Below are 61,433 nucleotides of genomic sequence, written 5' to 3' on the forward strand. Positions count from 1 at the left end.
AAGATGCTTTGAGTCCAACCTGAAGACAACACTTTGGAAAGTCCAAATCACATGACAAGAAGCATTCATGGGAAGGCCAACTTTCCTATTATATTTGGATTTTCGTGCATACTTTTGGGGTGATATTTCAGATGATGTTTTGTATTCCCCAAGTCACATTCAGACTTTCTTGTAGTTCCCAAAGTCACTATAATTACTTTGGGATCTTTTTCCTAAGTTTTGGTTACTTTTCTAGGAGTAGGTGTAACATGCATCTTTTCCAAGCCTTGGTAAATGCAGCCTTGGAAAATGCATGACAAGTAGTGCTATGTAATTTCCTAGGAGTTGCTTCTCTTTAAAGCCATTTCAGCCTTAAAATAGCACCTGATTGTACTTGAGAGGGGGAGAACGCATGAATGAAATTTGAGGGTTTCTCTTATGTGAGAGCTTCACCTTTGTTCTTGGATTAGAACTTAGTGTTGGTTCTACCGGCAGGTCGCGGTTAGGGTCACGCTTCTTTTGATAACTTTGGTTCTACCGGCAGGTCGCGGTTAGGGTCAAGTTTCTCATTCTCTACCTGTTTCCAGGACGGTCCGAAGTGTGCTCTTATCATTTGGTATCAGAGCCCGGTTCCTGAAATCAGGTGTTATCTATCCTTTGTGTGTTTATCTTGTTTAATTCAAAAAAAAAAAAGGTGTTCCGCTGTTGTTTATCTCTATATCCTTGGTGACATCTTCCTTTAATCGATTTGTGTCATCGTCCTTGTTTCTTTCTGTTCTGCTATTTCAAAAAAAAAAAAAAAAAAAAGAGAAGGAAGAAAGAAGAAGAAGAAAAAAAGAAAAAAAAAAAAGAAAAAAATTCGGGGCAGATTTTGCTTCTAATTTTCTTGTGGGTTCTTTAACGCTTCCATTGAATTGTTCTCAATTCAAACCTTCCTTGAACCCTTTGTTGGTTCCAATTAAATTGTTTCTTGCGAGTTCTTGTTCCCTAAGGTTATCATCGACTCCTTACTGTTTCCTGTTGTGTAGAAACATCCAAAAGGTTCTTATTTAAGAGCTCATAAGGTGAAGCTAAGTGGTAAAAGGTAAGAGGGTGAGATCATCATCAAGAAAAAACCATAAAAGAGTGTCCACCAGAGAGAGGAGTGTGTGAGGACCTATTCTGTTTATACTAATCTTTTGATTGCAGCATACAAAGATGAGTAGTGAAGGTAGTAAACAACCAGATGTTGATATGAAGTTATGGATGAAAGCCATTGCTGATCAACTTACTAAGCTTGGTGCACGAATGAATGATTTGGAATCACCAAGCAGACTCAAACCTTTGAGGGGGCGGATGTTTGAAGAAGAAGAAGAAGAGGAGTATTCGGATGGAAGAAGTAATGGAAGGAGGCAAAGAGATGAATCAAGAAAAGACAGTCATTTGGGAAGTATTAAGATGACAATCCCTGCATTCCAAGGTAAAAATGATCCTGAATTATATTTAGAGTGGGAGAGAAAGGTTGAACATGTGTTTGAATGTCATAATTATTCCGAGGAGAAGAGGGTTAAACTAGCCATTGTTGAGTTCCATGATTATGCTAGTATTTGGTGGGATCAAATGGTGACTAGTAGACGTAGAAATGGGGAGAGGCCTATTGGTACATGGGATGAGATGAAGGCTGTCATGAGAAAAAGGTTTGTACCCAGCCACTACTATAGAGATTTGCACAGGAAATTGCAAAGTCTAACTCAAGGCTCCATGAGTGTGGAAGATTACTATAAGGAGATGGAAATAGCCATGATTAGAGCCAATGTTGAAGAAGACCGAGAGGCAACTATGGCTAGATTCATTGGAGGTTTAAAGAAGGAGATAGCTGATGTGGTAGAATTGCAACATTATATAGAGATGGAGGATTTGCTGCACAAAGCTATTCTAGTGGAAAGGCAATTGAAAGCTAAGAGTACTTCCAAATTTACTACTAGTTCCTCATGGAAATCGAATTGGCAAAATAACAAATCTGTGTCAAAGCCAAAAGAAGATGCAAAGGCCAAAAATTCGATTGTTGCACCTAAAGGTAAAATGGAAACTAATTCATCCTCTAGATCTCGTGATATCAAATGTTTCAGGTGTCAAGGAGTTGGTGTTGCCCAGATAGACAACCCAAGGGGGGGGGGGGTGAATTGGGTTTTAAAATAATTTGAATAATTAATACGATGTGGTTGACTAATTAAAAACTATTGCAAGTTATTTAATTAATGCTAAGTGCTGTGAGTGATGTGAGGGGAAGAAGAAGAGAGACAATCCAACACAAACACAAGGTTTTATAGTGGTTCGGAGCTAACCCTTGCTCCTACGTCCACTCCCCAAGTCTCACTTGGGAATTCACTATAACCCCCTTGGATTACAGCCGGTTGTTTTCCAAGCTCACAACCAAACTTGTTGTTTTACGAGCTCACAACGAACTCGGTCGGTTTTCCCAGGCTCACCGACTAGAACCGCCCCGATTGTTTTCCCGGGATCACAATCAAACCCTTACACACGTTGGTTTTAACTCGGCTCACCAACCAACCTCAATCCCCTTGATTCAATCCCCGATTGAACTAAGTAAATACAAGTTGTAGAAAGAAAACAGAAAATGAGCTTCTCAAAAAGCAGATGAAAACAATATGAACAATAAATGAAGTTAAGAAGCCTCAAACGCTTTTAGATTGGAGATGAGGAATGGCTTCTTAAACTTCTGGTCTCCTCTTCAAAGAGTAGTCGACTTGAATGCAGGAGAAGGAGGCTTTAATTGCTGGGAAGATGTAGTTGGAAGCAGTAAATGCAGATCTTCCTCTTTTTCGTTGAAGAGCACGTTGCAGAGCTTGAATGCTTGATTAGTTGGAGTGGAATGGTTGTTCTCTGCCTTGCTACAGTCCTCTGTGGCTATTTAAGCCAACTCCCATGGAAACTAGCCGTTAGAGTGCTTTTTCTGCCCGTTCTGAACACTCTGCGCAGCCTGACAATATGACCGTTGGTGGGTTGGAGTCGACTCGCGCGATCAGGAGTCGACTCGGCTGTAGCGGGAGTCGACTCAAGCTTTTCCGGAGTCGACTCGGCAACTGTTCCAAATTTGAATTAAAGTTGCCTTCACGACTGGGAGTCGACTCGTCTTGACCTGGAGTCGACTCGTCAACTTCTGGAGCTGACTTGGCAATTTTGGAGTCGGCTCATCCACTGAAGTCCGTGGATCCAATTTTGAATTTTGTCCACTCGAGTCGACTCGACTGTCCTGGGAGTCGACTCGAATCTCAGAGCCCGAACTTTCGATCCTCTGTCTTTTGGCTCGTCCAGTCTTGGAGTCGACTCGAACTTTCTGGGAGTCGACTCGGCTCTCAGTTTCCGAAAGATGGTCTTCTGCCTTTTGACGTGAAGCTGTCTTGGAGTCGACTCGAGCTATTTGGGAGTCGACTCGAATCTCAGAGGCAGTAACTTGGTTTTCTGTCTGTCTTGGGGTCGCGGTGTCTTGGAGTCGACTCGCGTATTGCGGGAGTCGACTCGAATCTTAGAGTCCATAAAATGCTCTCTGACTTTTTCTTTGTGTACCGCTGAGAGTCGACTCTTGCTTTCTCTGGAGTCGACTTGCCACCTATCGGAGTCGACTCGCGTTCCACTGGAGTCGACTCGAATCTCAGACCCGAAAACTGTTCTCTGACTTTTCTGCCTGTGACTGCTTGGAGTCGACTCTTACTTCCTTGGAGTCGACTTGGTGAACATCGGAGTCGACTCGCGCACTTCGGGAGTCGACTCGCTGACAGGTTCTGAGTTGAAGCTTTCTGTCCTTCTGTCTGTTCTCAGTCGGAGTCGACTCGTACTTGTTACGGGGGAACTCAGCCACCATGCCCCACGTGACCGGCACGCGCGCCCAAGAAGACTACAGCTGCCCCTTGATCCAGTAATCCGACCCCGAGTCGGATATCTTCGGCTTCGCAGCCCGACCCCGAGTCGGCTGCCCCTTGATTCAGTAACCCGACCCCGAGTCGGATATCTTCGGCTTCGCAGCCCGACCCCGAGTCGGCTGCCCCTTGATCCAGCAATCCGACCCCGAGTCGGCAATCTCTCGACAACGACAGGCTGTTCCTCTGAAGCACGCCGCGACCCTCTGCTCCACCACTCCCTGCAACGGTCGTATCCGGCGCTGCTCCACGATCTCCTGTAACAGCCGTACAAAGCGGAGCTCCACTACGCCCTGTCATGGCCGTACCCAGCGCTGCCCCACGACGCCCTGTAACGGCCATGTCAGTGGCAACTCCATCGTGCCACACGATGACCAACCCCCCAGAAGGACCCCCCAGCCTGGTATATATGCGGCTGGGGGGAGAAGGGGGGAGGTAAGCACGAACTTCCAGAGCATTCTCCTACTTGCTACTATTATCTCTCCTTCTCCTCCAATCTCCTCTGACTTGATCGTCGGAGGGCCCCCACTACCCCAGTGGTGGTGCGAGGCTTACTTGCAGGTTTTCCGGTGGAAAGTGGAGCGCAATCAACACCAACCAAGGCAACCCAAACGGAACCCCGTTCACACCGCTGTGCCAATCGTTCTCGGTTTGGACCACCAGCAACAGTTGGCGCTAGAGGAAGGGCCAGCCTCCTCTCTCCATTGACTACCCTCCAGGACTGTGGGGGCCCGTTGGGGTAAAACCTGGCCGGAACCTTCCCGCTGGGGGGGCTATGTTGTGGGGGGGGAGGGGGCCTTGAATTTAGTCCCACATCGGCTAGAGCGGAAAGGTTCCGTGCCTTATAATGAGGAGGGCGAAGCCTTTTCCTCACGAGGGCCCTTTTGTGGGACAAAACCGTGAGGGCAATCCCCCCGTCAGCGCTGGACGCGCGGGCCGGAAACGTCTCCCTCCGTCAGCGCTGGACGCGCGGACCGGAGCGCCCAAAGCGGACAATACCTCGTGGGGGACGCGGTCTCTTTCTGCTCGGCTCGGTTGGGACTAAGGCTGTTGCCGGGGTGAAAATCCCGCAACAGTACTTATCTGGAGTCGACTCGAGCTCGTGCCAGTGAACTTGATACGCTTGGAGTCGACTCGTGATACTCGGGAGTCGACTCGAGTCTCAGACATTGGTTCAAACAGACTCCTTAACTTATCCAAAAATTATGAACCAAGTCTTGGGACACTTAGACAGGATTTTCACTGAAACACTCAATTGAATTCATTAGTAATCAAAAGATATACTCAAATGCTTTGAGCTCATCAAAATCAAATGGGGTTTTAATCAATCACTCCACAATCTCCCCCTTTTTGATGATGACAAAACTTTGAGTATATGTAAAATGAATTGCTCAATAAATAATGAAATAAAATCCATAAATAAATTCAAATGTCTGGTAATTCAATTTATCCAAGCTTGAAAGGAGTGAAACAATAAATTTCGGAGTTAAAGCTCCCCCTTTCATTTGGAATTATATAAGCCTTCATATTATGCAATCAATTGTTTGGCTTATATGTCATTAATGATTTAGTTTGATTAAAATTCAGATTCTCCCCCTCAACATATGCATTCAACTATGTTTTGATTCTCTGAATTTCCTTTTAATGCTTTGAAGTTTTTGAACTGAATTTTTTGTATTTAGAGGAAAAATCTGTCAATTTGTTCTTGTGTAGGATTCAGCTAATCTCCGAATATCTCTTGAATAGATTCTGGAGATTACTCCATTAGGAGCCCCAAAAGAGAGATAATGAGCCTCGAGGTACCGAATCCACTTAGAACAAATTTGTGTGTTTTTAAGAGTTTTATGTTTTTATTGATTTCCATTGATTTCTTTTACATATTTCGCCCCTTTTACATACTTTATACATATTTCTCCCCTTTTTTTTTTACATATTTTATTTCTCCCCCTTTTTGTCATCATATCAAAAAGGAGGCAATCACACACAATCAATGGCACAACCAATCATCAAATGGCACATAATTGAAGATAAAATGTCTACTCATTGTATTGATATGAATGTGAATACATGTGAGAATACAATAAGTAAAGTAAAACAAGACAAAACACAAAAACATCTATGGCCTCCTCGAGGATGAGGCACCTCCTCTCGAGGATGTGGGTCCTCCTCTCGTGGATGTGGCTCCTCCTCTCAATCGGCTCTGCTCCATGAGGAGGGTGACTGCATCTGTAACATAGCCAAGCTGCGTGATAATAGACGTAGTGGCTCTGCTATGTGTAGTGGAGAGCTCAGTCGCCGACGTCTGAAGCCCAGTCACCGACGTCTGAAGTGCGTCCAGCTTGTCGATGAGTACATTCGACAAGCGCTCGGCCCCCTCGGTGGTGGTGTGCATGTCACGACCTATGTCCTCTCGCATCTGTCGAGTGGTGCTCGTGACCTCACTCATGCTGTGGAACTGGGCCTGGACCAAACTCCGGACATTGTAGATCTCTTCCCGTACATGAGCCGTCATGTCAGTCACGGCTGTCAAGGAAGGGACCAACTGAGAAGATACGGGTGCAGGAGTGGGAGCAGGCACCGCACCTCGGAGCTCCCGAAGCAGCTCATCCCTCACATCTCTGACTATCTCCTGTCGCAGCTCCCGGAGCTGCTCAGGATCAATCCGGACCTCCATGGATGGTGGAGCCGAGGAGGAAGGTCCGGCGGAGGTAGTAGGAGCAGGAGGAGTGGATGGAAGGTCTGGATGGTCTGGAAGGTCTGGGTAGTCTGAATCGGGCTCAGGACTGGGTGAAGGTCTGGTGGTCTGAGCGGTGAGGGTAGACTTCCTAACCCATACCCCCTCTCTCTTCCGAAACCCCATCCTATGTAGGGTCCCCGCACGCGTGCGATCAGTCCATCGTAAAGCGCGAAAGGGCTCCCCTCAGGAATGGGAACCTCGTACTCCCTAAAAGGAAGGGTGAAAATCATGCCGTATGGGAGGGTGAGCCTAGGTCTATCTAGGGGCTCACACATATACCTATAGATGAGCTTAGGGAAGTTGATTGGGGTGTCCTGAAGGATATAGAACATAAGAGCTAGGTCTCTCTCATTTACAAAATCAAATCTCCCTGTCTTAGGGAAGATGGATCTAGACAAAATACTCAAGAGGATCCGCACCTCAATCGGTAGTGAGCTCGTGGATACCTCGTCTAGAGGTGACTGGGGTGGATGTCCTAGAACGGCCGTAAGGGCCTCAACCCTATCCTCAGGGTGTGCGGGAGCCACCCCTGCTAATGGAAGGTGGAGGATGTGGGCAATAAGATCCTCCGTGACACGCAAAGGGACACCGGCTACTGTGCCCTCGATACCTCCATCTCCCCGATGGACGGTACCATAGAACTCTCTAATAAGGCCCGGGTATGTGGGGAGGTCCAGTGTAAGGAAGTACTCTAGGCCCTGGGCCTTAAGTCTATCACCTATGGTGAACCCTTCCCGGGAGAGGAAGAGGAAGTCGAAATCGACATACCTCCCGGTGGAGACGACCTTTCCGGCCAATGGCCTCGCGGGAACCGCCCTAGGCGGGGAACGAGCCGGAGGTGGTTGCCTCGCGGGATCGTGCCGCGCCTTGGAGCGCCGCTCGGGACCGGCCTCGGGTCGGGACCTCTTCCTAACTACGGTCTTACGCGACATTTTGACCTAAACTGAGAGGAAAAACCTAGAGGACGGTGAAGGACCGACGGAAAAGACTCGGAACCGACCGGGAATGACCTAGGAAGGGAGGAGAACTCAATGTCCGGCGAAGAATCGACGGAAAAATGGCTTGGAGACGATCGGGGACGACCTAGGAGTCGGCTCTAGGGCTTTTTGAACAGTGGCGGCTTGAAAGAAAAGTGTTTTCGAAACGACAAATCTAGGGTTTAAAAGTCGGATCCCGACTGCGAGTCGACTCCACTGAGTCGCGAGTCGACTCGACCTCGAGTCGACTCCAGAATATGCGCGAGTCGACTCTCCTTATGCGCCTGTGGACCTCGAGTCGACTCCCGACAGTATGCGAGTCGACTCCCCCTCTGCTGCCATCTTTGCGAGTCGACTCCCGCCAATGCGCGAGTCGACTCCCCCTTAGGAGCCGGCTCTGAAACTTACTCGAGTCGTCTCTAACTTTGGCACGCACCTAAAACTCATGCTATAATCGTGCCGAATGATGGAAAATCACTTAATTAAGATCTGATTTGATGATCATTGGAAAGAAACTCTATTTTTAACCACATTGTAATCATCAAAATCAATGTATCTAGTGGAACCACTAGGATGGATCAATCACTCCTAATCCCCTCCTAAGCACACTAAACCTCTCTTCACTTAGGGGTTTTGTAAAAATATCTGCTAATTGATTATCAGTACAAACAAATTGGAGTGTCACATCACCATTCAATACATGATCTCTTATGAAGTGATGTCTTATCTCAATGTGTTTAGTTCTTGAATGTTGAATTGGATTTTTAGTTAGGTTTATGGCACTTGTATTATCACAATTAATGGGAATTTTATCTTGTTTAATGCCATAATCTTCTAATTGTTGTTTAATCCATAAGATTTGAGCACAACAACTCCCGGCTGCAACATATTCAGCTTCTGCAGTGGATAATGCAACCGAGTTTTGTTTCTTGCTACACCGTGAGATAAGGTTTTCTCCTAAAAATTGACACGACCCGCTGGTACTTTTTCTATCAAGCTTACATCTAGCAAAGTCTGAATCTGTGTACCCTATTAAGTTTAGGCTAGTTCTTTAGAGTACCATAGCCCTATGTTCTTAGTTCCTATTAAGTATTTAAAAATTCTCTTAACTGCAACTAGATGTGATTCTTTAGGATTAGCCTGATATCTAGCACACATGCACACACTAAACATAATATCAGGTCTACTTGCAGTAAGATACAGTAAAGATCCTATCATACCTCTATAAAGTTTTTGATCTACAGATTTACCTGATTCATCTTGGTCTAACTTGCATGATGAGCTCATGGGGGTGCTGATTGACTTGTTTCCCTCCATGTCAAACTTCTTGAGCATCTCCTTGATATATTTGGCTTGATTGATGAAGATGCCTCCTTCAGACTGTTTGATTTGAAGCCCGAGAAAGTAGTTTAGCTCTCCCATCATGCTCATCTCAAACTCACTCTGCATCAAATCAGCAAATTCCTCGCAGAGGCGATTGTTAGTAGCACCGAAAATGATATCATCAACATAAATCTGTACTAATAACATATCCTTATTTTGCTTTTTCAGAAATAGTGTTGTATCTACATTTCCCCTAGAGAATTCATGTTCTAATAGGAATTTGCTAAGCCTCTCATACCATGCTCTAGGTGCTTGTTTTAAACCATAAAGTGCTTTATTTAGCTTATATACATGATTGGGGTATTGATGATTTTCAAAACCAGGAGGTTGTTCTACATATACCTCCTCATTAATATACCCATTTAAAAATGCACTTTTTACATCCATTTGAAATAGTTTGAAGTCCTTAGAGCATGCATATGCTAATAGTAGTCTAATCGCCTCAAGTCTAGCTACGGGAGCAAAGGTTTCATCAAAATCTATACCTTCTTCTTGATTATACCCCTTTGCTACTAGTCTAGCCTTATTCCTTATAACAATTCCATTTTCATCAAGTTTATTTTTATAAATCCATTTAGTACCAATAATTGGATATTCAGAAGGTCTCTCTACTAGATTCCACACTTTGTTTCTAGTAAATTGGTTTAGTTCTTCTTGCATTGCATTTATCCAATTTACATCATTTTCGGCTTCTTCTATATGTTTGGGCTCAAAGTGTGAAACAAAAGCTAGATGGTTATTCAAATTCCTAAGGGATGCTCTAGTCCTAACGGGTTGAGATGGATCATCTAGAATTAGTTCCTTAGGATGCCCATGAGCATACCTCCAAGCTTTAGTTAGCCCATGATCCATAATAGCCTCTTGGCTTGATGATTCTCCTTCAATCAACTTTTGATTATCATCTTGTAATCCCATCTCATCTATCTTTTCTTCAAGTATTTCCATATCATCATCAAAATTAACCTTCTTACTAGACGAGATGTCACTAGAGTCATCAAAAACAACATGTATAGATTCTTCTATAACTAAGGTTCTTTTATTAAAGACTCTATAGGCTTTACTAGTTGTAGAATAACCTAAGAATATTCCTTCATCAGATTTAGAGTCAAATTTCCCTAGATTATCTTTCCCATTATTATGCACAAAACACCTACATCCAAACACATGAAAATAATTAACCTTTGGTTTTCTGTTTTTCCACAGTTCATAAGGTGTTTTCTTTATAATGGGTCTCAATAGAACTCTATTTAGTATGTGACAAGAGGTATTAATGGCTTCTCCCCAAAAGTACTTAGGAAGGTTACTTTCACATAACATAGTTCTAGCCATTTCCTCTAGTGTTCTATTCTTCCTTTCCACCACTCCATTTTGTTGTGGTGTCGTAGGTGCTGAGAAATTATGGGTTATCCCCTTCTTACTACAAAATTCATTAAATGACTGATTTTCGAATTCGGTACCATGGTCACTTCTAATGGCTATGACTGAAGACTCTCTAGCATTTGTTACTTCCTTATGGAACTTCTTAAACATAGAAAATGCTTGATCCTTATGCACTAGGAACATGACCCATGTGTACCTAGAGTAATCATCTACTATAACTAGACCATATTTATTTCCACCTAGGCTTGTCGTTCTAGTTGGACCAAATAGGTCCATGTGTAATAATTCTAGAGGCCTAGAGGTAGAGACACATTTTATGGATTTAAAAGAGTTCCTAGATTGTTTGCCAAATTGACATGCTTCACATATTTTGTTCTTTTCAAATTTTAATTTTGGCAAACCTATCACGGAGTCTCTTTTAACTAGTTTAGTTATTGTGTCCATGCTTGCATGACCTAACTTACAGTGCCATAACCAACTAGCATCATTATCTTTAGTTTCATTTACAACTAAACATTGGTTATGTTTTGCAAGATCTTCTAGGTCTACAACATATACATTTCCACGTCTAATCCCTTTAAAAACTAAACTATTATCATTAGGGTTTGTTATAATGCATAGTGATGGCTTAAACATAACATCATACCCTTTATCACATAATTGACTAATGCTTAATAAGTTATGCTTAAGACCATCAACATATCTAACATTATCAATAAAAGTAGAAGGGGTGATTTGAACTTTACCAATACCAATGATGTGACCTTGGTTGTTGTCTCCAAAAGTCACAGCACCTCCCTTCTTAGCTTCAAGGGTGAAAAATTGATCTTTGTCACCCGTCATGTGCCTTGAGCAGCCACTATCCAAGTACCAGCAGTTTTTGTTGACCTTGGCTGCAAGACACTCCTACACAAGCAAATCATGTCATCTTAGGTACCCAAGTTTTCTTGGGTCCTTCATGGTTAGTCAAGTTGGTTCCTTTTGGAACCCATACCTTTTAATTTTCCGTTTTGTTTTATTTTTCCTAAAATTACACACATTCGCTTTATGACCTATAGTACCACAGCAAAAGCAAGTTATTTTCTTAGTTTTAGTTTCCCCAGCTTTAACAAAGAAGTTACTAAGAAGTTTTTGTTTATTTCTTGGTTTATACCCTAAACCTGTTTTATTAAATACGGCTCGTTGACTATTAAGTATCATGTTTAATTTTTCAGAACTATATGTAAATTTTTCAACTAAGGGTTTGTATTTGTTAAGTTCTTTAGTTAGAGTTTGATTTTCTGCTTTTAGGTCATTAAGTTCTTTTGTGAGATCCTTATTTAAGATTTGTTTATGATTTTTAAGTTCTGAAAGTTCCTTAGTTAGTTTTTCATTATCTTTAGTTAAGGTACTAGTCTTTTGAGTTAAAAGTTGGTTGCTTGTCTTAAGTTCTATATTTTCTTTGATGATTAAATCCTTATCCTTAACTAATTTATCGTATTTATGTAGGTATGATTGATTAGCTATTTTTAGTTCTTTATTCTTAAGATTTATGGCCTTATATTCTACCATTAATTCATTAAATGCATCATAAAGTTCATCAAAAGAAAAATCAGGATGCGTATCGGAAGTTACCTCGTTTTCATTGGCCATGAAGCAGAAATTGGCCTTCTCTTCTTGTTCATCATCTGATGAGGAGGATGATGAGTCGGAGTCGGATAGTGTTGTGACAAGAGCCTTCTTCTTCTTGTACTTACTCCCCTTCTTCAGTAAGGGGCACTCAGCTCTTATGTGACCCGGCTTCTTGCACTCGTAACACCCAATCCCCTCATTTTTTCTTTCCTTACCTTTGTCCTTGCGGTAGGAATTTGAGGGGCCTCTCCTTTGATGATAGGACTTCTTGTGGTTGATGAATTTCTTGAACTTGCGCACAAGAAGAGCCTCACCATCATCTTCCTCATTCTCTTCTTCGTCACTGCTGCTACTGCAAGACAAGTCCTTATTAGATGAAGTAGACTTAAGAGCTATTACCTTTTTCTTGTGGGAGGACTCCTCTTCGCTGTGTTGCTTCATGGTTAGCTCGTGAGTCATTAGGGATCCAAGGAGCTCTTCAAGTGGAAGCTTGTTCAAGTCTTTAGCTTCTTGGATTGCCGTCACCTTGGCTTCCCATGACCTTGGTAGGCAGCGAAGTATTTTCCTGACAAGATCACTGTTAGTATAGCTCTTGCCAAGGCTTTTTAGGCCATTGACAATGTCAGTAAACCTAGTGAACATGCTAGTGATTGTCTCATTAGAATCTGTTACGGGGGAACTCAGCCACCATGCCCCACGTGACCGGCACGCGCGCCCAAGAAGACTACAGCTGCCCCTTGATCCAGTAACCCGACCCCGAGTCGGATATCTTCGGCTTCGCAGCCCGACCCCAAGTCGGCTGCCCCTTGATCCAGTAACCCGACCCCGAGTCGGATATCTTCGGCTTCGCAGCCCGACCCCGAGTCGGCTGCCCCTTGATCCAGTAACCCGACCCCGAGTCGGATATCTTCGGCTTCGCAGCCCGACCCCGAGTCGGCTGCCCCTTGATCCAGCAATCCGACCCCGAGTCGGCAATCTCTCGACAGCGACAGGCTGTTCCTCTGAAGCACGCCGCGACCCTCTACTCCACTACTCCCTGCAACGGTCGTATCCGGCGCTACTCCACGATCTCCTGTAACAGCCGTACAAAGCGGAGCTCCACTACGCCCTGTCATGGCCGTACCCAGCGCTGCCCCACGACGCCCTGTAACGGCCATGTCAGTGGCAACTCCATCGTGCCACACGATGACCAACCCCCCAGAAGGACCCCCCAGCCTGGTATATATGCGGCTGGGGGGAGAAGGGGGGAGGTAAGCAAGAACTTCCAGAGCATTCTCCTACTTGCTACTATTATCTCTCCTTCTCCTCCAATCTCCTCTGACTTGATCGTCGGAGGGCCCCCACTACCCCAGTGGTGGTGCGAGGCTTGCTTGCAGGTTTCCCGGTGGAAGGTGGAGCGCAATCAACACCAACCAAGGCAATTCAAACGGAACCCCGTTCACACCGCTGTGCCAATCGTTCTCGGTTTGGACCACCAGCAACAGTTGGCGCTAGAGGAAGGGACTGATCTCAGAGCGATCGTAATGGCACGGCGAGGTGGTCGTGGAGCTTCCAATGCCTCCGGTCGCGGGGCCTCTCGCGCCTCCGGCCGGGAGGCCGCTGCGTCTCCAACACATTCTCAGCAACACTCCACCGTTCCACCCCCCATTCAGATGGTCGAAGCCGCTCAGTTCGACCAGTTAGCCCAGCAGGTTCGCACCCTCGCGGAGGCAGTGCAGAACCTGCAGGGTGTGATGTCTCGGGCGCCGCAGCGGGCCCAGGAGCCGCTGCTCCCTGAGCGCTCACCTGTCCTCCTCAACCCGCGCTCCTTCCTCTCCCATGGGGAGGAGCGCCGGCGCGAGGAAGATTCTCGAGCACGGTCCATTCTGCCGGGACCTTCCCATCGGAGCTGCGCGGGGTACGAGAGGCGGGCCCGGGCGCGTTCCCAGACCCCCCAGTCCTCAAGGAACCCGCGCTCCAGTCGGTCCCCCTCTCGGTGCTCCTTGTCTCCCACCCATCGGTCGCGCTCCCTGGACCGGCGGGTGGACGATCTCCACCGACAACTTCAGGTCCTGAAGGGCCACTCCAAAGATCCCTTCGCCGACTTGGAGATCTCCTCCCAGCCGGCGCTTGCCTCGAGGATCCTGCAGACCCCGAATCCGCCGGGGTTTAAAATGCCGGCGATCGAGCCCTATGACGGGGCGGCGGACCTGCGGGATCACGTCGAGAGTTTCAGGACCCTTATGCTCCTCCACGGAGCATCAGATCCTCTCCTCTGCAAGGCCTTCCCGGCGACCCTCCGTGGCCCGGCAAGGGCGTGGTTCGCCGGTTTGGAGGCTAACTCAATCCAGTCCTTCGACCAGTTTACTCGCCTCTTCATCACCCATTTCGCCATCAGTAGCCGGTGGCGACTGGTCTCCGACTCCCTCTTTGATGTCCGGCAAAACAAGGGAGAAAGCTTGCGGGATTATCTTACCCGCTTCAACAAGGCTACGCTGGAAGTCCGGAACCTGAGCCAGGAGGTGGCTCTTTCAGCCCTGGAGCGTGGCTTCCGAAAGGGCAGACTCACCTTCTTCCGGGACAAACGCCTGCCGCGGAGCTTCCCGGAGCTGTTGTCCCGGGCGAACCAGTATGCGGACGCCGAGGAGGCGGCCGCCCACCGGAGCAAGGAGGCCGTCGAGATCCCTCCAAAGCTCGGAAAGAAAAGGCGAAAAGAGGCACGCCAGAGGAGGAGCCCGACGCCTCAACGTCGGCGCAGAAGTCTGTCGCCGGCGAGGAACCACGGCGCCCTACGCCCTCGTTCTCCGCCCCGACGTTTCAACCGGTACACTCCACTCCTGACTCCCCGGGCCCAGATCCTCATGGAAATCAAGGGGCGGGAAGACCTCCCGGTCCCGAGACAGATGAAGAAGATTCCTGGGAGGAGGCCCTCTCGGGCGTACTGTGAGTACCACCGGGACCACGGCCACGACACCGAAGACTGCTTCCAGCTTCGGGACGAGATCGAGGCTCTCATCCGCCGAGGGCGTCTCGGTCGATATGTGAACGACCGACGTCCCCCCGCAGACTCGCGTCCGGCCGACCCGGCCCCTCCGGAGCCTCGGGAGCAGAATCGACCCGTCGCGGGCGTGATCCATACTATCACTGGGGGCTGCCCCCGGCCCGAGAGGAACGCGGGGGGTTCGACTGAAGCATCAGGGGCAGCCGTCGCAAAGAGGCAGAGGGTCGGTAATGTAATCACTTTTTGTGATGAAGATGTAAAGGGGGTTCAGACCCCCCATGATGACGCCATGGTGATCTCCCTCACTATGGCAAACTATGATGTAAGGCGTGTTCTTGTGGATAGTGGAAGCTCAGCTGATATTTTGTTTTACGAGGCCTTCCAAAAGATGAGCTTGTCCAGACAATTGTTGCACAAAACATCCACCCCCCTCATAGGATTCACTGGTGACGCTATCTCGGCCGAAGGTGTCGTTGAGCTGCCTGTGACTGCGGGCGTTGCACCCACAGAAGCCACGGTGCTGCTCGGGTTCTTGGTCGTCCGCGTCCCCTCGGCCTACAACGCTATCCTCGGACGACCCGGACTGAACGCCCTTCGCGCGGTGGTCTCTACGTACCACTTGCTCATGCGGTTCCCCACGGCGGCCGGGATTGGAGAGGTCCGAGGTGACCAACCGACCGCAAGGCAATGTTTCCTAGCAACTCTCAAAGGGAAGAAGCCCGTAGAAGCCTTAAGCGTCGAGTCCCTCGACGCCAGAGACGAGGTGGCCTTGCGGCACAGAGAGCCGGCCGAAGGTGTGATCGAAGTTCCCCTCGAGGAAGGTCGCCCGGACCGGACGGTCCGGGTCGGCACCAATCTCGACCTGGGAGCTCGGGCTCGGTTGGTGGAATTCCTCCAAGCCAACGCCGATGTATTTGCTTGGTCGGCGGCCGATGTACCTGGGATCGACCCGGAGGTCATTTCTCACGCCCTCAACGTCGACCCAACCCACCGACCAGTAAAGCAGAAGAAGAGACACTGTGCCCCGGATCGGATCCGAGTGGTCGACCAGGAGGTAGACAAGCTCTTGGAGGCAGGATTCATAAGGGAGGTCAGCTACCCCGAATGGCTGGCAAATATCGTACTTGTCCGGAAGGCGAGCGGAAAGTGGAGGATGTGCGTCGACTACACCGACCTGAACAAGGCATGCCCCAAGGATAGCTTTCCGCTTCCGCGGATAGACCAACTGGTCGACGCGACTTCCGGATATCAACTGCTGTCTTTCATGGACGCCTTCTCCGGCTACAACCAGATAATGATGGCTCCACAGGACGAGGAGAAAACTGCCTTTATAACAGACCGAGGGCTGTACTGTTACAAGGTAATGCCCTTCGGTCTGAAGAATGCTGGCGCCACTTACCAGCGCCTCGTCAACAAAATCTTCAAAGAGCAAATCGGCCGGAACATGGAGGTGTACGTGGACGATATGCTGGTGAAGAGCCGCCATGCAGACCAGCACATCGCGGATCTGGAGGAGACTTTCGCCACCCTGCGGAAGTTTCGCATGAAGCTGAACCCAGCGAAGTGCGCCTTCGGCGCTTCGGCCGGGAGGTTCCTCGGTTTCATTGTCAACCAGCGGGGGATCGAAGCCAACCCGGACAAAATCAAGGCCATCCAAGATATGTCCCCTCCGACCAAAGTGAAGGAGGTTCAGGAGCTCGCCGGGAGGGTCGCCGCGCTCGGACGATTTGTGGCAAAATCGGCCGAACGCTGCCAACCTTTCTTCAAGGTGTTGAAACGCCCGAAAGACTTCCTCTGGACGGCCGAATGTCAAGCAGCATTCGACCAGCTCAAGGAATACTTGGCGTCTCCTCCCCTGCTGTCCAAGAAGAAGGGGAGATGCTCTACCTCTATCTGGCGGTCTCCCCAACCGCAGTCAGTGCGGTACTGGTTCGGAAAGAGGCAAAGCTCCAGAAGCCTGTGTACTACATCAGCCGGGTCCTACGGGATGCCGAGACGCGGTATACGAAGGCTGAAAAGATCGCCTTCGCGCTGCTGACCACGACCAGGAGGCTTCGCCCCTATTTCCAGGCCCATTCTGTCACCCTCTTGACCGATCAACCGCTGCGGCAGATCCTCAGCAATCCTGAGAATGCGGGACGGCTGGTGAAGTGGCAGTAGAACTTGGTGAGTTCGACATCCACTACCAGCCCCGACCCGCCATCAAGGCCCAGGCGCTCGCGGACTTCCTCGCTGAGTGCACGGTGCAGGAGGCAGAACCTAGGTCGCCGGAAATACCCAGCCTCGACCTCCCGATTTGGACGCTTCACATCGATGGGTCGTCGAACCCTGAAGGTGGAGGGGCCGGGCTGGTCCTCACCAGCCCTGATGGAGTGATAGCCGAGTATGCCTTGAGGTTCGGATTTCCAGTGACCAACAACGAGGCGGAGTACGAGGCCCTAGTCACGGGACTCAAACTCACCAAGGAGCTCGGCATCCGGCGCCTGAAGGTCTTCACCGACTCCCAGCTAGTGGTCGGGCAGGTCCGTGGGGAGTTCGAAGCCCGGAACCCGACCATGCAGAATTACGTCCGGAAGGTGCAAGCACTCATTCCCGACCTCGGCAGTGTCGACATCCAGCAGGTCCCAAGAAGTGAAAATGCCCGGGCCGACAGGTTGTCCCGCTTAGTGGGCGCAGACGCGCACAACTTATCGAGGGCGATCTACCTAGAGACCCTGGATGCCCCGAGCATCGGCGAGGCTGGAGCGGTGATGGCGATTGATCCGGAGCCGTCTTGGATGGACCCGCTTGTCGCCTACCTTGCCGAAGGGATCCTCCCTGAAGACGAAGATCAAGCTCGGCGACTTGTTATGAAGTCCGCCCACTACGTACTTTATGAAGGGAGGTTGTATCGGACCTCGTTCACCGCCCCCCTCTTAAAGTGCCTCCGCCCCTCGGAAGCGGCCTACGTCCTCGGCGAAGTCCACGAAGGCGTTTGCGGATCACACTTGGGGGCTAGGTCCTTGGCGCACAAGATCAGGAGGCAAGGCTATTATTGGCCTACCTTGTTGGAGAACTCAAAGGATCATGTACGGAAATGCGACGCCTGCCAGCGCCACGCCAACGTCCAGAGAGTCCCTTCTGTCCCCTTGGCACCAATCACTGCACCCTGGCCCTTCGCCCAGTGGGGAATGGATATCCTCGGACCATTCCCCGTCGCTTCAGCTCAGCGGAAATTTTTGATTGTTGCAATCGACTACTTCACCAAGTGGGTGGAGGCAGAGCCGCTGGCCACTATCACGGAGGCGCAAGTCCGGAAGTTCGTGAAGAAGAACATCATTGTCCGATTTGGGGTACCTCGGGTCCTCATCTCGGATAATGGCCGACAGTTCGACAACAAGCATTTCCGTGACTTCTGCGAGAGTTCTGGACGAGATTCTTGCTGTCCCAGTGGCCATGAAAGAGCACAATCCTTTAGTATTCTACTGGAAAAGATGAAGTCCATGCGCTTAATGGTTACAACATTGGCTGGCAAATTGGGGAATACGAGTTCGGGATCGAGCATCGGTTCACATCTGTGTCGCATCCCCAAACCAACGGCGAGGCCGAGGTCACAAATCGGACAATCCTCCAAGGAATCAAAGCGCGAATCGGTCGGACGGGGCAAGCTTGGGTCGAAGAACTCGAGAATGTCCTTTGGGCGTATCGGACCACGCATCGGACCCCTACCGGAGAGACGCCTTTCGGCCTAACCTATGGCACGGAAGCCGTTGTCCCCGTGGAGCTCAGACTCCCCTCACCTCGGGTGGCCGCGCACCGACCCGAGGCCAATTCGGAGCAACTCCGAGGGAACCTGGATCTCTTGGAGGAAGCGAGGGAAATGGCGCAGGTTCGGATGGCGATGTATCAGTGGAGGGTGGCCCGATATTACAACTCCAAGGTCCGACCGAAGCTTTTCAGAATCGGAGATCTGGTGCTAAGGCGAGCTAAAGCATCTCAACCTGCGGAAGGTGGGAAACTAGCGCCAAATTGGGAAGGCCCGTATAGGGTTCGCTGGGTAAACCGACCTGGCTCCTACCAGTTGGAGGCCCTAGATGGTCGAGAAATTCTAAGGAGCTGGAATTCCGCTAACCTGCGGATGTATTACCAGTAGAACGACAATGCCAGAAAGACAGTTCAAAAATGTATAACACTTTTTATTTCAATAATTTCTGGTTACAACGGCGTGCTCGTGTGATTACAAGGAATTCCCAGAGGGGAATTAGGGTGTAAAGAAAGTAAAGAAGAGGTGGAGACTCCGAGGAGCTGAAGATCTGGGATCCCGAAACCTCCATCTGAAGCGGTTGCAATCCCGCCGGAAGTGGATGCTTCCAACCGGAGGCGCCATCGGCGTCTCACGAAAGAGACGAAGAGCCGGCGCGGATGAAGAAGAAGTGGACGAAGGAGAAGTCCACACTGCCTCCAACCGGAGGCGCCATCCACGCCCCATGAAAAGGATGAGGAGCCGCCGCAGACGAAGCTCCCGCTGCCTCCAGGGGAACGCCACCTCCAAGGGATATTCCGGTCCTCCCCAGTGCTAGGGGAGAGAAGGAATACAAGGGAGAAGAGCATATGGAGGCGCGGTCCCGGATCAGGCGCCTGGTGCGGAGCTCAATCGGGAGGCCGAACTTCAAGGAGGGGAGACGTGATCCCGGATGAAACGCCTAGAGCGGAGTTCCGCCAGGGAGAACCTCCTTGTTGATCCCAGATGAAACGGCTAGTTGGCGGAAGTCGCGAAGGGCGCGCCTCCCGTTCCTTCGGTGGGGGTCTCTCAACCATGCACCGGAGAGGAGGCCCACGATCCATGGCAACCTGAACAGCTCCGGCTTGGCAGGCTCCATCGCACCTGCACCTATATTTATAGCCAAACTGCGGCCCCCCGGTCGTTCCGATGCGGGTGGCTCCAATAAATGCGGGCGCATTGAATCCGGAGCAGATCCGGCTCTCGAGGCGTATCTTCCCGTGATTTCCTAAGCGTCATTCTCCTTAATCGTATTCTTTGTGCAGGACACTCCGGGTGGCCTGTACCCCTAGGTCCACGTATCTCCGCTCGCGCCCAGGCCGCATCCGCCTCGAAGAACGCGCGTATCGCGGCCGCTTAACTGACACTCCTCGCAAGCAGCAGCTGGAGATCCGATTTCTCAGGTAACCCCTTAATTAGCATTTAATGCCCATCTGGTGTTCCCCAGGCGACGCTTGGAGAGGAGGAGAAACACGATCGCAGCTGGCCACGGAGAAATCCCGTCGGGCGGCAAGCGACAGGCGCACGACCAACGAGCGGAATTTTCCGAGGCTCGGCCCTCGGATGCCAGGCTAACTCGATGATCATCCCGGGAGCAGACTAGCCTGAAGCCCCGACCGGTCGCCTCGGCTTGCGCCAGCCTTGGCCGACCAACGAGCGGAATTTCCTGAGGCTCGGCCCTCGGATGCCAAGCTAACCCGATGATCATCCCGGGAGCAGACTAGCCTGAAGCCCCGACCGGTCGCCTCGGCTTGCGCCAGCCTTGGCCGACCAACGAGCGGAATCTCCCGAGGCTCGGCCCTCGGATGCCAGGCTAACCCGATGATCATCCCGGGAGCAGACTAGCCTGAAGCCCCGACCGGTCGCCTCGGCTTGCGCCAGCCTTGGCCGACCAACAAGCGGAATCTCCCGAGGCTCGGCCCTCGGATGCCAGGCTAACCCGATGATCATCCCGGGAGCAGACTAGCCTGAAGCCCCGACCGGTCGCCTCGGCTTGCGCCAGCCTTGGCCGACCAACGAGCGGAATTTCCTGAGGCCTAACCCTCGGATGCCTGGCTTAGTGCCGGAAGAATTTCCTGAGGCCTAACCCTCGGATGCCTGGCTTAGCGCCGGAAGAATTTCTTGAGGCCTAACCCTCGGATGCATGGCTTAATGCCGGAAGAATTTTCTGAGGCCTAACCCTCGGATGCCTGGCTTAGTGCCGGAAGAATTTCCTGGTGCCTAACCCTCAGATACCTGGCCTAGCGCCAGAAGAATTTCAAGAGTCGGGAATCAGCGAGACGCTACCAAGAGTTAGAAAGAAGAAGGATGAAAGTAAAATGAAGAAACTCTATTTGCATTAACTTTCATTGTTTCAGGGCCGAGACCCATACAACTTGGCAAAACGCCAACACACAAAGAAAAGTACAGAGGGTCAGCTTGGAGGAACCCCCGGGTCAGGAACGCCCGGCACGTCTGCAAGGGGTAGGGAGACGGCTGGAGAATCAACAGGCAATGGCGCCGGAGGGGAGTCGAGAAGGGAGATCCCACTCAGGTCAATTTCGGGGTACTTAGCCGACACCCTTGCCAGGCCTTCCTCGAAGCCTAAGACAAAGGAGTCGGACCCCGCGTCCGACATGTCACGGACGAACTCGTCAGACTGACGATAGGCCTGTACCGCCCCCGACATGTCACGGGTGAACTCGGCGGACTGACGATAAGCCTGTACCGCCTGACGCCCGATCTCCGTACTCTTCTCGGCCAGCGCCGCCTCTGCTCACTCCATAATCTGAGCTTTTGCCTCCAAGACCTTCGCCACAATCCGGTCATCCGCCTCGGAGGAGACCCTCAGCAGATCAGCTTGGGCCTCCTTGTGCTTCGCCTCGGCAGCGATGCGAGCAGCCTCAGCCTCCTCCAGGCGCGAATGAAGCTCCAGGTCGCTCGCGCGGGACTTCTCCAAGGCCGACTCCAATTCGCCCAGCTTGGCTTCAAGAGACCGGGTCCGGTTGCGGGCGTTGTCGGCTGACCGCTGGGCCTTCTCCCACCTCTCCCGGTAGTCGGCAGCCTTCCGGGACTGCTTCTCGGCCCGCTCCTCCGCCTTCTTGATCTCGCCCTCGAGACCCGAGGCAACCTTGAGTTGCTCCCGAGCCTCCAACAGTTGCTTCTCGAGGGTGGCGAAGCCGAGTGCCCGCTCTTCGGCCACCTGGAGCCTTGTCTCGAGGTTCCTGGTCGTCCTCCCCGCCGCAGCCTGACCTCCCTCCTCTACTGCCTTCAGTTGGCTCTCGGCCCTCGCCAGAAGCCTCGCCTGTTCCTCGTAGCACTCCTCCAGGCGGATCATGTACTGGGCGAGCTAAGAGATAGGAAAAACGAGGGCGTCAGGCGGGGATCAACAGAGCCTATAAATGATGAAAGCGACCGAAAGAACACTCACCGACATGAGACAGACGCAGCTGGCAGCCCCAACGTCAGGGACCCTCATCTCCCGGACCTGCCTGCGGTCCTTCTCCAGCAGTACCGTCTCGATGAGGTTTCGGGCGCCGGCGAAAGTGAAGGCCGACCCCGACTTCTCCCCGGAGTCGGACGGTGGTTCTGCAGCCTTATCCTTATCCATCGCTTGGGGAAGAGTCATGCTGACCATGCTCGGGGCGGGGACCGCCCCTGGAATTGACAGGGTCCCGCTCGGCCGGGGCCTCGGCGCATCCCTCCCCGTATCATCCGGAGCCGACCGAGTCGAAGGCTGGGCTGGGGACCGATCACGTCCGACCCGTCCATCTCGGGCGCGCCCGGGTGATGCCTCCGGAGAAACGGTAGTATCGGCATCGGAGGGCTGATACAGCATCAACTCCCGGTCCGCGCCCGCGGCGTCCCCCTGATCGGTGGGTCCGGACCCGTCTGTCGGCGTCGGAGTCGCCTGCCGGCGGGACTTCTTCGCCGGTGGGGCCCCGCTCGGAGGAGCTCGTTTCTTCCTCCGGACTGCTTCCAGTAGGGACGTCCTACCAACAGCCGTTGCCTTGTCCGACCGCATGACGTCGTCGATCTCTGCAAAAAGGACGAGGTGGTCGGAGGTTGAGAAACTGAAGGAAAGAACGAAACGAAAGAGGAGAAAAGAGCTAAAAAAGAAATGGTGGCGGGCTCACGGTCAGTGGGGACCGAGCTCAGACCGACGTTCACCAAGGTATCCTCGGAAATAAGGCGAGCCACCGGGGGGAGCCGACCCTCGGCAACCAACTCCTTCAAGACGGCGACGCCGTCGGATTCCTCCCTCGACAACCTCGATAGGCCAATCGGGGACTTCATCGGCGTCTCCCAGGTTGCCCTGATTCCCCAAGAGGGATCTGCGTCAACGAAAAAGAAGTACCCCTTCCAGCCGTGAATGGAGGTAGGAGCCTCCTTGACAAGGCCGCACCCTCGCCGCGCCGCAAAGCACCACCACCCTTTATCCTGGGGGTGGCCGCTCAGGCCGTAGCATTCCCAAAAGACATTCAGGGTGGCGGGAACCTCGTGCATGCGGCAGAGAACCTGAAAGGCCGTCAGGGCGCCCCATGAGTTCGGCACCAGTTGCGTCGGCGCCACTCTTAAACCCCGAAGCACCTGAACGACTAAGTCTGAGGGGGGAAAGCGGAACCCGGCCTGAAGAATGCCCTCATTGATGGCAACCTTCCCTGGAGGAGGATGGGACATCCTCTCCTCAGGCCCCGGGAGTGTAACATTGCAGGCCTCGGAAAGGTGGTATCGAGCCACGAACCTATCTAGGTCTTCGGCGACCAACTCCGACCTAATGCGGTCTGCTCTCACTTCGCCCATCCCTAATGGCCAGTGAATCTACGGTCAGGACAGGGTCAAGAAGGGGGAAAGGACCGGAACGACTGGAGTACACTAATACAAAAGGAGAGTATGGAGAGCCCTAAATTAAAGAACGAGGCAACTCACCGGAAGAGAAGGAAGAACGGCTCCGAGAGCATCGAAGGAGGAGCAAGCGAACAGTCCGACGGCGATGACGGCAGCGCAAAGGAGAAACTCGAAGATGTCTGTAAAGAGAAAGGAGGACCCCCGGTTAAATAGGCGGAAAGGTGGGTGACGCCTCGGTGACGCCAGAGGACGCCTGGCTGCCGAAGGGTCGCTCGCGCCCCAAAGGCGAATCGACGCCATTAAGGAAGGATGTCCGCCGAAATCCTCAGACTGCCAGGTCAGCAACAACCGCCATACGCCATAAAGAAGGCGGGGAGCTCGAAGCGCGCGCGCCTCTCCGAGGGATGGCGGCAATCTCGAAGCATCACTTCCTTCACCCATTCCCCTTCTGGTTCCAGGCTCGGAAGTGGGGGGCTACTGTTACGGGGGAACTCAGCCACCATGCCCCACGTGACCGGCACGCGCGCCCAAGAAGACTACAGCTGCCCCTTGATCCAGTAACCCGACCCCGAGTCGGATATCTTCGGCTTCGCAGCCCGACCCCGAGTCGGCTGCCCCTTGATCCAGTAACCCGACCCCGAGTCGGATATCTTCGGCTTCGCAGCCCGACCCCGAGTCGGCTGCCCCTTGATCCAGTAACCCGACCCCGAGTCGGATATCTTCGGCTTCGCAGCCCGACCCCGAGTCGGCTGCCCCTTGATCCAGCAATCCGACCCCGAGTCGGCAATCTCTCGACAGCGACAGGCTGTTCCTCCGAAGCACGCCGCGACCCTCTGCTCCACTACTCCCTGCAACGGTCGTATCCGGCGCTGCTCCACGATCTCCTGTAACAGCCGTACAAAGCGGAGCTCCACTACGCCCTGTCATGGCCGTACCCAGCGCTGCCCCACGACGCCCTGTAACGGCCATGTCAGTGGCAACTCCATCGTGCCACACGATGACCAACTCCCCAGAAGGACCCCCCAGCCTGGTATATATGCGGCTGGGGGAAGAAGGGGGAGGTAAGCAAGAACTTCCAGAGCATTCTCCTACTTGCTACTATTATCTCTCCTTCTCCTCCAATCTCCTCTGACTTGATCGTCGGAGGGCCCCCACTACCCCAGTGGTGGTGCGAGGCTTGCTTGCAGGTTTTCCGGTGGAAGGTGGAGCGCAATCAACACCAACCAAGGCAATTCAAACGGAACCCCGTTCACACCGTTGTGCCAATCGTTCTCGGTTTGGACCACCAGCAACAGAATCCATTTTAAATAGTTCATACTTATGAACCAATATATTAATTTTGGATTCTTTAACTTAATTCGTGCCCTCATGGGTCACTTCAAGTCTATCCCAAATCTCTTTTGCAGAGTTGCAAGTAGAGACCCTATTGAATTCATTTCTATCCAAGGCACAATAAAACACATTCATAGCTTTAGAGTTTAGTTGTGCCTTCCTCATGTCATGTTCATCCCAATCCTTTTCTAGTTTGGGTACCTTGATACCCTCTACATATATGGATGGGATGTATGGGCCATTTACTACAATGGTCCACATCTCATAGTCTTGGGCTTGGATGAATATTCTCATCCTAGCCTTCCAGTATGAGTAGTCGGATCCATTAAAGAAAGGGGGTCTTTGGCTGGACTGACCCTCAATGTGGGAAGATCCAAATGGGGTTGTCATTTTGATCTTTTAACTCTTGGGTGGAAGAGTTTAGGCTCTGATACCACTTGTTGCCCAGATAGACAACCCAAGAGGGGGGGTGAATTGGGTTTTAAAATAATTTGAATAATTAATACGATGTGGTTGACTAATTAAAAACTATTGCAAGTTATTTAATTAATGCTAAGTGCTGTGAGTGATGTGAGGGGAAGAAGAAGAGAGACAATTCAACACAAACACAAGGTTTTATAGTGGTTCGGAGCTAACCCTTGCTCCTACGTCCACTCCCCAAGTCTCACTTGGGAATTCACTATAACCCCCTTGGATTACAGCCGGTTGTTTTCCAAGCTCACAACCAAACTTGTTGTTTTACGAGCTCACAACGAACTCGGTCGGTTTTCCCAGGCTCACCGACTAGAACCGCCCCGATTGTTTTCTCGGGATCACAATCAAACCCTTACACACGTTGGTTTTAACTCGGCTCACCAACCAACCTCAATCCCCTTGATTCAATCCCCGATTGAACTAAGTAAATACAAGTTGTAGAAAGAAAACGGAAAATGAGCTTCTCAAAAAGTAGATGAAAACAATATGAACAATAAATGAAGTTAAGAAGCCTCAAACGCTTTTAGATTGGAGATGAGGAATGGCTTCTTAAACTTCTGGTCTCCTCTTGAAAGAGTAGTCGACTTGAATGCAGGAGAAGGAGGCTTTAATTGCTGGGAAGATGTAGTTGGAAGCAGTAAATACAGATCTTCCTCTTTTTCGTTGAAGAGCACGTTGCAGAGCTTGAATGCTTGATTAGTTGGAGTGGAATGGTTGTTCTCTGCCTTGCTACAGTCCTCTGTGGCTATTTAAGCCAACCCCCACGGAAACTAGCCGTTAGAGTGCTTTTTCTGCCCGTTCTGAACACTCTGCGCAGCCTGACAATATGACCGTTGGTGGGTTGGAGTCGACTCGCGCGATCAGGAGTCGACTCGGCTGTAGCGGGAGTCGACTCAAGCTTTTCCGGAGTCGACTCGGCAACTGTTCCAAATTTGAATTAAAGTTGCCTTCACGACTGGGAGTCGACTCGTCTTGACCTGGAGTCGACTCGTCAACTTCTGGAGCTGACTTGGCAATTTTGGAGTCGGCTCATCCACTGAAGTCCGTGGATCCAATTTTGAATTTTGTCCACTCGAGTCGACTCGACTGTCCTGGGAGTCGACTCGAATCTCAGAGCCCGAACTCCCGATCCTCTGTCTTTTGGCTCGTCCAGTCTTGGAGTCGACTCGAACTTTCTTGGAGTCGACTCGGCTCTCAGTTTCCGAAAGATGGTCTTCTGCCTTTTGACGTGAAGCTGTCTTGGAGTCGACTCGAGCTGTCTGGGAGTCGACTCGAATCTCAGAGGCAGTAACTTGGTTTTCTGTCTGTCTTGGGGTCGCGGTGTCTTGGAGTCGACTCGCGTATTGCGGGAGTCGACTCGAATCTCAGAGTCTATAAAATGCTCTCTGACTTTTTCTTTGTGTACCGCTGAGAGTCGACTCTTGCTTTCTCTGGAGTCGACTTGCCACCTATCGGAGTCGACTCGCGTTCCACTGGAGTCGACTCGAATCTCAGACCCGAAAACTGTTCTCTGACTTTTCTGCCTGTGACTGCTTGGAGTCGACTCTTACTTCCTTGGAGTCGACTCGGTGAACATCGGAGTCGACTCGCGCACTTCGGGAGTCGACTCGCTGACAGGTTCTGAGTTGAAGCTTTCTGTCCTTCTGTCTGTTCTCAGTCGGAGTCGACTCGTACTTATCTGGAGTCGACTCGAGCTCGTGCCAGTGAACTTGATATGCTTGGAGTCGACTCGTGATACTCGGGAGTCGACTCGAGTCTCAGACATTGGTTCAAACAGACTCCTTAACTTATCCAAAAATTATGAACCAAGTCTTGGGACACTTAGACAGGATTTTCACTGAAACACTCAATTAAATTCATTAGTAATCAAAAGATATACTCAAATGCTTTGAGCTCATCAAAATCAAATGGGGTTTTAATCAATCACTCCACAGTTGGACATATTGCTTCTCAATGTCCAAACAAAAGAGCCATGATACTGCTGGATAATGGAGACATAGAGAGTGTGGGCTCAAGTGATGATGACATGCCACCATTGGAGGATTGTAGTGATGTTGAAGTTGCTGAACCTGTTGTTGGAGATGTGCTTGTTACTAGGCGTGCTCTCAACATGCAACCTAAGGCGGGTGGTAATGAGGAGCAACGTGAGCATATAAACGACAAGGTATGCAGCTTAATCATTGATAGTGGGAGTTGCACTAACGTTGCTAGCACCTTGTTGGTTGAAAAATTGAGTTTGCCCACATTAAAGCACCCTAATCCATATAGACTTCAGTGGCTGAATGATTGTGGAGACATAAGGGTGACTAAGCAAGTGATGATTTCATTTTCCATCGGTAAATACAAGGATGAAGTTCTTTGTGATGTGGCACCTATGCATGCTGGACATCTACTTCTTGGGCGTCCGTGGCAATTTGATAGAAGGGTTATTCACGATGGGTACAAAAATAGATACACTCTTGTTATGAACAATCACACTATTGTTTTAACACCTCTCCAACCAACCGAGGCCTATGCTGATCAAATCAGAATTACAAGAGAGTGTAAGTTGAGAGAGGAACAATTGAGCATTCAAGAAAAAAGAGGAAAGATAAGAAAAATGAGAGTCAGCAGACGAAAGAAAAGAATAAATCAGAATCCAAAGAAGAGAAAAAAAAGAGAGTGAGTGCATTTGCAAGCAAAAGAGAGGTTGAGAGTGCCTTGTTAGCAAAAGAGCAGCTACTTGTGCTCATACAAAAGGATGTTTATTTCACTAACGAACTCAATTCTTCTTTGCCTAGTATGGTTGCTTCTTTGTTACAGGAATTTGGTGATATTTTTCCAGAAGAAATTCCCCATGGATTACCTCCTACAAGAGGTATTGAGCATCAGATTGACTTAATTCCAGGTTCTTCAATCCCAAATAGACCAGCCTACAGAACAAGTCCAGAGGAAGCAAAAGAAATTCAAAGGCAAGTAGATGAGTTGCTGCAAAAAGGATTTGTGAGGGAGAGTCTTAGCCCGTGTTCTGCTCCTGTGATCTTGGTTCCGAAGAAAGATGGGACGTGGCGCATGTGTACGGACTGCCGAGCCATAAATAAAATCACTGTAAAGTATCGATATCCTATCCCTAGATTGGATGATATGCTTGATGAATTGCATGGTTCGTGTGTATTTTCTAAATAGATTTGAAGAGTGGATACTATCAAATTCGCATGAAAGAAGGTGATGAATGGAAAACAGCTTTTAAAACAAAATATGGTTTATATGAGTGGATGGTGATGCCATTTGGCTTATCTAATGCACCCAGCACCTTCATGAGGTTAATGAACCATGTTTTGCGTTCTTTCATTGGGAAATTTGTTGTAGTGTATTTTGATGATATTTTGATTTATAGCAAAACCTTAGATGAACATGTTAATCATTTGCATGTTGTTCTTAATGTTTTGAGAGAAAACAAATTATATGCTAATCTTAAAAAGTGTTCATTTTGCCATGAATCTGTTGTGTTTTTGGGTTTTGTTGTAAGCTCGAAAGGAATAAGTGTGGATGAGGAGAAGGTAAGGGCAATTAGAGAATGGCCTACACCTAAGAATGCAAATGAGGTAAGAAGTTTTCATAGTTTAGCAAGTTTTTATAGAAGGTTTGTAAAGAACTTTAGTTCTATTGCTGCACTTTTGAATGAACTTGTTAAAAAGAATGTTGTGTTTAAGTGGAATGAAGTGCATGAGGAAGCTTTTAATTCATTAAAAGAAAAATTGACCAATGCACCTTTGCTTTGTTTGAAATTGAATGTGATGCATCTGGTGTTGGCATAGGGGCCGTACTAATGCAGGACTCTAAACCAATTGCTTACTTTAGTGAAAAGCTTAATGGGGCATCATTGAATTATTCACGTATGACAAAGAGTTGTACGCTTTGGTGAGAGCTTTGCAAACTTGGCAACACTACTTGTGGTCAAGGGAATTCATAATTCATTCTGACCATCAAAGCTTGAAGTTTCTAAGATCTCAAGGTAAGCTTCAAAAAAGACATGCCAAGTGGTTGGAATTCATTGAGATGTTTCCTTATGTAATCAAGTACAAGAATGGTAAGGAAAACAAAGTGGCTGACGCATTGTCCAGAAGGTATGCATTGCTTACTTCTTTGCAAACTAAATTACTTGGTTTTGAGTTTATAAAGGACTTATATGCTAATGATTCTGACTTTGGCCAAGTATGGGATTCTTGTTCTAAACATGCTTTTGGGGACTATTATAGGCATGATGGTTTCTTGTTTAAGAAAAATAAGTTGTGTGTGCCTGTTTGTTCCTTGCGTGAAATGCTAGTTAGAGAAAGTCATGGTGGTGGATTGATGGGACATTTTGGGATAAAAGGACCTTAGAAATATTGCATGAGCATTTTTATTGGTCTAACATGAAGCATGATGTGCAATCGGTCTGTGACAAGTGCATAGCATGTAAACAAGCTAAATCTAAAGTCATGCCCATGGCTTCTATACACCTTTGCCTGTGTCTAATCAACCCTGGACTGATATTTCAATGGATTTCGTGTTAGGATTACCTCGATCTCAAGGTGGCAAAGATAGTATATTTGTCGTTGTTGATAGGTTTAGTAAAATGGCACATTTCATTGCATGCTCTAAAACCAATGATGCAACACATATTGCTGATCTGTTCTTTAAAGAGATAATGCGCTTGCATGGATTGCCTAGAACAATAGTAAGTGATAGGGATGTAAAGTTCCTAAGTCATTTTTGGAAAACTTTGTGGAATAAACTAGGAACAAAACTCTTATTTTCTACTGTTGCACATCCTCAAACGGATGGACAAACTGAAGTAGTAAATAGAACACTTACTACCTTGTTGCGTGCTATCATTAAAAAGAATTTGAAAAATTGGAAGAAATGCTTGCCACATGTTGAGTTTGCTTATAATAGAACTGTTCATTCTACTACTTCTTATTCTCCTTTTGAAGTTGTGTATGGCTTTAATCCTTTGACTCCTTTAGACATCTTACCTTTGCCTACTAATGAGTGTACCAATTTGGATGGTAAGAAAAAGGCGGATACTATTAGGGAATTGCATGCAAAAGTTCGAGCCAACATTGAGAGGAAGAATGAGCAATATGCAAAGCAAGCAAATAAGGGGCGTATTAAAGTTATTTTTGAACCAGGAGATTGGGTTTGGGTTCATATGAGGAAGGAGAGGTTTCCCACTCAAAGAAAATCTAAGCTGCAAACAAGAGGAGATGGACCCTTCCAAGTTCTAGAGAAGATCAATGACAATGCCTACAAGTTGGACTTGCCAAGTGAATATGGTAATGTAAGTGCTACCTTTAATGTGGCTGATCTATCTTTGTTTGATGTAGGTGATGAATCTGATTCGAGGACGAATCCTTTTGAAGAGGGAGGGAATGATAGAGACGCAACCAATGATAGAGACGCAACCAGCCCATCTAAAGATCCTTTGCATGGAATTGAAGGTCCTAAGACTAGGGCCAAGACTAAGAGGATGAAACAAGCTTTGGAAAGCCTGATCATAAAAATCAAAGGAAAAGAAGACCAACGTAAGATAGAAGCTGCACCTAATTGGGTCACTTTCATACAATTGGGTGAAGATGCTTTGAGTCCAATCTGAAGACAACACTTTGGAAAGTCCAAATCACATGACAAGAAGCATTCATGGGAAGGCCAACTTTCCTATTATATTTGGATTTTCGTGCATACTTTTGGGGTGATATTTCAGATGATGTTTTGTATTCCCCAAGTCACATTCAGACTTTCTTGTAGTTCCCAAAGTCACTATAATTACTTTGGGATCTTTTTCCTAAGTTCTGGTTACTTTTCTAGGAGTAGGTGTAACATGCATCTTTTCCAAGCCTTGGTAAATGCAGCCTTGGAAAATGCATGACAAGTAGTGCTATGTAATTTCCTAGGAGTTGCTTCTCTTTGAAGCCATTTCAGCCTTAAAATAGCACCTGATTGTACTTGAGAGGGGGAGAACGCATGAATGAAATTTGAGGGTTTCTCTTATGTGAGAGCTTCACCTTTGTTCTTGGATTAGAACTTGATAGTGTTGGTTCTACCGGCAGGTCGCGGTTAGGGTCACGCTTCTTTTGATAACTTTGGTTCTACCGGCAGGTCGCGGTTAGGGTCAAGTTCCTCATTCTCTACCTATTTCCAGGACGGTCCGAAGTGTGCTCTTATCAAGAGCTTTTTCGGGCACTCCATAGAAACGCCACAGATAATGTGCACCCTTTACTGGAGCCTGACAAACAGATATCAATAGTTTAAATTTTTCACAAAATCATTAGTTTCAAAAAAAATTTTAAACATTGATCATTCTTTTTCCCCTACAAATTTTTCTTAATTTTTCACGAATCATTAGTTTTATTTTCCCTCTTATCATGGCCACAGAATGATCTAGCATGAGAATTTTAGTATGTGAAAATTTATTGCAGGTATTGCTGCTGCAATAAGTTTGTTGCAGCACTGTGTGATCTGCTTGAAGGGAATGCATCTATAACAGGCAAGGAACAACACATTTGCTACTTAAAGTTCACTACCATCCTGATTGTTTCTAATTGCTTACATTTAATGCTGACATTCATGATTCAGCAATTGAGAAGATTTCTTTGCCCTTCTAGAAAGGTATGAAAAAGGATTTTTTGCATGAATATCCTCCAAAATATCGGATTTTACATGAATACCCTCCCAAAATTAATATTTATAAGTATACCCTCGTAAAACACTTATTTTTTATTCTTGTTTTTGCATATGTATCCATACCATCTAACGTCATTAAAAAATTAACGGTTTCAAATTAAAATGACTATAATATCCTTAATGAATAGACGTGCAAATAGAAACATGGATATACAAGCAAATGGCAACTTTATAAGGATATTCATGTAATTTTGCATATTTAGAAGGATATATATGCAAAAAAGAATCCCAATAGATGGAAAGAATTTAGATATATTAATTAATGTGATAGCCTTCATAATTCTGTATTTATTAGTTAATATCATAGTTTTTAAATTTTGTATTTATTAATTATTGTTATAGCCGTTAGGAAAATGAACACCACGGACGAGCCTTGATATGTGGAAATGTGAACTCCATGTAATTTGGATTTATGAGAGGGTGACATGTGTCTTATTAATTAGATCATTATTATCTTAATGTTCTATTCCACTTCACGTGAATCTAGTCCTTGGTCATTTAGTCCTTGGTCTGAACGTGACAAAGACTATTTGCCATTCTCTTGGCTTCCAGATAAAAGACAACGCTTCCCAACTGTGGACTTGTGTTGAAGAACAGGGCATAGGTTATAATAAAATAGCTAAGAACATATTTTCCATGCATACACTAGGTATCTAGCATCACAAAAAGTAGAACTAGAAGGCAGTAAAATGGAAAGTATCGACAATCGTAGTTAGTGATTGGCAATCAGTAGATGGCAAACACACTCTAAATCACAAGATTTAACATGACAAGGTGAAAGAGATGCTCTCTTACTATAATGAAGCCGCTGCTTGAGCTCACATCCTTGAGCCTGTTTATCAAGGCATCCTGGGATTTCTTCTTTGGGTTCTGCTTCGAACCCTTGTACCAAATGTTCATGAGAACAACCTATCTGATAAATCTCTGAACTTCTCAGATATTGTGGCTAACTTCTTGCAGTCCAGCTTATTGTAACTCTTCTCCCGGATCACTGGGTTCAGGAAATCCTCTGGGTGGTTGCTCATGAGCAAATTAACCAGTTGCCTTGCTTCCAGTAAAGGCATTTTCAGTTCGCTTGCACCCGAGTCCTCAGTATCTCCAAACAAATGGGATTGGTTATCGGCAAATGATTCAAAAAGCCTCAAGTCAGCATCTATTCCTGTCACAGCATTTGCATTAAACCTCTTGACCGAATCACCAAGGAAAAGCCCCACGTATCTTTTCAGATACGTGGGCGAGGACCCCATGAAGCACCCGCCGGAGGACTTGGATGGGCAGTATCTGCTGTGCAGTGGAGACCAAGGTCTCAAGGCATATAATTACCTCATTCGCATACTCATTCCCATTTGGAGGCGGGTCGTCAGTCATCCAGCTCACAGTGTCGGTCAAGATCATAAAATCATCAAGCTTGGCCTCAAGCAAGCGCAGCCAAAGCTCCTCGGCCGCATCCCGAGACTTTTTCAATGGGAACTCCCTCCTGCCCCTCTCAGCAATGCATGCGGAGGGGGATGCCAAAGAGCTGTGCAGTATGGCGGAAGAAGAAGTCACAGGCCCGCTCCATCACAGGCATTTTTGGCAGCTACTTGCATGGCCTGGGACACACCGAGGCCTCCAGACTCAACAAGGCGCAGGATGGCACCATCGACGACCTCCCCAAGGAGGCGGTCGAGATACTTCTTGACGATGGGGTAGAAATCAAGCTGGCCACCGTGTGACATGAAGCTGACCGAGTCCTCAATGAACGGCCGGACGATTCGACAGAGGTCAGGGACAGTGGATCGCCAATGGGATCGCCCTCGCAAACGCCCGCGGGACCGCGATCGCGATCCCGAAGCAGGAGAAGAAAAGGACAATTACGTAATTTCAAAAATTAATTTTACTTTTAATTAATATAAATATGTTCTTTTTAACGGTATTAGAACAACATATTAGGACATTTATATAATAACAGTATTTTATAAGGATATAGATATATATATAAATTTTAAGAGAATATTTACGCAAATTTGAATATTTAGATAGGTACCCATACAAAAAAACCTATAAAAAATAGTACTAATATTCAAGCTTGTTACTCTCATAGCCTGCCGATTAATCAGGTATAACTTTTGCAGCTGATAAAAGTGAAATATCTAATTTATTTCCTCCTAGAATTGGGAGCTTGGAGGATGTTCTTATTGCAGCAACAAATTAATCAAAAGGTCCGCTGATGTTTGTATTTTATTCAGCAACAAAGGTTTTCATTAACTCGCATCTTGGTCATGAAGCAAAGATTACTCAAGCCATTGTGTTTAGCATCTGCATCTTCTCTTCTTATCCTTAGGTCATGATATTGTGTAATTTTGTAATCTCTCTTCCAGTAAATAGAGGAATCCTAATGGCATGGCCATATTTATCCAGAAAGACATGAGCTTTTCCAGCATTACTGTAACTCAAAAGCTTCAGCATTTTCTGTTTCCCTTGCAGGAAGTAAATAATTTTGTCCACGTTTTTTGCATCACCAGCTCTATTAGTTATCTAAGTTAATTGATTTTGTTCTTCCTTATACTAGGCGCTATATGAAGCATAATTTTCTTTCCTTTTATCCTTCATGTGTAACTTCTCCCTTCTTTTCCCATCCAAATATGAGTATTAGTGTTTCAAATTATAGTTTCATTGACGTCACCTATTCAGGCAGATTTTATCAAACAAGAGATATGTTAATTGATTATTATTCTCAGATAACTTATTTACTGTTAATTTTAACTTCTTGCATTAATTATCAAACCTTTTTTTATCACATATGTCTGCAATGCACTAAGTTTATCGAATGCATCTTCTTTTTCAGATACTATCGATCAAATTTAGGTATTACGCATCTGTTTTCATAAAGTATGGTAATATTACAATAGTTTTCCAACAGTGTGCGTCCTTTGTATGTCGAGAAGTCAAAATTTTGTGGTAGGTTGTATAACACTATATTGGACTTTGTTAAGCGGTCAAGCTTATCAAAGAAACATTTCCTAAAATGCCAAAACACTTTTTATTCCTTTTGTCTCGTAAACTTTCCTACTTCATGTTAGAAAGTTCCTTGTATTATCACTTGGTTTTTGCCTTCTCCACCGAACTCCTATTTTTCTCTCTACCATATCATTTTCTTGAGGTGCATAGCTAGTTGTCAGTTGCTTGCAAATGCTATTAGTTTCAAAACGAATTCAAAATCATTAAAAAGAAATTTTACTCCACTATTGCTTTGAAGATTTTTGAACAAATAGCCATTTCCATTCTCCCCAAATTTTTAGCTTCCAAAACGCATAAAATACTTAGATTTCCTTCCGAAAAGAACCCAAGTCATCTAGCTACAATCATCAGTGGATACACTAAAACAAAAGATTTTCATTCAATGGTATTATTTGCATCAAACTATACAAATTAGGTTACCACCTTGACCTTCAAAAACTTTTGTTATTGGGTTACCGCCTTTTCTAGGAAAAGAGCAGTAACTAGGAGCTACGAATTATGAACTGCAAAATAAAAGTACTAGAGATAACTTAAAGATATATTGATAAAAAAATTGGAAATTAATTCGTTGATGGCTAAAGGGCCTCTTTGGAGGATTGTAGTTTGATACTTATACGTAGTTCCCAATAATTGTTGTGCTAGGTATTACTACTTAATTTTGATACTTGTCCTTGCTAATTTGTGTCACGTGAGTGACTATTTTCATGTATGATAGCTATCTTCCATCCATTACTCTTATAATTTTGGATAATGTTACCACTCCTCCTATATTTGGATAGTGGTAAGATAGATGTTACTACTTAGTTTTGATGTTTGTTTTTGCTAGTTTGAGCCACGTAGATTATTATTATTATGAATGATAATTACCTCACTTTCACTACTTTATATACTGAGTAGTGCTATTTTTCCTCTATGTTTTAGGTAGTGGTGATTATTAGCTAGCTATCTCCTTGAATTCTACTATGTTCAAGGTCTCGTCTTAGGCCAATAATTCTTGACCTCTTGGTCTATACACTAGTCACTTGGTCTGCACTCTAATGCTTCAGCTAGGAGTAGCAATTTACTCCACCCCATTGGGTATCCGACCCGATCTAACCCTAATGGGGTGGGTTTTTCCCGACTTGTAGCATATATAGGGTGGGTGTGGGTAATGGTAGAACCTACTTTGAACCCGACCCACGTATATATAACCTTTCACAAATCCCCTTCCTACTCTTTGCCCTAGTTGCTCCAATTATGAGGAACATGGAACATGTGAAAGGTTACATGTCAAAATACTTAATTATTCATTTTTCAGTTGATTACTTTTCTTAGTTTAAGGAACATTTGACTTTTTTTAAAAAAATATTTTTGTTTATTATGTATATATTATTATTAAAAATTTAGTTTGTTATGTTCTATGTCTTCGACCCTTATTTTGTTTAATATTATGTGAAGTACCCAAATTTATTTTTATATTCTTTTTTTATATTTAGTTTGCACCAGCCTTGCCCGATCCAATTCGTCTCACCCTCCCCATCTAACTCTATCTGCCCTGCACTGTCCCACCTCGAGGCAAATACGGTTGGATATAGATATTGGCCTATCGACCCATAGCTGATGTGTTGCCATCCCTAGCTTCAGCCTCCATACTTGGTGTATCAGCTTGCACCTCATGGTATATCAGCCTATACTCGATGTATTAACTTGCACTCATGGTGTATCAATTTGCCTTTCTGATACGTAGTTTCAGGTTGGCATCTTTCTAGTAGTGCTCGACTTGCTAGCCATGTATCTTGTCCTGCTAAATCAATACAACTTCAATCTACTAGTTGAGTACAACTTGGGTCAGTTGGCTGAGTATTTGGCTGGCTGGTTGAGGATAACTTCAACCTACTAGTTGAATACTTCAGCTTGTTGATCGATTCTCAGTCTGCTCCTTAATACTCTAGCAAAATATTAAAGGACACGTTAATCTAGGACCTCTTGAAAAATCATCATTAGAAATGCACATATCTTATAAAAATCATTTGTGCTAAAACTATAATGAATCTTTTTTATTTTCCATTTTCCCACTTTATGCGCGTAGTGATGTGCAAATTATCATCCTTTCACCACTCATCATGATTATCCATCTTGCGTGGGCGCCATAAGTTTAGCAATCTCAAAATATTACCTTCACAACCTACAACTTTTGAGAGTTGCTTATAGTAAGTTCCTAATGCTTACCACCAGCACAAGCATTTCTTTGATTTCAAAAGCTAACATCTCGAGTTTGTTTAGCATTGCTTTTATTTCATATTTTTTATTTTAAAATAAAATTATACAAATCAAGACAAAAAATATTTTTAGTGTTACTATTTTTTATTTTTTAAAATTTCTTTCATTATTTATAGAAAAAATAAAAGTAGCTTATCATTTTAATATTTTTCAAAACAAAAAAAACTGATGATTTTTACTACCGCCGCCACCGCTACCACTGCTATTATTATCACTACTGCTTCCACCCCCATCATCCCCTCTACCACCACCACTATCATTGCTATCATCACCACTATCTCCTCCACATCACTAGTACTTCCATCACTATTACCACCGTGGTCACTATCATTACCATCATTGCCTCTATCACACCGCCGCCATAGCTATCACCTCCATCGAATTGTTGGCGCCCTAGCTTGTCATGACCACTACCTCACCTCAAGCACACCACCACTACCATCTTTATCATTTTTGCAACACCACAACCATATCTACTACCAATATTATCACCATCTTCACTACAACTACCATTGTGCCCATGACCCTTGATATGTTTATTTTTTAAAAGTAAACGACCATACCAAAAGTATTTATATTTTTATAAATTAGAAAGAAAAATAAAAATATTTTTTTATTTTAAAAAAATAGAAAATATGAAAGTGACGCCGAACAATATCCAGCAGTAAACACGTTCCCACGCCAAAACAGCTGGTCAAAATATTGACCAAGAGTGAGACTTAGAGTTGATCCATGAATGTATTGGAAAAGCATACAGCACTATCTTCTACAACTACTCTTTCCATCAAGCCATCGGAGATTAGACTTGTATACATGCCGAGGCCAGTAAAAACTTGATTATTGATTTAACAAAAGCTATTCTAGCCCTTGATATTTTGTGTTACTTTCATTTCCTCACTAGCCGAAAAACTTCCTCAAATGAGCTCAGATAGTACCGACGCCGCAACCCTCTTCAGTGACTCGGATGCTTTCAACAGGTCAGACTCAGAATGGCCTGCAGAAACAAACAATCTGATGCCTACAGGCAAGGGGCACTTGTCCAAGGCGGACCTCTTCGTGGTCACAATGAAAATTGAATCCTCCTTCAGGACCTAAACAGCAAGGAACATCAATTACATTATTTTTGAAATGGACAGCCTGATCACACAATGATTATTCCAGTTTTATCTTATGAGTAGAGTCAGCTCACCATCTACTTACCCTATCAACAATTTTATCAAGAAGCTGCAAGTCATTCTTTGGGGAACCTGTAGATTTCTTTAGTTTTAAAAAGACAAAAGGAGAAAGGGGACTGCTTGCCATAGTCAGCCCTGGCACATCTGACAAACCTGCATTTGCCCAATAGAAATAAAATAAAATCCATCAATATGTTAAATTTAGTCTTGGATCAGTCAAGTCACGAAAGCAGGTTCCAACTACATTAATCGTATAGATGTTTAAGAATAAAATCATAACATGTGCGTAATCCAATTTCTATTGCACTACAATAACAAGACCAGAGTTAGATATCCAGGACCATTTCCAACATATTCAGCAAAAATGCATGGATGATACATATGCAAAAGATCATGAACTATGATATCACCCTTAGAACAGCAAACAAGGGAGAGAGAGACTTAAATATCACTGTATGGACTTAAACATATAAAATATACTAATATCAGAAAATGACCATAGTAAAGACTAGTGTATGAGACATCAGGAGCATATTACATGCATAACTGTGAGAAATTACTTGATAATGTGTTTGCAACAGAGTAAGACATACTCTCACATGTTAGGATGGATGGTCAATCTATACTCATTGACTGAAGGAAGGCTATATTTATATGCCTCATGGCCAAGAACTAAACTACAGAGTGAATGATGGCATATTTCTGAGTCGTATCAAAATTTTGTGCAACACATTGTGGCTTGTGCCCGTATTGTGGGAGCCAAGAAGTAAACATGGCAAACGATGATATATGCGCACGCTTAATACATAGTCTAGGCAACTATATTACACACTGTTTTTTCAATAATAATACTTCCCCATATAGTCCTCAAATTTGGCTAAACAAGTGAAGTTCCACGCTACATCCATTCACAGGTTCATTATTTCAGCTTTGTAAATTAGAAACGATACCCTACACTTCGCAGAAAAGAAATGATACCTTACACTCAAGACAATTAGATAGTTCTCTCAAACATCTAGCTTATCTGGATTGAACTCTTTTGGTTACAATTGGCACTTGAAAAAGAAAAACACCAGAATCAATTAACCGACAAAGTTTTTGATATTATAGAACTGAGTTATTGACACCAAAGATCGGAAAGCTATTCACATTGTGTCCAAAAACTCAAAAATAAGAAATATATTTTTTGACTATTCCAGAGATGCATGGTATGAGATAAATCATTCATAAGACATCTACTGAACAATTCTAGACTAGCTACTACATTTTACTAGATCTTGCAAGATACAGTAAAGTCTATCTTATGTGTTTGCTAACTTTTTCAATACACACCTTTTCGTAATGAAGCAATATTGTTCCTCAGTGATGCAAGGATGGTTGGATTCTCTTCTAAGTAATTGACTGCACCAATTGCAGCAGTAGCAAGATAGGGAGGCAATGATGCAGAAAAGACATAGCCAGAGCTACTCAGACGCTGAAAGGATAAAAATCACCAATCAATAGCAGTTCAGTCATTATTTTAAACACAATGAGCACAAAACCTGTAGACTAAAATATATTATTTCAGTAAAAATTCAAAAACATAAGCTAATTATATACTTACTTGGTGATCAACAACTCTAACACTTCCGGTGCAAAAACCTCCATCAGTTGCCAAGGCATTCCCCATACCAGCAGTTATTATATCAATCTTTTCAATCTGCAGTAATGCAACAGATCAAGCAATGCTAAAGAAATTGTTAGAGAGAGAGAGACCAGTCCGATGAAGGATTTCAAGACCTACCGGAACCCCATAGTGCTCGGCAAGGCCTCGGCCAGAGTTTCCCAGCACACCAAATGAATTGCTCTCATCCAATATAACTCGAAAGCGGTGTTTCTCTTTCAATCTGATAATCTCATCCAGTGGAGCTACTTGACCAGAATTCTGCATTCAACAGAAGCACAATCAACTTTTAACCATCTCAGACTTTAGTAATAGTACAAGTTGGTCTAACATGCAGGCTAGAGCGAGTACAATGACCATGCTAAAACTGATTCGCACCCTTTCCTTCAAGTTAAACAAAAATTGGATCCAAAGAGCAAATGGAATAGCTAACAATTGCAAAAGCTTCTTTTTCAGTATGAATTTAGTCATGTACAGACATCTTAGGAAGGCTTTGCATCCTTGGCTATGCCAAAGACACCTGGAAAGCAGGCAGTTATTTAGTTATAGCCAAGTACATGACTGAATGCCTAGGTGACCAGAGTCCAAGCAGACCAGGGGTTTGAGCAATCCATGGCCTAAAGAGTTTATTATTAATTAATGGCATTTCCCATTTTGAATTCATTTTTATTATCTCTATGTGCTATCAGTCCATAGATCTCCACAGTTATGGATGGTATAGATGATAGTCCTTGGTAATTTAATATATTAAACCATATAACATTATCATTGATAATTATGTGATCATAAATATTAGCACTTTATCATTAATATTAATGATAAAATATTGATACATGCGCCTATGTAACTATTTTTGTTAATATTCAAACAAGTATCTCAAGTAATCTCCATATATCAATTTAGATATTAGAATAAGTTGAATTAAAACAGACTATATGGATGTGTCTTCAGTTAAAAAGAAAATAACTCTAGAACCCTAATCAAAATCAACGACTAAAGCTTATATTGTGATCATGTGTAATCTTGAAAAGAAAAGGATAGGTACAGATATACTCATATACCTAATAGAGTTCGAGACAAGCATAAAAAATAATATGCTTGTGACTTGTGAGATAAGGAAAGATTTTACAAAATGCAGTAAGGACTACAGTTCTATATGATTCACAATAAAGAAAATTAAGAAGGCCCAAGCATACAAGTGTATTAGGGTTGAAGTAAGAAAGATTATGAGGTAAAACTAGGAAGAACAAGGGGATAAATGGACACAATGCAGTACTAACAGAGATCTTAAACTAATTGAGTTGGCATTCAATTGTTCAATAAAAATCTAAGGAGACCCCAATGACGAAATGGCCAATGATTTCAAAGAAATAAAATAGCACAAATTAATAAAGTGATAACAAAAAGGGTCGCCAAATCAAGATTTTGGCTTAACCTAGCAATCCAAAACAATAAGCATGGTCCAATGATGGCCTTATGACACTACATAGAACTATATTGAACAGATAGCAGCTCATCATCCACATGATATGAAACTTGATATAAGGCCACATCATTCAATATAAATGGCATATCTGCAAAAACAGATTACTAGTGCTTATACATTTTAGGATTATAATTCAGTAATTTCAGAATAAGTATTGCAACTTCATACACATATTTAAGCAGATAAGCTATTGAATTATATATTTTTTTTTATACAGGAAAGTATATGCCAGTAGGATTCATCTTAAATTGTTCCTTTTGTATAACATACTTGAACTCAGTCAGTAATACGGAGAAACTATTTGCCAGTCCAGAATAATAACAAGCCTTCAAATCAAGAAAAAGTTCAACAATTTTTCAAAAAGAAAACTGAAGGAAGCAATCATGGAAAAAATGAATTTTAATATGAAGCTGCAAAGTATGAATAGTTGAAAATGACAGAAAAGGATAAACTTGAAAGACATTTCGAGAAAGTACTGTCGTACATTAATATAATGTTGATTAATCGATTTTCAAATGGGCCATAAATGCAAAGAAGCATTATAATAGTTGAACATGATTTCAAGTTCATGCAAATATCATTGTATTACTAAATATAAACTCGAGCATTAGAAAGCCCAGCAAGTGTCTAAGCATGCAGGGGGGTTACATTATAAAGAGCAGGTGCTATGCCAAACTAGAACGTTTCTACAGATATCTTTTCTGGTTACTCTTTATTGGTATCAATATGGCTAGCATATTTCACAATCTTATATCATCCATGCTCAAACTTGTTGTAACTTCCAATGTATTCAAGCTAAAAAAGATTTTTTTTGAGAAAGAAATTAACATCAACTAAACTATTTGAATTCTGAAGTTTGACAAGTTCCATGCAACTAAGATGGTATTATTAGTTTATTTAGGAAAAAACTAAAAGATACATAAATCTACGAAAACAATTCATGTAGTCATCAATAACCTGATATACAGCTTCCACCACAATGTAGCGTCGCATCTTTTCTGCCCGCTTGTAATTCTGTCTGGTGATTTTCTCCAAAGTGCTTTCCAGTGATGTCATATCGTTGTGTTTGAAATAAACAACAGTACTTCTTGATAGGTAGAGGCCATTTTGAACTGCCCAATTGACACCTTCATCGCTAGAAAAAAAATACCAGCATTCAATGTGTGTTAATCTGTGATTAAGAATATCTAATATATGCAAAGAGAAAAGTCCAACACTTCAATCACAAAAGCAACTAAAATTAGATAAACTAATATCAATGAACTGTATAAACCTTTACAGGAGGCGATACCCTATATGGGATCCATGACCTATTATATTCTCTGGCCTCAAAAATTTAAATTTTAAAACTAATAAGGTAGATGTTCCTATCAATCAGTTGGCCTACTAGGACTCATTCCAAACATCGCTATTGGAACTTGGCACCAGTTCTACACACCAGTCTAGGGAATGCCAAACCGAACCAAATCGGATGGTTCGGCTCATATCGAACTGTATTGACGCCGGCCTAGGATAGTTCAGCTGATCAGGTCAATTTAGTTATAAAGCCCTCCCCACCGGTCGAAATTTCGAACTGTTCGACATTCAAGACTCGAGAGAGTTCGATTCCTCTCTCACTCCCCCCCCCCCCCCCCCCCCCCAACTCTTCAACATCACTGGTGCCTTCTCAAACTTTATGGATCGTATTGTATGGAAGATGGCAAGACATGTTAGCTAAGTACAAGGGAACATTCAACTACTTCAAAAAAGCCAAGCCAAATAAGTTACGCTACTCCAAAGGTATAGGCAAGAGACTAAGTACCACAAATATTTAATCTTCCAGTCGCAATATGCATAAAAGCTAATTTATGCATGAATTAGCAGAGATTCTCATGGATTTGCGCATCTATAACTCTCTCATGCTGATAATATTCCAAAAAGCAAATGCCTCACTAGTAATGAAAGTGGTTTTATTGATAAGTGATACATTTAAATATTCAACAATCATTAAAAAAGCAAAGCTCAAGATGAATAGCTAGCTTGAAGAACAATGAATAAGTTACAGCACATGGCAATTAAAAGGCATATAATGAGATTTACAAGAGAATCATATAGTGTCTAATCACCTATATAATTCAGTTCTACAGCATTCCTCATCAGATACTTCAGGCAGTAGGAGGAAAAAAAGATGAGTTTGTATTTAAGAGAGCAAGAAAAGGCACACTCACGCAACAATAATATCTCCCTTCTTACAAAAGGCTGGAATAACACTGAAAATCGTTGAAATTCCATAGGAGTAGAGGATTGAATCTGGGGTTCCCAAGAACTTTGCAATTCTGGTCTCGCAATCAAGGTGGACATCTACAAATTAGTAAATTAGTATACAGAAGTTAGGAACTTGTTAGTATGCAATTTCTTTTCAAAACAAGGTCTGACATAATATAACTGGTGACAGAAAAGAAGTTTTACCAATTGTCCCATAGAAACCACGAGGACCACAAGAACCAACGCCATATTTCTTCAATGAACTAACACAGGAATCCTGAGGACAGCTTGTCTTTAACTTCATGTCCATTTTAACAAAATGCATAAATTGTAACGTAGAAAATAAGATGGGAAAATGAAAATACTCACAATTATCTTTTCATGCCCTATCAAACCAAGATAATTTGCTGATGCAAAGTTTACGACTTCTTGTCCATCAATTACAGTATGGGTCTCTGCCGCACTGGACAAACACATCACCTCATGAACAAATAGTGTAATGCATTGTCATGATGCTGAAAAACTCAAAATGATCTCTAAAGAGAAATTATAGAAAAGCAGAGTACCAAACAGGAAAGGGTCATCCTTGTAACACAGGTCTTATATTTGTTTCTGCTTATCATCTCCATATCAAAGTGCTATAGTTATGCAATTCCATATGACATGAAAACAGCTGAGGAAGCATAAGCAGCCAAATAAAAAAGGAAACCAAAAACAGATTAGATAAATGCATTCATCTAATAGTCTATGTTGTTGCCTCATAAACAAAGGCATAAATTGTGATCACGGATTTTCTTTTAACCTACCTAAAAGCCAAAAGTAAAATTAATTATTTTATTTCAAGAGAAATACATATCGAGAGACAACAAAAGGGAGCAGATTTTACAGGTTATCTTGGACTTCTAAGAGTTAACTCTCAAGATAGGAGTTTATAGAGCAATTCTACTAGCTCCTTAAGTGCAAGCCTATCTACCTCAACGCCCTTGTCCTGAGGCCCAGAAATCAGTCCTCAGCACCATATGCTAATGTTAACCCCAGGACAAACTCAGATCCAAATGTAAAATGCCAAGGGAAACAAATGAAATTGGAAGGCTGCTTACAAGCTGCCCGTTGCCAACAAGAACTCCCAATTTACAGCCAAGTTCTCCTCTTCCTCCTGCACACTTGTTATGAACCAAAATTTCTAAGGGTTCAATTTGTATCCTCCCCCATTTCATAAGTTGCTCAATCATCTTACAAGTAGCTTAACATTATTTCAACATCTTATAGGTTCAAACAGAATCATCCCAACATTTAATAAAACCAATATATCTAGGAAACCTTTCAAAACTTATAAACTGCAAAAACCTATAGTATTGCAATATGCTTTCTTGGGTCCTCCAAGCTGAGTTGCCTTAAAAACAAAAAAGAAACAGAAAAACCACTCCTAGCATTAAATAATGCGTGTGAGAACTTCTGCATGATATATATCTTAAACTAAGGCCAGGACATACCAATAATGGGATATGTATTGTGGTTTAGACTACCCTGTCGCAGAAATTCCATGTATAAAAACAATACCAACAACAATAACCATTATAATGTCTAAGATGTTAAAGTATCAAAAGTTATAAGCATCAAGAACATAGACTATATATCTTCTTGTCTACTCATATGTAAGAAAAATGTCACACCATTTGGCAGCAAACTACTGGATCCTTTACTGCAAAGAACACACACACACACACACACACAAACACACATAGAAGAAAAAAGAAAAAATAAAAAAGGATGATGCATGATTAAGGTTAAGATGATAGTGCCTAAAATAGCAACAGGTAATATTTGAGCAAGTGTAAAGTTACATAATGTCGCATATGACCTATTGATTTAATCTTTGCGAGAATTAATTTCCCCAAACCCTAGAGATATACAAAATAGGGAGCTAAATTTAGTGATCTTTTGCAAGGAAAAAGTAAATTAATGATCTATGAGAAGAGGATGATAGAGAAGCTGCTTCTCTTATGACAGGAAATCCTACTATCAGTCGATAAACTAACAGTTGTTTTATCTATTTTTCCACAACATGAAGATTAGGAAACATGTTTGGAGCGTAGACTGACAGAAATCACTAAATCAGATAAGAATCAGTATTAATAATTTCCAAACTCTAATTAAAGAGAACTTGAACATTGTTCAGAGAATGGACCAACCCTCCAAAAAAAGACTGTGCTATTGACATACAAAGGTAAATTCTTATTAAGGATATTCACCTTTCTAAGATAGGCGGTTGAGCTAACATCTCTTCAGTGATAGGTGGATGAAGAGATTCTGGGATCCACTCTTCACAAAGTTCATCGATTTCCTGCAGTCAAGCCACACAAGTTATTCAAAATTCTTAGTAGGATTATCATGTTCAAAGTGAAAAGAACATGCAGCAATATCCTTAATATGCCAAATATATTCCAAGAATATTGAAAACTAAAATGATGACATCGATGCTTTAACTAATACCAAAATCCAATTATGACTAGAGATGAGAATATATATGAAATGAGACAAGTTAAAAGCAATAAGTAATACTTCAAAATTGTGTAATTAAGGAAGAAATCACTGCCTGCAAACGGAGTATATAAAGACAGGATTAGGGTTTGACAGTCTTTTAACTGAATCCAACTGCCTCTGTTGGTACAGCCAGGCATATTTTATTTAGAGGTCAGTTTGAAGCGCCAAGACTTGCATTTAATCAGATTAGGTACAGAACTACAGAATAAACATGAATGACTAGCAATATTATTCTTATTGTGGCAAGTATCAACTGGAGCATGTGCACTCATTGTACATTTGCATTATGATAGAATCCTCATACTTAAGGCTCTGTTTGGCATCATTGGTATTTTTGTGTTTTGTTTCTACAAAGTAGTGATGAAGATAGCATTTGAACAAAATTTCTTATACCCATTGGTTTTGTTTCATTCTTTATGAAAACAGCAAATTTTGTTTCCAAAAGCTCTAATATTTCACAAAAAATTTGAAAAAGTAAAAGGGTTTCTTCACATGTTCTTCAGTCTAGTTCATCTTTCTTCGTGGGTCTTTGAAAACAAAAAACAGAAAAGAGGAGAAGCAATTCCAAATGGGACCTAAAGTTTTTGTTTTCAGCTCCATAAATGATGGACGGCATGTTTACCAAACATTTGCAATACCACTAATCAAATATGACTAATAAGCTTGGGCACACTAGGTCAAGGTTATTAAGTTAAGACTCTAAAACAAGAAATTAGATATAAGAACCAAGCAGGCTGAATTCAGGTCATATGTAGTAAGTGGCTAGGACAAGTTAGCCGTAGACCAGAAGGTCCACCCCACTAGCAGATCTGGTAAAGGTACAATGGCTTGCCAAGCTAGCTGGACCTCCATAGATCATATCCCTTAGTTCACAAAGCAAACCCAAAGCCCTAACCCATTGCCACTGCAGAAATGATTAAAAGAAAATAATTTCTTTTAACATGAAAGGCTTAGTGGTCTGCAGGACAACCTGCTGTGAAGCTATTTTTATATCCCTCTATGTCTGTACAAATTATATTAATGGCATGCTAGAAACTAAATGGAAATACTCCATTTATTTCAGTTTTCTATAACACTAGAAGGAGAGAATAGTCACTGGGAATGCATTTAAAAGGAAAAATAGGTTTTTTTTTATTTCATAAAACCTTCTGCATACTATTTTCAAAACATAGGCCGCGATATGTATGTATCTGATAAAAACCCTTCAAACATTCTTTATGGGTCAGTGGGGATGCATAGATATTCAATGCATTTTCATCAAGTGAGTAGTCGATTAGTATGAATTGGTAAAGGCCATTCTATGAACTGTCCTCTCTTTTTTCTGTCTCTCTCTTACACACCATCTAAAAAGACACAAATATGTTGAGTGTGAATCTAATAGAAGAAACAATGTATAAACTTACCAAAACAATTTATAAAACATTTCTGCATCCAAACTCAAAGCTTTGTATGCAATTGCATGTGCCAAATGCTAGTTGAATGAAAAAACAGCATTCTGCTTCTTCGAGCTCTCAGTTATTGTAAAATTTCATGGTGGGCTTGATTTACCAAACTTGATTATTACAAAGAATAGAATAAAATTAATCAGACGTTGCATTAGCTACAGTCAAAGTTAAACCAAAAATATCTGCACATGCAATGCTGCATAACTAACCACAAATTGGCAGACTTGCATAGACATAAAATAACTAGCCATCTTGAATTTTGATTGATCTTGACTTACGGACCTGAATATATGGACCAAAAAATGGACCTAAATATGAAATCAATTAAAGAAATTGTTATTGGATGCCTACTCAGTACTTGAATCCAAGTCAGCAATATAATCTTAAGACTGCAAATCAATTAGCTAACAGCATTGTTTGCTCGTGTCCATATAAGACATATAAATTTCATGTTAAAATGGGAAAAAATTTAAAGAAAATAGAATATACAGAAGAAAGTCCCAAGTATAAAACTTATATTTGCTATTAAAGACAAATTTCGAAAGATTATAAAGTTCCACTGCCATCAATTTCATCGATCACCAATTATCAACCAACCTTCTCAGTTAGCGGCTTCTTTGGCGGCTTGTAACTCTTCCTGGAGAGCTGGAATAGTATGACAGCAATGAGTAGCCCTTCAACAACCAGATGCCCTTGAACCACAAGGATAACAAACATTCTCAATTCACAAGAAATGACTAGCTCTGAACAAAAAATAACCTCACTCACAATTTAAAGATCTAGTTTCACACATTACAACAGGAAATGGGGTACCCACCATCAACAGGAAACCCAAAAACAACTGCCCGGGCAAGAGGAGCATCAAATGACACCGACACCCAATTAAGTGCCGATGCAGTCACGTTCATAAGAGCCGACGCCATTTATACCCTCGTACCTCAAAAATCTTTTATCTTCCACTGTGCGCACAAATTTCTATGCCACAAAAAGTAGATAACACAACTGAATCAGGGACGGATCAACGTATGATAAAGACATGATTATCAACTGGATTTCCTTACTATTTACGATCCGAAAAACCGAAAAAACTTGTCCTTTGTTTCCATCATGGGTTCAGCCATTCAATGGAAAATTTTGGAGGGATACCAAAGCAATCAAATATTCATAAGATTAATTCATATGAAATAAAAGGAATTAAAACACGTTTCCACTTTTTAAAAAAATGCCGAGAAATTGAAATCAAAATTAATTCAGAAAAGCTGAGGATCACCTAAAAAGCAAAAAAAAAAATCTAGGTTTTCCTTCAAGAGTTTATAAAAAGATAAAATGATTGCGATGTAATGCAGGCATGTATCCAAAGTTTTTTTTCAAATCAAAAGGACGCGAAGGAGAAAGAAAGAGCTCACCTGCGAAACCCTACCCCAATTCTCCCGCGGAGCGATCGAGCTTTTATATGTAATAAAGTACTAATAGAGAAGAAAGATCGAGAGCCTTCAAACACGATTCAGAAGTCAACAATGGATTATTTTTTTCGATGATGGATATGCCATCAAGAATTCGCCATTGAGCCAGAGTTTTCCGAGAAAGAGAAGGGGGGAAGAAGGGTAGTTCGGGAATTACGAGGACGTCGACGAAGGACGGAGAAAGGCTTCCAGCTTTCCTTTGCTGGGTCAAAATATCGTATTGGTTGCGTCATGGATTTTTTTTTCCTCGATACATCGAACTAAAACGAAGTATACACGGTTATGACTTCCACTAGGTGGACTTTGACCCGCATCGTGCATCATTCCACCGGTCGATGAGCTCCGAGGGTTGGACTTTTGAAGGTTAAATTATTTTTTAAAATTTTCGTGAAGGTTTTATCATCGAAGGTCATGAGTCCAGATTAATGGCGGCAAGCGGTCAGCAGATCTTCGATACTTCGGTGATGTTTGTTGAGCTCAGAGCGGCTTGAGAGGGCATCTCTTTTGCCCGTCAGACTTTGGAAGCAGATCGGCTTATTCTCGAGGACGACTCGGCTACGGTGATCGACTGGATCTAGAAACGGGGTCGTGCGGAGGAGAATAGGCCACTGCTTCTCGATATTCATAGACTGCTGCAGGTGTGATGCCCATTAGACCACACATACCTACAGAGAAGCGAATGAAGCAGCTGATTGGATTGCCTCCTATGCGGCTCACCACTCTGGTGGTTTTATGTGGATGGAAGGTAACAAATTGCTGGTTTCTTTTTCTACCTTGTTGTTGGAAGACATTTTCAATATTTAGCTTACCATTATATGCGTTGAATCTCATGGTGGCTTAAAGTTTGAGCAAAGCCATGTGTTCAACATGAGGCTTTCACCAAAGACGTGTAGCTTCATGGTTCACACAGTAAAAAACTATATAATTATGCCAATTAAAGAAGAAACAGTTTTTATTTTTTTAAAAAAATATGCTCTTGCTATTCAAATATAGTCACTTAGCATGTAACATGCACCCTTCTTGATTCTTTCATTTTTTTGGGAAGACTAGGCCATGCAAACTTATATGCGTTGGAATTGAGTCATGTATGCTTAGAACTTGATCTGATTTTCATTTACTAGCTGGGCTAGATAAGATTTGGTCTATAAAAAGTTATTTAAGATTCACCTAGTTATTGAAGTCATGTCAGTCAAATATAACCCAAACCAAATCCAATCCATTTTGAGTGAAAGTAGGTTAAGTCTAGATTATGTTTTGATACAAGATATTTTACAAAAATAATACACAATAATTTATATTTATAAGAAAAGTTGATAATGACATAGACAAGTAAACTGGCTTTCTACTATTGTTAATGTTGGATTCTCCATGGAGTGGAATAATGTGTGCATCCCTGGCCAGATCGTTCTAATGCCCGGACGTGCCGCTAGTGTCAAGAACCACAAAGAAAAGAAGGTGAAAGGGTTAGTGGTGTTTATCATGATGCCTTGAGCTTCAAGAACTTTTACTGCCGAGATACTGTCTGCTCAGAATAAAAAGAGATAGGTTATAGCCAAGGGTATAGGTCTCCACTAATAACTACAAAAAAACTAGAATAAAGTAAGAAAATTAAAGATAAATGCAAAAACAAAGTAAAGATAACAATAAAGATAAAGATCAACAGCAAGTGTTTGATTGGCCAAAGATCTTCCTCCAGAGTTACACTTCTCTATTTATAAATCACGTTGTAAATAATCTAGTAACCATCTGCATTTGGTGGCTACACCAATCCATGCCTGACCTTCACTCTCTTTAATAGTTCTAGTGATCGACACTAACCATTCTCCACTCTTCATGCTTTGAGAACTGTTATGTTCGATACCATATCACGATTCCTTCCGAGTTGTCGATCATCCTATGCTACAGACAAATGCTCGTGAAATGTTGTATGCTGAGTAGGGTGCACCTCTCGTATTATTGGAGCTAATGGCTTCAGGCCGAGCTTTCCAGGCCGAGCTTGGATGGTTTCAGCTGCCAGGTCATTCCAAGCGATAATGGTTGAGGGAGTTCTTCAATATGTTGCGTGTGCACTCCTTTTCGAAGCATTACCTGATGGAACGCGAGGGGCCAATCATCAATACCCTGTCCTTCGAAGCGGCCATCATGATGACCGGCCTTTAATGCCGCAATTTGGAAAGATTTGCTGAGAAAGCTTCTAGGTTCGCCACGTGGCATGATTTGGCCGCTCGGCCATCCGGGCAGGTCGATCAGAGCCATTGAGGTCGGCTATATAAGGCCTTGAGGAGGCTCTAGGGCTCTTATTTGACCTCCATCGCTCTCGCTCTTCTTCTCCTTGGCCGCCATCATCATTGCCCTCGAGCTTTTCTTTGAGCATTCTTGGTGCTTCCTGGCGAGTTTCGAAGCGGATTTTTCTCCTTCATTTTCGGTTTCTGGCGGTCCTTCTCTTTTTTTAGTTGTCTTCTCCAATGAAATCTTGGGTAGGTGTCTTCTTCCTTCTCGATCACTCGGAGAGTTATTCCTCTTTCTTTGGTTTTTCGTGAGCTCCTGTGAAGTCCTTGACATCGGATGCAATGGGCTTACCTACAAGAGTTCTTGAGCTTAGCGCAGGTCCATCCCGAGCCTAGGCTTCTTTGGATGCGAAGGAGACCGAGGTCTAGCTGGACCATGGTCCGAGCGGGATTGGCTTGAGTTTGACCGAAGAGGAGCTGGGTTTGGTTCGAGCCCGATTCTTCTTCCTGCGCGAGTTCACTTTTGAGCTTCCAGGGGCTGGGGCTCGAGTCACCGACCCTCCTCGAGGTCAAATCGGAGCGTATGTGGAGACGCTCCGAGCCGGGCTGAGGTTCCCTCTTCACGAATTGGTGAACGAGCTTTTGGCAACTTATCGCCTTGTTTTGGTGTAGTTCGCTCCGAATTCTTGGAGAATGATCAACAGTTGCCCTTGTGAGGTTTATCCCTTTTATACTCCAGTTAGATTCCTCGCCTAATTGGTATCAAATTTTCCAAAACATAAAATATTATAAAATTTTTAAAAATTTCTTAAATTTAGAACAAAAATTAGATCTTGATTCATATAATAACTTCATCATTTATTGCATTGCTAAATTACTTCTAAATTAGAAGTTATGGCATTTCACTACAACAAAAAATAGGATATTCCGACTCTTATATGCCGATGCAAGAAAAAAACATCCGCAATTTTGTGAGCGTGCCAAAATTTGCCGATGCTTCTAGATAGCGTCGGCGGGGATAAAACTAAAATGATACTAGTTAGCATTGTTGAAACCAAATTTATAAGACGATGCTTCTAAGCATTGTCGAAGGCTAAAGAGAAAAAAGAGGAGACGACACTTAAAAGCATCGTCAGAATCCTACTTATTAAACCCTCTGCTTAACACTAATTTTTTTCTTAAATACTTTAAACACTAACTTAAGACGATACTTTTAAGCGTCGCCGGATGCCAGACGTTGCTTAAACACCCCACTCCATCGAACTTCTACTCCAAACCCACCCTATAAAATGCCAAGCGATGCCGGCCTCCATAGCCCCAGCAGCCCTGGTGTTCCTCCGCCTCTCGAAAAATCACTTCTGTCTCTTCTTCCCCCAACTTCTTCTTTATTTCGAATCTGCCTTCGATCGATTCCCTGCCCTCCCCCTCCCCCCTCAAAATCTCTTTCTTACCTCCTATCTCGAAACCTTTGCTCCAATTCGTTGAAATCTTGTTGGAGATTCTAAAATGAAGCAAAGCTAGTCTGCCTAAGAGATCTTCGAACCCTAACACGAGGCCTCTTGGTTCCGTCTCAGCAAAAATGGGAAGCAAATGGAGGAAAGCCAAGCTCGCTCTCGGCTTGAACCTTTGCATCTACGTCCCCAAGATTGTCGACGACGCCTCACCGTCTGATTATCCATCCGAGACATCCTTGGACGTGGTCGCGGTCTTTCCGGTGTCGGGGGCTTCAGATTCCATGCCTTGATGCCCTCCACTCTGACTCCGACCTTCAGATTCTTTTCTTTCTTTTGTACAAAAAAAACATCATTAAATTTGCTTCTAAGATAGTATTCAGCTTCTTCCTTTTGTAATTAATTTTTTTTTAATTTTTTTTAATTTTTTTATTTTTTTATTGTGGTTGTGACGACGATGGATGGAATAGAAGAAAAAAAGAAACAAAAATGCAAATGCGAAGGATGGAAATAAGATTTGAAAGAACTAGTCTCTCCAATTGTAATTGTAATTTGTAAAAGAATCATCGGACATTTGTAAAAGAACCATTGATCCGGACTTTTTTTCGCCCTCAGAAAAATTAATTCCAATGATCCTTCTACCTCAAGATTTCGTATTTAAGAGATTACCGATTCATATGATAGACTATGTGTCTCTCATTTTATTTCTATTGTTATAATGCAAGTCTCTAAGTGGAGGGATTTGGGGCTTCACCCCTCTGGATTGTTCCACTTTTTTTCTTTTTTTCTTTTTTTTTGGCTAAATCACCAGCCCCTTTCAATTTTTAGTTTATTTTTTTTCTTTTCTCTTCCTATTCGGTACATTAGTTATCCTTTTAACTCTTTTTCAAGTGCTGTAGCTAGTGGGAGACCATTATAATTTATTTTTCTACTCTCGGTTCGCAAGACTCCTCTTAATAAGAGGCTTCATTGCACTAAACATCCTATCATAATAATTTAATGTAAATTTCATATTATTCAACTCTTGTGTATGTATGGCTACAAATATACATATACTAACCTTTCAAATATATGATTGATGCATTATAAGAATAATCAAATGCTTGGTATGAATTAACATATATATGGTATGGATTTTGTGTTACGGTATACATAGCAGATGTCACCCTTATAAGTGCCTTAATCCCAGCTTTTAAAATTGGGGGACACATGTTCAGATATATACGAACTAATATTTCAATTCACTACACTTTATGCAGCCCCTTTTACATATTAACGTAACAATATTGTTGTAAAAAAGAAGATGAATGAGAAAATGCTTTGGTAAAGAGGAAAAAAGTTCCATCACCATATCTGAGTAGCAGATTGTTACTTTATATATTAACTTCACATTATATATATATTCACGAACAGGACCAATTCACTCTTATTATATGGGATCAAGCATTTATTGGATACTATAATTGGTACCATAGCATTACATTTTTCAACGAGGGATAAGCTATCCTTTTCTTCCTATCACAACCTGCATGCAGAATATGGAGTTAGGGTTTGGAAATGGGCTAGCCATGTCCTCCTCCTCCTCCCAACCATCCTCATGACCTACATATATGGACCAATTGGCGAGATTAAAAACCTAGAAAGCAAATCCAAGCTGAGGGAAAGGAAGGAATTTTATCATGATTAATCTGCATTATAACCCTAAATCTGGTTCAAAAGTTCACTTTTATTTGCTCAGGTCAGGTCGGGCCGGGCCTGGGTTTAGGTCTGAATCCAACCTAAAGGATGAAAAATAATGTGCGCACTCGCCCAGACTACACAGAAACCCAACTCCATTTCCAACTACATGGAGTACAGCAGCACTCCTCAGAAACCTAACGTAAGCCGAAACGGACCGTTCTCTTGTCTCCAACTCATCCAAATTTCAAAAGAGTTCCATGTGGGGTTGTCATTAGAATGCTACGTGTTAGGGCTATTAGACTAAAGCGGTGTGTCCTCATCCGTATGCACCTCCACCAGAGTTTATTGCACTCGATCTTATCAAAACAAGAGAGACAGATCCCTCCTCTGAGATCTGGCCGTCTGTGTGCATGGGAGGACTGCAAAGGCAACATACATGGCATTCAGTGCTACATCTCTCTCTCTTTTTGAAAGGAAATATTTCAGTGCCATCTCGCACTGTTGTCAGTTTTGTATGAATCTAATCACCTCCCCCTTGCCGGAGGAGAAGCTTCGTCAGTCAACATAAGAGAGAGCAAAGGAGAGTAGAAGAGCTACTGGCCGGGTGTGCGAATTTTATATTCTTCCTCGGATTAAGGTTGCGGGAGCCCAACAGCATCATGCATCAGCCACTAGGCACAAACATTCGGGAAAGAAGCAAATTTTATCTGACGATAGCACTTAAAAAAGTTCTCACCAATAAAGATGGCCAGAAGAAAGTTAAAACATTCTCTTGAGACCTTCTTTTGGAAGAAAGGAGACAAGGAGTACAGCTCTCTTCCCATTGTCATCCAAAACAGTACTGTTGGGGAGGAGAAAAAAGCATTGCAGCAGATGCCCATCTCTAGCATTTTCTCAGGAAATTAAACAAATTATAAATTTTCTTGAAACAATAAAAGTTACTAGTGAAATGTAGACCAACTTCATCATGAAAACAAACATGAATCCAAATTTGAATCTCCCTTCACATTATTTATTGCTAGAACGTAAAAATAAAAAGAACAAGAGAGGAAGCACCAAAATCGCAAAGCCTTCCTGCCCTTCCCAAGAACCGGAGAAGAACCCTTCATCTCTTTATTATCTAACTTCGTCATAACTTACACACACACACACACACACATATACATTACTCAATTTACTCTCCATCTCCATTTATGTTCCTTTATTTAACAACAAAAAAAAAGGAAAAGAAAGAAAGAAAAAATAGAAGACGTACATTTTCACATTGAAGACCGGAAGCTGGATTAGTTGCACCAGAGGGAGGTAGCTAGCAATTACAAGAGGAAGATATATATGTATGTATGTATGTATATATATATATATCTAAGTATCGACATCGCACTGGGGCTCGCCGAGCAGCGGCACCGCACCAGTGACCCCCTTGCGAACTCCGACGAGCATGTCGCAGCGCACGTACAAGTTGTACCAGCCGCTCCAGAACGGTCCTGACTTGTACCTGAGCCTTCCCGTCAGCACGACGCGCAGGTTGACGACGCCGTAGGCCTGGTCGGTGAGCAGGCCGGAGGCGACGTCCCCTGAGACGGGTACGAAGTCGCCGCCGAGAACCGGGGACATGGCGATGGAGCTGTCACGGTCCTGGAAGAGCGGGGGTAGGTTGGCAGGCGGAGTGATGGGCTGGTTGCGGTAGGAGACGTAGGCGGAGAGGTGGTCATAGAGGATGGAGGAGCGCTCGCTCGGGTTGCGGCTGACGAGGGTGAACTGCATGCCGGTGGAGAGGACGTTGGGCTGGGTGGAGGAGTTGGAGAGCTGGAAGACGGTGGCGCCGGCGACGGAGAAATGGGGCTTCGAGGGACGGTAGACGAGGTAGACGATGAGGGCGATGACGCCGGCGAGGAGGAAGAAGGTGAGGAGGATGGTGCAGAGGAGGCGGAAGGGGTGGACGGCGGGCAAGTAGCGGTACCTGATGCCCTTCCTGTGGTCGGTCATCTTTATTCTTATATATGTTTTGTCTTCTCCCCTTGATGGGTAGGCGGGTGGGTCGGTGGGTGGATGGTTTCTTAGTTGCGAAGAAGATACGAAGAGAAGGAGAGGAGGGGAAGGGGAGTTATAGAAAGGAGAGGGGGCGGAAAGGGGGTGGGGGAGGAGGCAGTGCCAAGTGGTGGAAAAGTTGTGAAAGAAGACGCAAGAGGAAGCGGATGAAGGGCGTGTGGGGACTGGGGAGGAGTTGCGTTGGCGTGATGACTTGGGGACTGGGAGGAGAAAAGGACAGTACTAGTGGGTTTGTGATGTGGAAGATAGGTTTTCTTTTAACTCAGTTTTTGATTTTCTTTTTTCTTTTTCTTTTTTTGGCTTTACTTTCCCTATTGAAAAGAATGGGGCAGATTGGATCGGCACTATAAAATTATAGATGCCTTTAAATTTTTGTTTAATTCTTGTATTCGATTAAGAGCATGGGAGCAAAATGCTATATCTATTGGGCACTTGATCCGTCAAAATGGCTAGATTTAGTACATGGTATAACTTTTATTTATAAACAAAAAGGGTTCGTAAGGATAAAAAAAATGTAGAATAGCCAAACAAATGTTTTATAAGGGTATACATGCAAATATCAATTTAGAAATGTATTCATGCAAAATTCGATATTTAGAAGGACATTCGTGCAAAAAAAACCTAAATAAAAATGCTTATTGGGTTTTAACCTTAGGTTATAAATATGAAGATGCCATTCATTTCAGTTTGTTGAGCTTGATGAGCTCTCGTATATACTTGGCTAGAGCTTATCAAATTTGTTATACCAAAAAAATTGGTTTAACATCCTACCCTGAGGATGACTTGAAAATTGATGCAGAGATTAATTTATATCAATTCTTCTGAAGTATCCAAGCAAAATTCTTCAGCTTCTTCAGCAGAGCTGAGACTTCTGTTTGCTTTAAGCCAATTTCTGATGGGGAACAGAAACAGTGGCTGACTTGCCCAACTGTTTCCTTTAGGCTATAATGCAATGTACAGAAAGCAACTATATTGTACCTTTGTCCCAGAGGAGTGCATGTTTCAGAGCAGGCACATCGAGATCATGAAACTCCCTCAGTTTTGATGCTATCAGAGCAGAGATTTCTGGGTCATGCAGATCAGCAGCTGAAAGTGTCTGAAATTTCTAGAATATCAACTCTATATTAGAACAACTCTTAAATAGTAGTTCAGAATAACATATATGAACATTATTTAAGAGAAACTGTCTTATAAAATTGTATCTATCTCTCATTTATTTCAACAAAATCAACATCTTGTTCATTAAGTTAACAGGTAAAGGAAGATAGATCCATCTATTGCATCATCATCCTAATCAATGACTTTCTGATAGTGGTAAGTAGTTCGATCGGGATCAACCAACAAGATGGATTGAGCTAATACAACATGTTCCTCTCATATGCAATTAGTACATTATATTATTTTTTAGACAGACGGAATAATAGAAACAATATTCTTGATTCTTTTACACATGCATATGGACATACAAGAATGCATGTATGTGTGTGTGACAAGCCTTTCTTGGAAGGAAGAAGATGTCTAATTTCATTTTCTCTGCATACGTAGTAACTAATAAATCAGTCCCTAAATAAGCATAAAACAATAAGGTCCTTAGATGATCAAAATAATCAAGCATATATTGCAAATATTCAAAGTTCCAAAATTCGCAAAGTCGCACCACAATGCTATCTGGACTAGATAGAATATAGCTGCAAATACTATACAAAAAAAGAAAACTTCCGACTCTTATTTGCCGATGCTTATTCCAAGCATCGGCAAAAATTTTTCCCCGTCAACATTTGCCGACGATTTTTAAAAGCGTCGGCTAAGGACAACGCTTAAAAGCGTCGTCGAAGTTAATATATAATTGACGACACTTTTAATGACGCTTTTTAGCGTCGTTAAATAATGACGTTTAAAAGCGCCGTTAAAAGCGTCGTCGGAATCCAAAAAACCACATCATTTTAGTCCCACATCGGCGAATTTGAAAAAAAAAACTGTTTATATAGCCAAACCCAACAACTCCGCATGGATAGAATGAAGGTACCGATCGGAGAGGTTGTTTGTATTTCTGAATGGAGGAGAAGATTCAGACAGCAAATGGTAATTTTCTTATCAAATGGTAATTCGCGACGCTTTAAAGCGTCGGTAAAGAGCGACGCTTTTAAAAGCGTCGGAAAATATTTTTTCCACTGTAGCATAGGCGACGCTTTACCGACGCTTTGGAAAACGTCGGGATGGTTTCTACCGACGCTTAAAAGCGTCGCTAATAGCCAAAAAAAGCGTCGCTAATGGCCAAGTTTCTTGTAGTGAAAAAATTTCTTTTCAACCTTGTACTTTGTATGAGGATGTGGGCCATCTACAAAAAAAAAATGAAATTAAAAATTAAAAAGTTTTAAAGCATTTGTACATGATGAAGTTTATGAATGTTCTAGAAATTGAACCTAAATGATGAGGCAAGATGTCTCGAAGCCAATTGTGTGCATATCAATGCCTCAACCATATTCGGGGATAGGCTACTACAAAAATCATCCAAAATCCTGCTAGTAGCGCTGAAGGCAGACTCAGATGCAACGTTAGAAACAGGAACTGACAAGATATCATGTACCATCTTAGATAATATTGGATATTTTGATTCGATGAATCTCCAATACTCTAAAATTTCAAAATTTTTCCCCTAATGGATGAACCTACTCAAAAAAGTACATTGCAAGTCAATTTTATTAGTATTATTGACTTATCTTTTAATGCAGGCATCCAAAATAGAGATCATAAAATATCTTCTCTTCCAAATAGGTTTTCAATTCTGACTTGGATGGTTGGGAAACTTCTTCTTCTTGGATAAATTGTTTATAGTCTTGCATAAAAAGTGTCTCATCTCCTCAACCTTGAGATTTAGACACCATCTCCTTCATTTGAACATGAGAGACATTTGCACCATATAAAATTGTATAATCATCACAAAAATTTTGAAGAATATCATGTACTTTCTTGATCTCAAATAAAGCATAATCACCATTACCATAGATTTTCTGAAAGCAATACTTAATAAGCTTCTTCTTATATCTTGGATCAAGAACAACAACCCCTACGGCAAGAATGTGAGAGCATTCCTTCCAATACTTGCTAAGTTTTTTTTGCATCTTTAAGGCCATCATTATCACAACTATATTTGAACTCCTAGATTTTTGAATCAAGAGCATCTGTATTCTCCAAATTTCACAGAATATAAATTTGTAGTGGGATATTTTGTTCGTGAAAAAAAATAGTTATATGATGGAAAATCTTTAAAAAAGTTACAAATAATGATGTCATGAGACCAATCTTCCTCAGTTGGCGCACCTTCAAAATTAGGATCCCTAGCCTCAAGTTGCATAAACACATTCTTGAATTGTATAGCATCATCTAACATGAGATACGTAGAATTCCAACAAGTACGTACATATATGTATATCCATTTCTTACCATTCATCTTTAATTATTTTACAATTTTCATAACCATTGCCAACATTTCTTGAGATGATTTTATATATTTAATAGCCTTGTGTATCCTATGAATAGCACCCTCCACTACCTTCAACCCATCCTACACAATAAAATTAAGAATATATGCACAACAGCGCACATGAAAGAACTTACTATCCAAAAGTAGATTTCTTCTAAATTATCTTTGAAATTTCATGACAATAATTGTAATTGCTGACAAATTATCAAGAATGATTGAACCCAACTTTCTCTCAATATTTCAAGATAAAATGCAACTAGCTATAGAATCACTAATGACTAGGCCCATATGTGGTGAAAGAGCCATCTTAAGATTGATAATATGGTTTTTAGATTTTCAATCATTAGTATATAATATGCAGTGAGACATATGTACCCCAATGTTTGATTTGTTGTCCACATATCAGATATTAAGCTGATTCTTCCATTGTTTGCCTTAACAAATCATCAAGTCTTTCTTTTTTTCTTTTGTATGCTTTAAAGCAATCAGAAGCCAATATTGTCCTTGAAACAACATGAAATTCAGATCTAAGATTTCTAAGAAACATCCGAAAAGCTGGATGTTCAATTATTGTAAATGGAAACTCTTATAAAATTACCATTCTTGGAAGGTCCTCACGACTTCTTTCTTGATCGGTTGAATAGAGAGTCAACTAATTCAATGCAACACCATCTTTTGAAGTCACGTTATCCATTAACTATTTCTGCTTCCTATTAAGACTTTTTTTTGACGTATAGTTCTTTGTATGTTTGTGAGGATGACTCGTCCTATTTTTTGGTTCGGCTAAAAAAATAAAATGACAATAATTGTATTTAACCTTGTCTTTTTGGTTTTCTACCTCACTATAATGATTCCATATCTCCGACTTTTTTTTTTGCTTGCTTTGGAGCTATCTTTATTAAAGGGCTCCATAGCTTGAGAACTTTTACAATCAAATACACTTGAAATTTCACCTGTATTTTTATTGCTACCCATCATAGACATTAACCTATTTTGCATAGAATTCAATAAAAATATATAAGCATGAAATGCAACTAAATACGATAGAAACACAACAAAAAAATGTTAACAAGTGTAGATCTTTATTACAAATGTTTGTCCATTACTTAAAGTGCTAAATTAAATAATAGCAAAACAAATTTTAGTTTCACATGAAGGTTGAGAGATAAATAGATTCAAGTCTCCAGAAATTTTAGAAAG

At 43.3% G+C, this 61,433-nt stretch overlaps 3 protein-coding genes and 1 pseudogene across 3 annotated transcripts; 1 reads left to right on the forward strand and 3 right to left on the reverse strand.

Annotated features, from left to right (window-relative positions):
* The first annotated feature begins 27,329 nt into the window (after nucleotides 1-27,329).
* LOC120103936 lies at nucleotides 27,330-29,719 on the forward strand. The gene is made up of 5 exons (XM_039116415.1): nucleotides 27,330-27,521; nucleotides 28,160-28,412; nucleotides 28,523-28,658; nucleotides 28,866-28,941; nucleotides 29,519-29,719. The coding sequence occupies exons 1-5, from the start codon at nucleotides 27,330-27,332 to the stop codon at nucleotides 29,717-29,719; spliced, it is 858 nt and encodes a 285-aa protein (XP_038972343.1).
* Nucleotides 29,720-31,499: 1,780 nt separating this feature from the next.
* Nucleotides 31,500-36,581, reverse strand: LOC103721847 (annotated as a pseudogene).
* Nucleotides 36,582-37,915: 1,334 nt separating this feature from the next.
* Nucleotides 37,916-49,571, reverse strand: LOC103721835 (long chain base biosynthesis protein 1b-like). Its single transcript, XM_008812192.4, has 13 exons — nucleotides 49,285-49,571; nucleotides 48,696-48,853; nucleotides 48,476-48,570; nucleotides 46,142-46,233; nucleotides 44,259-44,352; nucleotides 44,094-44,166; nucleotides 43,853-43,985; nucleotides 42,603-42,780; nucleotides 40,280-40,420; nucleotides 40,100-40,195; nucleotides 39,829-39,970; nucleotides 38,522-38,649; nucleotides 37,916-38,412 (listed from the first exon to the last, which is right to left on the reverse strand). Exons 2-13 carry the CDS (start codon nucleotides 48,799-48,801, stop codon nucleotides 38,236-38,238), a joined length of 1,455 nt encoding a protein of 484 aa, XP_008810414.1. The 5' UTR covers nucleotides 48,802-48,853; nucleotides 49,285-49,571; the 3' UTR covers nucleotides 37,916-38,235.
* A 6,209-nt stretch (nucleotides 49,572-55,780) lies between these two features.
* Nucleotides 55,781-56,757, reverse strand: LOC103721836 (NDR1/HIN1-like protein 1). The gene has a single exon (XM_008812193.3). The coding sequence runs from the start codon at nucleotides 56,684-56,686 to the stop codon at nucleotides 56,063-56,065; it is 624 nt and encodes a 207-aa protein (XP_008810415.1). The 5' UTR covers nucleotides 56,687-56,757; the 3' UTR covers nucleotides 55,781-56,062.
* Between the last annotated feature and the right edge of the window lie 4,676 nt (nucleotides 56,758-61,433).

The sequence above is a fragment of the Phoenix dactylifera genome, unplaced genomic scaffold, assembly GCF_009389715.1.
Source record: "Phoenix dactylifera cultivar Barhee BC4 unplaced genomic scaffold, palm_55x_up_171113_PBpolish2nd_filt_p 000090F, whole genome shotgun sequence".
Lineage (NCBI taxonomy): Eukaryota > Viridiplantae > Streptophyta > Magnoliopsida > Arecales > Arecaceae > Phoenix > Phoenix dactylifera.

Bases quoted from the DNA above. Each gene is read 5' to 3' on its own strand.
- LOC120103936 (XM_039116415.1), top strand. From the start codon at position 27,330: ATGATACTGCTGGATAATGGAGACATAGAGAGTGTGGGCTCAAGTGAT. The intron at 28,413-28,522 runs GTACGGACTGCC...TTTTCTAAATAG, and splicing joins AGATGGGACGTGGCGCATGT to ATTTGAAGAGTGGATACTAT. The intron at 28,942-29,518 runs GTAAGAAGTTTT...GAGTTTATAAAG, and splicing joins CACCTAAGAATGCAAATGAG to GACTTATATGCTAATGATTC.
- LOC103721835 (XM_008812192.4), bottom strand. From the start codon at position 48,801: ATGGCGTCGGCTCTTATGAACGTGACTGCATCGGCACTTAATTGGGTG. The intron at 42,781-43,852 runs GTGAGTGTGCCT...TTTTTTTTCTAG, and splicing joins AAGGGAGATATTATTGTTGC to CGATGAAGGTGTCAATTGGG. The intron at 38,413-38,521 runs GTAAGTAGATGG...CTTGCTGTTTAG, and splicing joins TTGATAAAATTGTTGATAGG to GTCCTGAAGGAGGATTCAAT.
- LOC103721836 (XM_008812193.3), bottom strand. From the start codon at position 56,686: ATGACCGACCACAGGAAGGGCATCAGGTACCGCTACTTGCCCGCCGTC.